The sequence below is a fragment of the Lactuca saligna genome, chromosome 2, assembly GCF_052625555.1.
Source record: "Lactuca saligna cultivar CGN05327 chromosome 2, ASM5262555v1, whole genome shotgun sequence".
Lineage (NCBI taxonomy): Eukaryota > Viridiplantae > Streptophyta > Magnoliopsida > Asterales > Asteraceae > Lactuca > Lactuca saligna.
In genome coordinates this window covers 122,628,509-122,700,597 of record NC_136418.1, presented here as the reverse complement: position 1 = coordinate 122,700,597, position 72,089 = coordinate 122,628,509, and the positions used below count along the sequence as shown (strand labels likewise).

The window sequence follows — 72,089 nt, the reverse complement described above, 5'->3', positions numbered from 1 at the left end:
AAATAACTATGCACCACCCGATTCCCGATCCGAGTCCAACTCTATCCATTCCATGCTTACAGAAAGGAACCCTCTTCAGAGCAACTCCCATGAGTTCTCTTCTTGCAATCGCATGCACATGCTAAACTAGCTCTAGCACCCTCGGGTTAGGAAACCCATCACTCTGACGACCCTCAAAACATCCCTCAGGATGAACCACTGATACACAAATCCTTTACCGAAATCAAGTTGGGAATCCAAAACTCCATATTTGCATCCCTTACGATCCTCTTGACTTTACAGCCTCGGAAATGCCTTCTACGACCCCAGCAGACATCCCCTCATGATGTCATCCCAAACCGTCGCCGCACACGTTGCTCAATGACCACCGTCGAACCACTCTAATCATAACTCTACACTGCCGCTTTCACTTCCTTGAATTTGCACTCTCCTTCGGAATTACATTCCTCCCTTTTTCCTTACCAAGGAAAACCACTCAACCGCCTTGTCACCACGACAAGTACTACGGTGCTCACCCAACGCTACACTACCTATTTATAGTGTAACCGCTATCCCATGCACCATACATACTCTGAATCCACCCGAGAAGACTCTCAAGTCCATGCACTACCTCCAATGATTGCAATCAATATCCGGGGCCAGACCTTGCAACGCTATCATATCGCGACATACTCAATCCATTACCTCGCACCGATTTAACGACACATGTGGAGTCTTCAGCATGACTGGACCGCCTTACCAGGCCTTCAGTCAAACTGGACCACTCTCATAACCTTCAGCAGACCTGGACCGCCCTCCAGGGCCTTCAGTCTAGCTGGACCGTTCACCGAGCCTTCAGCCTGACTGGTACGCCCATTGGCCTTCAGTCTATCCGGACCGCTCAACTAGCAATCAACATTCCGAGTTACCTCTCCGGTAAAACCTCCCATGCATAATGTTCTAGCCCCCTAGGGGTTCCGAACTCTCTCTCCATCATACATACTAGATCCCGACCTGATCCCAGGCCCTGCACACTCAAGCTCTTGGTCTGTATCCCGCCCCGCACGCCTGCCATTTACTCATACCAACCAATGCCCTTGGCTGACCGAGACACTACTGAATTCCATGCAGGTAAACAACCTTTCATACTCGTCGATCCTCCGGAGAACTCTCTAATTCTCCCCTACTTAAGGCACTGACTACCAACTCCCCGGTTGCTATCACCGACCTCCCAAGATAACCTTGCACAAAACCCACATTTACACTCAAACTGATTCCTACTAGCACTAGCAACCTTCGCAAAAACACATTTCTACACCGATCGTCCCGCTCGAAAGGAACCCAATCTTCAAATATCCATTCCTCAGACTGCAGATGCTACCCGACATTCAAATCAACGCCGCATACACCAATGATCCTCACAAAAGAAAACCAACAAAAACCCGAAATACTAACCTATACCCATGCCAAACCTCAAGGATCAACGGATACCAAAACGAAAATCACCCAACAAGACTAGCAGATAAACGATACTCCACAATAATCATAATAAACAAGACAACAAGAAAGATACATACCCGCAGCTGCATCCGGCACTGCTCGAACCTCCTCCGCTACAAGCTGAAAAGCACGACCCTAAGCCCTTGGGGGCTCCGCTCCACCCTGACCTCCACCTGTGATTCTCAACATGGCTGGTGCTGGAGCCTGCACCGGTCCTGTAGCAAGCTGTGGACAGTTGACCCTCAAGTGTCCAACCTGATGACAATGATAACATATCCTCAAATCCCGAACCAGCACTGACTGCCGACAATCCCTCTCATAGTGTCCCTCCTTTCCGCACTTGCGGCATGTACCACCGGACCGACAAACTCCGATGTGACCCCTCCCACACTTTCCAAAAACGTGGCTGACTTGATCTCCCATCCTGGAATCAACGGTCTTAGACCGTTTCATTGCCGGCTGCGACTGAACCGGAGCTTCCCTCAGCTCACGCAACTGCAACTCAATCTCTAACTCACGTCGCTTGGCGGCCTCCTGCAACTCCAGCAAGGTCTCGCACCTCTGTGCGGACACAAACTGTCTGATTTATCTCTTTAGCATACTCAGATATCGGGACATCCGAGCCTGCTCTAAAGCGAACTCAGGTCAAAACATCTCCCTCTCAGTAAACATCATGGTGATTTCCGTCACCGACTCCGACTCGTGCTTCAGCTCAAGGAAGTCCTGATCCAACCTCTCCCTCTCGACCTGCGGAACATAACGAGTGATGAACATCTCTCTAAACTGATCCCAAGAAACCGCAGCCCTCTGCGCATCCGAATATGACTCCGTGGTCACCCTCCACCAATCCTTTGCCCCGAGCCTTAACAGGTTCAGTGCGCACCTCACCCTCTGATCAGCAGGGCATGAACACGTGAAGAAACATCCCTCCACTTCTGATAACCATCTCATAGCAACGATCGGGTCCTGAACTCCATCAAAGGTGGGAGGCTTTGTATTATCGAAGTCCCGATACTGAAAACCTCTACTAGCTCCTCCCCCTGCCGCTGCTACAGCCGCTGCGGCAGCCGACTCCGTGAGTGCCGCATAGCGCTCATCAAAATACTCCACCATGGCGGTCTTGATCGACCCAAACAACTCTGGCAGCTCAGCCCGAAACAATGCAGCAACCTCATCATGTAGGATCTCACGAATCCTCGCATCCAACTCGCGCATACTCATCCGACCGACGACCTCGGGCGGTACGGACCCACCCGGAACTCCCTCTCCTGCTCCTGATCCTGACCCGGATCCACTCCCAGCATGCCCTGAAATCTCCATACTGAAAATAAACCACCAAAAATCTCAGACACTTCCCACTATCCCGGGAACCAACTCTCAACCCAACCCTAGAGGTCATGGTTTCCCTGATATGCGTATGGGTCCTGTGCTTTCAGTAGTACGGGCCGATACTACCTTCCACATCTACCCATATTTGTATGATGTACTTCCACAACACCCTAGCGAAATCATACATAACAACGCTCTATCCTCACAATTAGAGGAACACTAGAAATCTCTCACAAGAAAACCCTAGGCTAGCAGGCATCATAAATCAGGAAACACATCAAGAAAACCTGAAGATCCCTAGCCTAACTCTAGCATGCTGTTGTATCAAAGCTCAATAAAACAAATATCATGTATGGTATTTTGGGGTTACTTACTGGTTCCGGCTGATCGTACCTCCGCGTCCTCCTTTACTTATTTTGAAAACCATTTTAAATTCTCTTTTGAAAACCCTCCTCGATTTGAGACTGAAGTCACACAAGTGTTCCTCCAATTCACTCAAACCAAGGCTCTGATACCAACTTGTAACGACCGAAAAATCCAACAAATTTTAATTTTTCAAAAACAACCCGATTTCATTAAATTATTACAAAAAGGTTTTCAATACAAATCATTTAGTATTCCCAAAGTCACATTGCTACAAAATCATGAGGAGCGGTACGATCACGCCTTCGCCTTGCCACAGTCTCCCGAAGAACCTGAAAAACATTAAACCACAACTGTAAGCACGAAAGCTTAGTGAGATACCCCCAAAATACCAACCACATATACCATACACATAACATGCTATCTCATAACGAATCACAGAACAGCCATGCATATCAGGTCTACTGTGGGACTGGTCCGCCTTGCCGGGCCTTCAGTCCACCTGGTCCAGCCTCCGTGTCCAATCATGTCCCTCGAGTCTGCAGTGTGGTTGGTCCGCCCGCACTGGGCCTTCAACTCACCTGGTCCACTCTCTGAGTCTACAGTATGACTAGTCCGCCCGCATTGGGCCTTCAGTTGGCCTGGTCCACTCTCCGAGCCTCGGCACGTCTGGTCCACCCTCGTGGGGCCTACAGCCTATCCGGACCACTCACTGGGCATTCGGAGTAACCGGTCTGCCCTGGGTATCTTGTCCTACAGCACGAAGCAGGACCCGCCTCAACCCAACTCCAGTACAAACAACCATGTGCACATAAACAAGCAATCACATAACAATTCATATTCAAGCAACCGATCTAGCAGATCACATATCACAACATACTTTAACAGGATACCGACCCAACCGGTCACTAGCATAGCCTCACCCTACATACCAGGATACTGACCCTAACCAGGTCCCTAACGAATACCATCCTAACTACCAGGATGCAAACATATCAAAGCAATAACATAACAACAGATACCCGGATCTCAATCCGATAAAAGGGCCGGCCTTGGTGGCTTAGACCCTGTTGATATAGTAAGGATAACTCACCTTGAAAATGCCGGCTGAAAGGATAAGATCCCGTTGCTCCGAACTGCGACACGAACTCCTCCACTGAACACCAAAACACTCAACTCAATATATACCCTTAATTACCAAAATACCCCTGGAAGACAACTGGTCAACCTTGGACAAAGTCAAAGTCAACCCCTGACTGACTCTACTTGCCGAGTCAACCCGATGACTCACCGAGTCCCTATGCTCAGAACTTCCGTCACTCCATGACCTAACTCGCCGAGTCACCCCGAGACTCGCCGAGTCCAACAACTCTGAGTCCACTCACACCCAACTCACCGTGTCATCCCTTGACTCACCGATTCTCGACTTAACCAGAAAATATTGGGACTCTTTGAAAAGACTCGCCAAGTCCAAGAATAGACTCGCCGAGTCTAAGGCTATCTTCAACCTACTCGCCGAGTTGTTCATCCAACTCGTCAAGTTCCAGCTCATCTTCAAGCAACTCGTTGAGTCCATCCATGTGACTCGCCGAGTACCACCGGTCTGAATCCATACAGAAGCATTCCAGGCCATGTAATTGATCCAAAACATAGATCTAGCCTCCTACAATCCATCCATCACGTAAAGTGGCAAACTTTACGTGAATCCAAAGAGATCTAGGCCTTATTCACTTTAGAGCTAGAGTTTGGGACATGATGGCTTCACTAAGCACTCAAACACAGGGACTTTAATTCTCTCTAGGCCTTCCCCATTCCAGATCTGAGGTAGCAACCTCAGATCTAACCTCCAAACTCTAAAACATACAAGGATAAGCTCCCCATAAACCCCAAAATGATGAATCCATATGAGTAATAGCCCAAGAACGAGATATTACCTCAAAAGAATACCCCAACTGGAATGAAACTCGAATCCAAGCAAAGCCCTTTGATCCAAGCCTCTTCTCCTTCAAGATTTCTTCAACAAACACCTCCCCAAGCTCCAAATGCACTCCAATCTTCCACAATCACGCTTTTTAGGGTTTTTGGACTTCAAGGGGGATCAAAGAGGCTAGGGAGAGGATATAATGCTCTTTAAATATGGCTTATTCCCCGGATTTAGGGTTTTCTCCACTCAACACCTACACGCCGAGTCCATCTTTGGACTCGCCGAGTAGGCCACTTGACCCGCGACCAAAGTCGCGACCCTACTCGCCGAGTCCATCCATGGACTCGCCGAGTTGCCCTTCAAAATTTACAATTTTAGCCCTTCAACTCTACTCTTACTATTTCGGGATGTTACACAACAGTATATATCTACACTGGATGCTTATCACCTGCAATAGTTAACCACTGAGAGGGATAAACGGTGACGCTTAGTGAGTTCAATAACAGTTACAAAATAATGTTATTCCATATATATATATATATATATATATATATATATATATATATATATATATATATATATGTATATATATATATATATGTATATATATATATATATATATATATATATATATATATATATATATATATATATATATATATGACAGAAGCAAAGAAGAACAAAGAACAACAAAGACATGTGTATCATATGACAAGTTTTCCATATCAACCAATGATTACAATCAATGAGATACAAAAATTTCAACATGATATACAACAATAAGACTTCAGCCCAAGTGGCACAGAAAATACAATTTCAGATTATCATTTTGATAGAATATATAGGCTTTCAGCCCTACATAGCCCTATGCCAATACCAAAAGTGATACGAGTCATGCTCTACATGGCCAAAGGCACAAAGCCAATACCGGAAGTGATACGAGACATGCTTTACATGGACAAAAGCATAAATCCGATTTCAGAATAATAAGAGACATGCTCTACATGGTCAAAGGCTCAAAGCCAATACCAGAAGTGATACGAGACATGCTCTACACGATCAATGACATAAAACTAGAATAACACAGGAAAGCACATTGAACATATAACACATTACATACAATTGTCCCTATATTGAACTCACCGTGAAATAACCAAATGATAAAATGATAATTTGGGCAGCACTTCGTTTCTAAAAATGAGTTTCTTTGACGAAACCGGAAGTTTTTGTTGAGAACCAGGCTTTGTGCGGGCAGAGTTTCAACTGAAAAGATTATTTTCTCGGGGTCTTCGGGTGTTGGGGTGATTCTCTTGGCTTCGGGGGGGGGGGGGGGGGGTTGTTAGGATAGTTTGAGAGATGTTTTAGGGTGTACAAGTGTAAATGTTTGTAAAAAAAATCGGGCAGCCTCGCACTCTATTTATAGTGGCCGAACCCCCAGGTTACGCTGGGTGTAATCTTCGCATACACGGGGCGTACTGGCATATGATGTTCTATGCTAACCGCAACCTCATACGATGGGCGTAGGAGCTTAGTGTCATCAACATGTCAATTGTGCGAGATTGGTGTCCTCCATCTGAAGAAGATGCGCCGTGGCTGATCTCGGACCTTGTTCGAGTACGCGGGGTGTAACTCAAGTACGTTGGGCATACGACCTCCTCAAAGTTTGTGTCTGAAACTTCAAAAATTCATATTTTTCTCATACAATCTCTGTTTTTGACGTTCTTTGTATCCACACATAGGTGAAATTATACTCTACACCTTTTGTTTAGATTCCGTCGGCTAATTTTGACTTCATTTTTATATTACATTTTTAACAGGCCAGGACAGGAAAAGTCTATTAAAAATTCATAACTTCTTCGTCCGACGTCCGTTTTCGTCTATTTTTCTATCGTTGAACTACTATTGACGAGATCTTCGATTCTCGTTTAGGTTGTGTCAGCTAAAAATTGCTTGATCTATAATTTGAATTTCGAGTTGTACATTGTTATTCCGAATCTTAGAAAAATCAACTTCGTCATACGAAGCCAGATTTGGACGTTATTTTTTATGTAACTACTAGATTTAACGAATACTACAACTTTCATTTAGATCACTAAAGCTAAAAAAAAAAAGTAGTTTATCGTAAACTCACTTTTTACGTCATATGACGTCGTATCGGTTCTGTCGCGAAACTTTGATAAGTCATAACTTCTTCGTTATAACTCAGATTTCGATGAGGTTTTTTCCTAAACGTTTCTAACGAGATAATTTACAACTTTCAATAATATCAATTTTACTTCTTTCCAACTTAATTGTTATATTTTCATTAATTTTGATATTGAATTTTGATCGGAATCTCATCATACTTCAAATATTTCCTGAATGATTCTAAACCTAGTTTACTTCAAATCTCATAAAACTATCTTGTTAGAACTCAATGCTCAAAACCATATAACTGAATGTGTATGTTACACCTGTGCGGCACCGAATGTTACCATTTGGGTTGCATGGCACCATGCAATTGGATAGACTAAATGAGAGAAATAACACTTGGAGATTATTAATATATTATAAGTTCTAATATATTAATAATATTATTTGATTAGTTTGATCAAGAATTAATTTAGAATTAATTATGTGATCAAAAGATAACTAATTAAATATATGGGTTGATTATGTAAATCATCCATATCTTGTATAGTGGGCTAAAAGGCTCCATGGACTATCAAGTTGGGTTCCACCCATATGATGCTCCATGGATGCTCCATGGGAGTTACAAACCCATGGGTCATGGAAATGAAGAGTCATGACACATTAGGGTTTAACCCTAGATGTGTCAACACTATATAAGTAACATGTTCTCCACCTAAAATCAGCTACACTAAGAAACAAGAGGGCTTGGCCGATTTCGAAGAAGTGTGTGTTCTCTCATAAGTTCTTCCAAGAGCATTTGGTGTTGTGTGAAGCATTTGAGGCATCACACTTGGGGTGCTAGGCTCACAAGGTTTCAAGGAACACAAACAATAACTAGGTAAGTTATTCTATCTATACATTAAGTTAAAATTGTTCCCCATGTATGCTAGATAGGAATATAACCTTGGAATTCAACTTTGCATGACAATTAGACAAACATAGATCCAAGGTTATTAGGGTTGCATGTACACTTAGGAAGTGTTAGAATGCTCAAAACCCATCAATTACTGGTATGTGACTTATCTCTATCATTTATTGCTTTCTTGTTATGCTTATGTTGTTATCATTTTGTATGGGGACCTTTTTGGTCAATGAATTGTCGGTTCATGTTGTTTTTCATTCTGGGGCTACCCGATCCTTTGTATCTCTTGCGCTCAGTAATTAAGAAATTTTGTGATGTTGCGGGGACTTTAGATTCCCCTCTTGTGCTGGAGATTGCGTTGACCGTAATGTGAGTGCTGCAAGGGTGTGCTGAAGAGGTGTTTTGAGCATGTTCCGCGAGAGGTTTTCGATCGACTTGGTACCGATTCCTTTGAGAGGATTGAAAGTAATCATCGGGATGGATTGGTTGGGACCCAATGGAGTCGTGATTGATTGTGAGTGGCAGTTGGTGATGTTTCGAACCCCAAGTGGGGGAGAATTAGCCATTCATGGTGAGAGAGCCACACATTGGGTAGCACTCTGTTCAGCTGCAAGGGATAGTAGGCTTTTCCAACAGGGTTGTTCTGGGTTTTTTGCTTACGTTTCAGATTCACAGCTTGAGACCGCGATAGAGTTGAGCAGGGTACCGATCGTATGATATTTTCCCGATGTCTTTCTAGAGGAGTTGCTGGGAGTGCTTCCTGAGAGGCAGGTCGAGTTCCCCATTAATTTGATTCTTGGTTCGGCTCCTATCGCCTGACACTGCCTGAGATGCAGGAGTTATCTATATAGTTGTAGGAGCTGCTAGACAAGGGTTTTATTCGACTGAGTAGTTCCCTGTGGGGAGCATCGGTCTTGTTCGTGAAAAAGAAGGATGGGTTACATAGGTTGTGTATCGATTGTTGGGAATTGAACAAGCTGGCAGTGAAGAATCGTTACCTGCTTCTGAGGATCGACGACTTATTTGATGAGCTTCAGGGTGCATCTTGGTTCTCAAAGATTGATCTCCGGTCAGCGTACCACCAGATGAGAATCAGGGATGAGGATGTTCAGAAGACGGACTTCAAAGCTCGTTATGGTCATTACGGGTTCGTGATGATGCCTTTCGGGCTCACCAATGCACCAACAACGTTCATAGATCTCATGAACCGGGTTTGCAGACCGATGTTAGATCAGTCTATGATTATTTTCATTGATGATATTCTGGTCTACTCTAAGACCAAGGAGCAAAATGAGCAGCATTTGTGAGAGGTGTTGGAGACTTTAAGGAGGGAACGAATTTATGCCAAATTCTCCAAATACGAGTTTTGGTTGCGTGAGGTGCAGTTTTTTTGGGCACATCATCAATCAAGGAGGTATATTGGTAGACTTGACTAATATTTAGGTTATGATGCGTTGGGAGGTTCCGAGGAACGCATCCAAGATTCAGAGTTTCTTGGGTCTTGAGGGGCATTATCGGAGATTTGTTCAGGATGTTTCCAAGATTTCAGTACCTTTGACCCGCCTGACCAAGAAGAATGTGACCTTTCGATGGGGTTTAGATCAGCAGTTGGCATTCGAGACCTTGAGGAAGAAATTATGCGAGGCCCTAATTCTTGCGTTAACCGAGGGATTGTATAATTTTGTGGTTTATTGTGACGCTTCTATTTCGGGTCTGGGAGTTATCCTGATGCAGAGAGGGAATGTGATTGCTTACGCCTCGAGGCAGCTGAAGCCTCATGAGGTGAATTACCCCACACATGATCTGGAATTGGGGGCGATGGTGTTTTCCCTCAAGATTTGGAGTCACTATTTATATCGGGTCCAATGCACCATTTACACCGATCACAAAATCCTGAAGTATTTGATGGATCAACCGAATTTGAACATGAGACAACGGATGTGGTTAGATGTGGCGAAAAACTACGACTGCGATATATTGTATCACCTTGGGAAGGCCAATGTGGTGGCCGATGACTTGAGCCGCAAGGCTGTGTGCTCACCGCTCTAGGATATTTTCTTGAGGATTACCATTATTTCACCCCTTCTAGATTTGATCAAAGAGGCTCAGATAGAAGGATTGAATAAGGAAAATTGGAAAATCGAGTTGATTAGAGGGAAGATCCCATTATTTGTTCGAGATGGTCAGGGATTATTGACCCAGTGTGGTATGGTTTGGGTTCTGACATCTGGTGAGCTGAGGCAGAAGATTTTGGAGGAGGCACATAAGTCCAAGTTTTCTATTCATCCGGGGGCCACAAAGATATATTGAGACTTGGGGTTCAACTATTTGTGGCTTTTTATAAAGAGGGAGGCCGTATGGTTTGTTGAGCCGTGTTTGACTTGTAGGAAGGTCAAAGCCGAACATTAGAGACCTCACAACAAGGTACAACCATTACCCATACCCATGTGGAAATAGGAGGAGATTACTATGGATTTTATCACCAAGTTACCCAAGACGGCGCATGGTGTTGATTCTATATAGGTTATTGTGGAGAGACTAACCAATAGTACACATTTTACTCCGATCACCAAGAGCATATCTGCAGAGAAGTTAGCAGAGATCTATGTTCGGGAGGTGGTAGTCGGCACGGGGTGCCGGTATCCGTGGTCTCGGACCATGATGTTCGTTTCACTTCCAGATTTTGGAGGAAGTTCCATGAAGAGTTAGGAACTCTTCTTCACTTTAGTACAACGTACCACCCCCAGACCGATGGTTAAAGTGAATGGACGATCTAGACGTTCGAGGATATTCTTAGAGCTTGCGTGTTGGATTTGGGAAGAAGTTGGGATACTTACCTTTCACTAGTAGAGTTCTCCTACAACAATAGTTATAATGCTAGTATTGACCGACCCCCATCCAATATGTTGCATGGAAGAAGGTGTAGGACTTTGAATTGTTGGGGGGAAGTTGGTCACCGAGTATGGGAAGCACTGGGGTAGTGCTTAAGACCACCGAGTTGATTCAGCAACTATGCGACAGGCTGCAGGTTGTGTCGAGTCGTCAGAAGAGTTATGCTGACCGATGCCATTTAGATCTCGAGTTTCAGGTAAGGGATTTTGTTTTGCTGAAGGTGTCACCTTGGAAAGGTGTCATCCGATTTCGGAAGAGGGGAAAGTTGGGACTCTGATTCATTGGTATATTCAAGATCTCTTCCTTGATCAGAAAGGTTGCATATCGGTTGGATCTCCCTGATGAGCTCAGTTATATCCATAACACCTTCCATGTGTCTCAGTTGCAGAAGTGTGTACCTGATGAGGCTACAGTTATCTCGTTAGATGGAATTCAGGTGAACGAGAGCTTAAAATATGTTAAGAAGCCCATTGCAGTTTTGGACAGGAAAACTAAAGCTCTTCGTAACAAAGTGGTAAACCTAGTGAAGGTGCAATGGCAGCACTGGAGTGGCTCCAAGTTGGAGTGGGAGCCTGAGGAAGAAATGAGGGAGCATTATCTAGAATTATTCGAAGCAGAAGACTTCAGGGATGAAGTCTAATTCAAGTGGGAGGGGGGAGGGGACTTGTAACATTCAAAATGCAGTTATTTACCCTTTAACCCTTGGAATGAAATTATCTTTGCACATGAGGTCCCTTTGTACGTTGGGCGTACATATGCATACACTTAGCGTACTAGGATGGCATGGATGCGGACATACACCACGTACGCGGGGCGTTCTAGCGCATATGCAGGGAGTATGTGGCTTAAGACAAAACCATAATCTTTGGTCCATGAACCCTATTTAAGCACTCTTATGCCATTTGGATCAAACCCTAAATAGCCTTCATTTCATCTTTCTGCCCTAAACCATAGTTTTCAAGAGAGTGTGATTCTTGAGCTTAAAAGTGATTTTGATGGCTAATTTAGTGGGTTTGCAAGAAGGAGAAGGTGGTGATCAAGTCTTGGACGTGGTTGAGCTTCTAGATCCTACATCCAGTTCATCTTGGGGAACTTTTAGAGATAAAAAGTCCAGACCTTGTTAATTATTTCGCTAGTTTGAGTTAGCGTTTGGTATTGAGTCCATTTTTGGTCCATGAATCCTCTCTTATGAGTTAGAGCAACTCCATAGGTTAGAAATGTTAGATCTAATCTCCTTGAACATGTTAAAAGCATAAAAATCTTGATGGTTGTTATGGCACCATACATGAGTTGAAGGTCTTAAAGAGAGTCTTAATGGGTAAAATGACGTATTTGGTTCCCATGTGGCATGCAAGGGCATAAAGTTGCAAACTTTATGCCCTAGGATCTCTTAAACAACTCAGATCTGGAATTAGATGTTGAGACTTCACGTATTAAGCACTTAATGGCTTTATGTGCAAAAACTGCTTGTACCCTGGGCGTACTATCTTGTATGTTGCACGTACCACCGAAGGACCTTATACACTAAGCGTACTGAAGATGTATGTTAGGCGTACGCTTCCAGTGGACTTTGGGCGTCCGATGGGCTTTTGAGCTATTTGGGCCCTATTTAACCTTGTGCCTGAATCTATTTGAGTAGTGGGCCTTTGAACTTGTCACTGGACCATAGGTGGCATGGTTGGGTCTTTTGGGCCTTATGGCCCATTAATTTTTTGGAACTTGGATGTTAGGCCCATTAATGAAGGAAAGACTTTTAGGCCTTACTGGAGGAGTTTGGACATAGGGTTTTGGCATATGCCTTGAGTTGTTACTTAATTCTAATTAGGTTAGTTTTTGTATACTCAGTGTGAGATTTCCGGACCGGTAGCTGTAACATCCCGAAATATCAAGAGTAGAGTTGAAGGGCTAAAAGAGTAAATTGGGAAAGAGCAACTCGGCGAGTCCATGTGTGGACTCGGCGAGTAGAGTCGCGACTTGGTCGCGTGTTAAGTGGCCGACTCGGCGAGTCAGTGTATTGGACTCGGCGAGTAGGCGCTGAGTGGAGAAAACCCTAATTCCCGGGGTTGAGCCTTATATAAAGATCATTATGTTTCCCTCCCAGCCTCCTTATCACCCCTTGAGCCCCAGAAAACCCTAAATCACGAAGAAGCACCATTGTGGAATGGATTGGAGCTTGGAGGAGTAATTGTGAAGGAATTTTGGGAGATTGAAGGCTTGGAGCAAGGAGCTTTGTTTGGATTCGAGTCTCATTTCAGTTGGGGCATTCCTTTGAGGTAATATCTCGTTTTTTTTGAGCTGCTATTTCTTAGATGCATCATTTTGGGGGTGTTGGAGATCATATCTTTGGATGTATTGGAGTTTAGAGGTTAGATCTGAGGTTGCTACCTCAGATCTGGAAGGGAGAAGGTCTAGAGTGCATGAAAGTCCCTGTTTGTGAGTGGTTGATGGAGCCATCTTGTCCCAAATCCGAGCCCAATGTGCAAATGGCTTAGATCTCTTTGGATTCACGTAAAGTTTGCCACTTTACGTGATGGATGAGTGGCAGGAGACTGGATCTATGTTTTGGAGCAGTTGCATGGCCTGGAATGCTTCGGAATGTATTCAGACCGGCGGTACTCGGCGAGTCACATGGGTGGACTCGACGAGTTGGATGAAGATGGCCTGGAACTCGGCGAGTTGTATGAACAACTCGGCGAGTAGGTTGAAGATAGCCGTAGACTCGGCGAGTCTGTTCTTGGACTCGACGAGTCTTGTTGAAGAGTCCCAAATATTTCCTGGTTGAGTCGAGAATCGGTGAGTCAAGGGGTGACTCGGTGAGTTGTGCGTGAGTGGACTCAGAGTTGTGGGACTCAGCGAGTCTCGGGGTGACTCGGCGAGTTGAGTCGCGGATTGGGGAAGTTTTGATTATGGGAACTCGACGAGTCACAGGGTTGACTCGGCGAGTAGAGTCAGTCAGGGGTTGACTTAGAATAAGGACTTTGATTTCGACCAAGGGTTGGCCGTTGACTTTTAGCGTTTGGACAGTGATGTGGCCTTTGGGCCAAGAGAGAGGTAAAATAGTCTTTTACCCATAAGAGGGTGTTATGAGAGGATTTATTCTAGCCTCGAGAGTTATATTCATGAGAGTATTTGCCTTACGTGTTAGGCGGTGGCGAGTTCGGGATTTAAGTGTGGGGATATCTACTTTCTGCTTGCCAGGTGAGTCTTCTCACTATACTTTACCTTGAGTAGGTAACCAGAGTTATGTGATCAGAGTATTTGTATGCTATTTGTATGTGATGTGTTGTACTGCATTATTTCTATGTGATTTATGCTGTGCATGTTTATAGAGTTGGAACCGGAAGGTTCCCAGAGTTAGAACTTGAGGGTTCACAGAGTTTGGGTGCACGGACCCATAGAGTTATAGCCTTGAGTGGCTAATATGTGTTATGTGTGGTATATTGGGGAACTCACTAAGCTTCGTGCTTACAGTGTTTTGTGTAATGTTTTTCAGGTCTCCTTCAGTATCACGGGACGGCACCGGCTGATTGTACACACCAGAGGAAGAGTCATATTTTGGAGGATCCTGGTTTTCTATGCAGGTGGAAATGGAATCATGTTTTGTAAATTGACTATGAATGAGATTTTAAACAAGTGTTTCTAAGAATAAAATGATTATTTTAAATGAAAATTTTGTCTTCAAATTTACGGTGTTACAAGTTGGTATCAGAGCCTTGGTTTGAGGGATTCGGATGCGCCTTCGGGTAAATCTGGACTCAAACTGAGGAAGTAAGAAAAGTTTTTAAGGAAATAATTTTCTAAAAGTGAATAAGAGTTCAAAGAGAAAGCAAGAAGGAGCAGTGTGTATAATCAGCCAGAGCCCGAACGGTGATTTCCCAAAATACCATTATTTTTGTGTTAGGAGATATGTATGATGCACTTTATGAGATATTATTGCATGCTAGAGACAGGCTAGGTATTTCATATGTTAGGACTAGAGTGGCCTGATTTGTGATGCCTTAGCCTAGGACTCGTTGTTATATGTGTTATGCTTTTGAGTATGTGAGGAGTGAGAGTATCCAGTTAGAACCCATGAGGGGTAGAGTTACAGAGTTCGGTGGTACCTTCGAGAATGAGCTGAGAAGGTGGAGTTATCACAGAGAGGGAGTCCTATGTATTCTTCGATGCTCGAATGCTGCTTGCTTTGTGCTTTGTGGAACTCTCGATGATGGGAGTCAGCTACCAAGTGAATATGATGATATTCAGGAGGTAGATGGCTGGCATCATTAGGAGCTCTTCAGCAGCTGATAGCAAAGAAGTGGGAGGACGACGGAAGAGCCTAGGGAATAACCCTATCCAGATGAGTGCGCTTGTAGAATAGAGAATTTCGCTGGGGAGCGAGCACACGCGATGGGATTGGTGAAAGAGCAGGTCGAGCAGCTATTTAGAAGCTCTGGGATGGTCCGTGTGGAAAGTATGGGTAGATGTGGCAGGTAGTATGGGCCCGTACTACTGAAAGCAGAGGACCCATACTTGATACAGGGAGTATTCTGAAGGTTCTAAGGAGCAGATTGTGGAGTGATGTTATGGTTTGAGTACCATACATCAGGGCAGATTGAGGAGTGATGTTATGGTTCGGGTACCATACATCAGAGCAGATTGAGGAGTGATGTTATGGTTTGAGTACCATACATCGGAGCGGATCGATGAGTGATGTTATGGTTCGGGTACCATACATCAGAGCAGATTGAGGAGTGATGTTATGGTTTGAGTACCATACATCGGAGCGGATCGAGGAGTGATGTTATGGTTCGGGTACCATACATCAGGGCAGATCGAGGAGTGATGTTATGGTTCGGGTACCATACATCAGGGCAGATTGAGGAGTGATGTTATGGTTCGGGTACCATACATCAGAGCAGATTGAGGAGCGATGTTATGGTTTGCGTACCATACATCGGAGCGGATCGAGGAGTGATGTTATGGTTCGGGTACCATACATCAGAGCAGACTGAGGAGTGATGTTATGGTCTGGGTACCATACATCGGAGCGGATTGGGGAGTGATGTCATGGTTAGGGTACCATACACCGGGGCATATTGAGAAGAGATGTCGTGGAAGGAGTACCATGGTTCGTAGTGAATGATGTTTGTGGTTCTTCGGTTATTCGGTCACGAGTAAGTTCGAAGAGGCATCCCTTGAGAGGGAGATCGAGAGTCCCTCAGAGTATTCTAGTAAGGAGTCAGTGGAAGGGAGGATTTCGATCTGAGTTGAGCGATCAGTCGATAAAGGAGATGTCACCTCCTATGATCGGGGAGGTACTGATTATGTAAGTGTGAGAATATGAGAAGCATGATGTTTTGGTTTTGGGTTTAGGGGTAAACCCTGCAGGTCGTCATTGATGATGATTTCCCACCAGAGTATCAGGTAGCATGTATGTCGCGAGGCAGTGATTTATCAGGTAGCATGTGTGTCGCGAGGCAGTGATTTATCGACTTGATGGCACAACATTCACTCTCTAGCACTTTCTACATTTATCAATTTTGATACTTTGATATTTGATACGATATGATGTGATGGATTTTTAGGAATAAATTATGATTGTATTTCTATTTTCAAAAATGAAAACTTTTATCATGTTTTTAGGATGTTAGATTAGAGTAGCTTGGTCAGACAGGCTATTGAATAGAGTCTCGTGGTATAGTCATTTGAAAGGATGTCGGTTTCAGTGACCCATCGGGAATCCGATGCTTCAGATAATTGGTGGATCAGTTCGAAGCTCAAAAGATATTGGATAGAACGAAAATGAGAATATGGGCCAGCAAAATAATTTAGGGTTGTAAGAATTTTGTTCGGATTAGATTGCGAAGTGGAGCTATATTGGATGTGTTTTCAAATGGTTTTGTATGTCGGGAAGTCAGATAAGGTATTGGATTACTAGTTTTGAGCTGAGTAGTGATGGTTGTCCTTTATTGGTTAAGGTCACCGAGAGGAAGGATTCATCCGTCATCAGTATGTGAGTTCTTCTAAGGATGGGTTTGATTATTGGAAGGCCATCGTATGTTAGGGTTGACTTTTATCAGGGTTCTGGTAGGTGATCGGAATGTATATGTTTTCGAGTATCTATAAATATGTTTAGGATAGATAGTTTTATTCGGTTTGGGTTGTGAACTTGAGTCTTTGTGGGAACAATTTTGATTGATTCAATCTGTCTGGGAGTTTGACATTGTTCAGGGTTTGCAATTTCAGGTGTAGCAGTTAGATACTCGTTGGCTTGGGGGAAAAGTTGAGGTTCATTCTTCGTTAGCGCTTTCAATATCCGCTATTTTGGGTTCGACATCAGTAAAGGTGGGCGATCATCAATGCGAGATGATTTCCCCAGTCATTTTTGGGATTCAGGGAGTTCCTTCATGATCGTTTATTTTGGTAAAGGAGATAGAAAGGAATGATTTTGAGGACCAAATCTAATTTAAGTGGGGCAGAGTTGTAACACCCTATTCGGGATCATTTGTTGATTAAGGGTTGTGGAACGGAAGTCGATTGTGTAAAGGCTTTGGGCCTTAAGGATTCAATGTTTAAACCTTTTGGAAGGAGGTAATGATGGTTATGAGATCTAAACCTTTGAGTTGTGTTTTGGAGTCAAAGTGTAAAACGTGAAAAGTCATAGGCCGAGTTCTTGCATGAAATATGGATTTTTGTTCGTGAAGTTTTTAGTCCAAGATATTTAGATAATATTTTAGAGCTCTTCAATACATATTTGTGGTTATAAAGATCGTCGAAGACGGAGTTGGAATGAAGAAGTTACGACTGTTTGAAGTTAGGGCAGTTTTGGGGTTGAGCCATGTACGCTGGACGTACTCATAGTGTATGTTGGGTGCACAAGGGCATCCATAGTATGTTGGGCATACGAGGTCAGTGCCCAAACCCTATTTTCTTGGTTTGAGCCCTATTTAAGTTCCTTAACTTCCCCAAACCCATTCCATTCTCATCCCCCACCTCTCCAATACCCTCTCTTGTAACCCTAACCCTAGATTGCGCCTTGTGAGCAAAAAGAAGGTGTTTTTAAGTGCTTTGGAGTGTTCTTGGTGCACCTTGGAGAAGAAGGAACTCATTGAAGAAGTGTTGGTTGCATTGGATCTTGTAGATCCATACTTTTTTCACCTTTATCTTTCTTGTAGAGGTATAAAGTTTGAATCTTGATGACGCAATTGTTAGATCTAGCTAGTTTTGGGTGTTATGAGCTTTTGGACATTTCAAGTGCATAAAGTTTAGACCTTGAAAGTTTGTGACCTTGTTATGGATAAAGTTGGAAACTTTATCCATCTAAACATCATTTGGTTTCAGATCTGAAGGTTGGAGGCTTGTACTTAATGAATTAAGTTGAAAAAGATGCACTTTTGGGTCCCTTTGAGACTTAAAGACTAAATTTTTTTTGTTGGGACCATTTTAATGGATAAAGTTGGAAACTTTATCCATTATGGAACCATTATGTACCATATAAATATGATCTCGGCCCTTCTATCCCTTCCATAAAATGGTTATGATGTCTCACTATGTTAAGAACTTAGGGTTTTCGACATTAAGCACTTTATAGCCATGAAACATCATAAAGTTGGAAACTTTATCACTTAGGACATCATTTTGGGCGTTGATTTGAGTTTTGGACGTAAAGGCTTAATGGAATAAGCTCTTAATGGAGTTATGGGACTGGGTTGTGTATGCTAAGCGTACGTGGTGGTACGTTGCATGTACACGGTCAGCGCCTTTCTTTTGGTCAATACTAGAGTACGCTAGGCGTACTCTCTTGGTACGTAGGGCGTACTCCGCTACGAAGTAATATTAACTTTTGGACCATGATTGTTGACTTTGACCAACATTGACCTAAGGGCATTTTGGGTGATTTGATTTATAGTTTGAGATTTGGGTTCCTGTTAATTGTATAGGTGACCGGTAGAGATATCTTTTAGAGCAGTGATCGGTGCAACTATTCTTTTAGGTTGTAAGGTGAATCTTCTCATTATATCCATGGTTCGAAGGCACCAATGTTGACCCATTACGTTTTTATGTATAATGCTATTTGTCTCTATGATACTTGCATGAAAGACCAGGATCTGGCCCCTGGCATTTGCATGAAAGACCAGGATCTGGCCCCAGGCAATTGTATGAAACACCATAGGGGTAGCCCATGGCACTTGTATGGAAGACCGGGATTTATCCCTTGACATTGCAAGGAAATGAAGGGTTTTGAGCATTCTAACACTCCTAAGGTGTACATGCAACCCTAGAAACCTTGGATCTATGTTTTACTAAGATATATGAAAATTTGATTTCCAAGGTTCTTAACCTAACTAGCATGGCATGGGGAACTTTGAAACATAAAAGCTAGTAGAAGAACATACCTTTCTTGTTGCTTGGATTCCTTGAGAACCTTGTGAGCCTAGCACCTCAAATGTGATGCCTCAAATGTTTCACACAACACCATAACTCTTGGAATAACTTTGAGAGAAGTCCATTATCACTCAAAATCGGCTAGCTCTCTTGTTCTACACACATAGTCCGATTTTGGTAGCCCATGGGGTCCTTTTATAGTTGTGTCACTAGTAGGGTTACAACATGTAAACCCTAATTGACATGGCTTTCCATATTCCATGATCCATGGGTTATAACCTCCATGGACTATCCATGGAGCACCTTATGGGTTTTAGCCCAATTCAATAAACCATGGATCATTAGCCCACTATAAAAGAATGGACGATTTGCACAATCAACCCCATATATTTAATTAGTCTCTTTTTGATCACCAAATTAATACTAAATAAATTCTTGATCAAAACTAATTAAATAATATTATTAATATATTAGAACTTATAATATATTAATAAACCATAAGTGTCTTTCTCTCATTTATTTTATCCAAGTGTTACAATGCCATGCAACCCAAAATGGATCATGCTAACCGGGTCAAGTACATTCCAGAAATAGTTATGAACTTAGACACCTAATTCAACAGTCTCCCACTTGGATAAGTCTAATAACTATAACTGAAAGAATGACTAATCGTAGCTCTTTCAAGGTCTCGTGGAACTGAGATGATGATGATACGCCATTTAAGATAAGTATTCATATAGTCCTCTGTTCTAGATATCAGTCGGGCATATACATGGAACAATGTCTTACTTATTGTCCAACAGCCTATTTCCCGATTTCTGACTTGTTTGACATAGAACTTAGTCGAACACATCAATTTAGTTCTGACTGGGCCTAGTACATAGGTCAACACAAAATCATCGAGGGGCCTAGATATCGCTTCTAATCCAAGAAGGTACAAATAAACTTCGAATCATATGCTTGTTCTACTACTTGTTGAATCATACACAAAGGCACGTTTTATAACATCGAGTTACCAATGCGTTTTTCTACAATCAATGTCTACCTAGCTCATAGTCAATAACTTATATCTCCAGGTTTGAAGACATATATGATATTACCGTCTCACGATCACTCGAGATAAATTCCATGAAGTGATACAAGTGAGCATGGGTTGAATCCAATACTCAGAACTTATGAGCACTCATGAGTGCTATAGAAACTCTTGCTATGTCCAACACCTTAGACATCTACCAGCCAACTTCATGACCATCTTGATTCATATCTACTTCCAACGTATGTCTGACTATGGAGAATTTGAATAATATGATATACCATAACATAATTATTCTGGAAGTCAAAACATGCAAAATGAAATGATAGTAAACGATTGACAGAAGATAGCAACACTTTACTTATAAATAAACAACAACTTCTATTTATCATCAAATGTCAATTACACTTTACACATTTCAAAGCTATCTAAAATTAATATCATCTTTTAGCCTTATGCGCGTCACATGCTGAAGATGCTTAACCCTACCCAGTCCCTTCATGAGGGGATCTGCTGGGTTCTCATCCGATGATACCCTCTTTGCCACGAGTAGTCCTTATTCTATTCGATGTCTGATGAAATGATATTTTTTGTCGATGTGTCTGGATCTTCTGTGATCCTTTGGTTCCTTGGCTAAGGCAACTACACTTTCACTATCACATAAAATATCCATAGGCTCCTTTATAGTTGGTATAACTCCAAGGTCTCCAATGAAGTTCTTTAGCCATATAGCCTCCTTTGCTTCCTTTCTTGCCACTATATACTCTGATTCGCAAGTTAAATCAGCCACTATTTCCTACTTGGAACTTTTCCAAGGAATTGCTCCTCCGTTGAAGGTAAAGACCCAGCCTGACTGAGAGCGGAAATTATCCATATCAGTCTGAAAGCTAGCATCACTATACCCTACTACTCTCAAGTCATCACTCACACTGAGGGTAAGGACCCAGTCCTTAGTCCTCAGTAGGTACTTGAGAATGTTCTTTACTGCAGTCCAGTGAGCCTTGCCAGGGTTCCCCTGATATCTGCTGACCATGCTCAATGCAAAGGCCACATCAGGACGAGTACAAGTCATAACATACATGATCGAGCTTACTTCAGAAGCATACGATACTCGACTCATCTCTGCTATCTCAGCCTCTGTACTCAGGCTCTGAGTCTTACTCAATCTGGCGTTACTCAGGATCGGTAATTCTCCTTTCTTGGAATTCTGCATGTTGAACCTATTCAGCACCTTATCCAAGTAGGTACTCTAACTAAGTCTAATTAGTCACTTACTCGTGTCTCTCAAAATCCTTATCCCTAGGATATAAGCAACTTCTCCAAGGTCCTTCATAGCGAAACACTTCCCAAGCCAGGACTTCACTTCCTGCAGAGTTGGGATGTCATTTTTTATGAGTAGTATGTCATCCACATACAATACCAAAAAGCTAATATACTCCTACTATCCTTGACATTTACACAAGATTCATCTTCGCTCCTCGAAAAGCCAGACTCTTTGACTTTCTCATCGTAACAAAGATTCCATCTGCGAGGTGCTTGTTTCAAACCATAGATGAATTTCTCAAGCATACACACCCTATTAGGGTACTCTATACTGACAAAACCCTTTGGATGACTCATGTAAACATCCTCTGCCAACCTCCCATTAAGGAAAGCTGTTTTGACATCCATTTGTTATACTTCATAATCATGAAATGCAGCAATGGCTAACATAACCCTAATAGACTTAATCTTTGCTACTAGTGAAAAGTCACATCATAATCAACTCCCAGAGTTTGAGAAACTCCCTTTGCAACCAGTCGCGCCTTATAAGTGTGTAGATTACAATCCATGTCGATCTTCTTCTTGACGATCCACTTGTAACCAACTGTCTTGCAACCTGGTACATTGTCAACCAAGTCCCAAACTTGATTGTCATACATGGACTGTATCTCGGTGTCCATAACCTCTTTCCATTTAGCAACCTCAAGGCCTATCATGGCTTCCGAGTAGTTGTTAGGTTCATCCAGACTTACCAGTGTGCTATCATTGATAAGTATATCACCTTCCGCAGTAGTATGGAAACCATAGTAATGCTCAGGTGCATTCCTAACTCTTGTGGAATGCCTCAGAGGTACAGACTCGTCTGTCGGATCAACATGAGTTTATTCCTTAGGTTGGTTGCTAGGGTTTGAGGTTCCTTCACCACTTGTCTCTTGAATTTCTTCAAGGTCAATTTGCCTCCCACTTTTTCATTGGCTTATGAACTCTCTGTCTGTCTCTCTCTCTCTCTCTCTCTCTCTCAAGACTCCTCTCCTTGCTACAAAGACCACATTATCACTAGGTCTGTAGAAGAGATAACCAAAGGATTTCTGTGGGTAGCCGATGAAAATACACCTCTCACTTTAAGGTTCAAGCTTATCGTGAATCTTGTGCCTCACGAAAGCCTCGCAAGCCTAAATCTTGATGTGGTCCAGATTTGGAACTTTTCCAGTCCACATCTTGTGAGGTGTTTTGGTAATCTTTTTGGTATGGATTAGATTAAGAATATGGGTGGCAGTCTCTAAGGCATACCCCCAAAATGAGATTGGTAGCAAAGCTCGACTCATCATGGAACAAACCATATCCAACAAGGTTCGATTACGCCTCTCAGCCACACCATTAAGTTGTGGTGTCCTAGGAGGTGTCAGTTGTGAGACAATCCCACATTCCTTAAGATAGTTAAGGAACTCTGTACTAAGATACTCACCACCTCGATCGGATCGAAGCATCTTAATGTTGCTGCACAACTGATTCTCCACTTCCTGTTTAAACTCCTTGAACTTTTTAAAGGTTTCTGACTTATGCTTGATTAAGTACAAATATTCATATCTACTATAATCATCAGTAAAAGTCACGTATACGCGGTTAGCATCCCTTATGGTGGTTTTGAAGGGTCCACACACATCAGTATGTATGAGATCCAACAAACCCTCACCCCTAGCAAAAGAACTAGTGAATGGTGACTTTGTCATTTTCCCAAGTAAACAAGATTCATAACTATCATCCGACTTTAGGTCAAAAGAATCCAAGACTCCATCCTTTTAGAGTTGGCCTATGCGTTTCTTACTTACATGTCCAAGACGACAATGCCATAATGATGCTTTACAAATCAATACACAACACATTATTTCCTAGGTTATCAAGAATCGACACAGTTTCATACACACCATCACAAGGTAATGCTTTAAAAAAAGAACATTATTAAAGAAAGAATTAATACCACCACATTCATTATCAAACAAAAAGGTAAACCCTTGTTTGTACAAACCATGAAAGGAAATACTATTTCTCACCATTTCAGACGAGTGATAACATTTATTTAAATATAATGTTGACCCACTACTTAGCAACAAAGAATAAACTCCAATCTTGGTGACAGATGAATCTTTGTTATTCCCCATGATCAAGTTTATCTTCCTATGCTCCACATTCTCACTTTTTCTTAGTCCCTACAAATCTGAACATATGTGAATACCAAAACCTGTATCAAGGACTCAAGAATTAGAATGGGGTGAGTTATTAGACAATATAGTGTAAATACCTGCATGGTTGGGTTTCACTTTCCCATCCTTAACATCTTGCAGGTACTTTGGGCAGTTTCACTTCTAGTGCGACTTTTCATGGCAATAGAAGCATTCAGCCTCTTTAGGGTTGGCAAAAGGAGTGATAGAACCTCTTTTGGTTCCACTTGAAGAGGAGCCATCAAGGGACTTTCCCTTTGTACCCTTCTAAGGGCTCTTCCTCTTCTTCCCTTTACCTTTCCCGATTGCCAAGACAGGGGCCGCGGTAGCAGTAGGAGTGGTAACAACCGATTTACCTTTAAGACCACTTTTGATGGTCTTCAAAAGTCCTTGAATTTTTCTGAGTGTAACTTCCTCCTTGTTCATGTGATATGTCATTCGGAATTGATCATAACAAGAAGGTAAGGAGTGCAAAATGATGTCAATTGCTAAATCCTCAGGAAAGTTCACATTCAATTTAAGCAAACGGTCCACATACCTTTGCATTTTCTGCATGTGGCTCATGATGGGTTCACCATCCTTCATTTAGGTTTTATCATGGAGGAGATGATTTTGATACTGCTCTTGATGAGCACTCTGATGGTAGCGGTCCATCAAGTCATGGTGCATCTCAAAAGGGTAATGGTCCTTATAGGACTTTTGGAGCTCGGCTGTCATCGTGGCCAACATGATACATGCTAATTTGGTGGCATCTCTCCCATGAGTCTGAAATTCAACAATCTCCTCAGGACTAGCAGACGACTCATCAAGTTCCTGAAGCTCCTTGTCGAGGACATATTCCTTGTCCTCGTAACGAGTGACCATCCTGATGTTCTGGATCCAATCCATAAAGTTAAAAAAAAAAAGATGACTCTCCCACAAAGATTCATGAGAGAGAAGGAGCCGGTAGGGTTTGAGCCAGAAGCAATATTGTTGGAAGACATCTGAAAAGAAAGAAGAACAAGTTTAGATTAGATATAAAGATAGTCTTCAATAAGACACCCAAATGTAATATTAAGGCTAGGACCCAACACAATATTTTATAAGTTAGAAGAAGAATGTCATAATCTAAGCTATAAAATATTTGAAGGTAGCTGAATGATGATTCACCAATTTCTACCATGAAAGACGAAATAAATTATTAGGTTTTAATTGGTTTTGAAACTCCTAAATTCTTTTGATATTCATTGAACTTTTCAATGGAATGTTTCAATCTCGAATGTGCCCTTCAAGTTTTGTGACTGGGATGCCGAGGATCATAGAACAAGGTGTGAATTAACCATGCAAATTACTTGGTACTCCAAATGTTTATCACCTAACCGATGTGCCGGTTAACCACACACGCTCCACCGATCTATGATAAACCTTAAGCCACCCTTTTCCTACCTTGTTAAGTCCAGGTTAGTGTGCCGGTTAACCACACATGCTCCACTAACGACTTAAGCAAAGTGCAAAGTGTAATTTCATGGATTAGCACCATATTCACATTTTCCTAAAGTAACTAAGATTGAGAATTTATAAAAACATTTAGTTACTTTATAACCATCATACTTTTAATGAGGATTAAAGTCATTGTCCTACCCGTTCGGCTAACGACCCTCAACCAGTCAAGGAAGCGGTGGGTGAGAGTGGACACCCATTAAGTTGCCATTTTATAGGCAACAACCTTATACCCCCTTATACACCGACTTCGTGAATGAGGCATACTAACGGTAAAATGACTTGTTCTTATATATATATATATATATATATATATATATATATATATATATATATATATATATATATATATATATATATATATATATATTATTAACTTATAATATTATAAAGTATAAGGGTTGAATTTTAACTTTTAAAATTCCAGGGGTTGGAACTAAAGTGTTTAAAGTGACTTTACATGTTCCAAAACTCGAGGGCAAGTTTTGTAACTTCCAAAACTTTTCAACTTCATAACTTGTGAGTTAATGGTTTATTAAAATGAAAGACTCTTCATTTTATGTAACCTATGTGTTCGTTAATGGACTTTAAAAGGAAGACTTTTGGTAATCCATAACTTGAGGACAAATTATTGATTCCATTAAACCACATCAAGATCAAGAATTAAACTAAGAAACTATTTGCAAATAATTCCTATGATCTTCTAAACTCATAAGTGTATGAACATTCATATCAACAATTTCAAGAATCATAAATATTACATACAAAACTTGAAATTTTGATAATAGCCATTGTAAATGGATTAGCATAACCATTACACCATCTAAAACAAGTTTTATAAGGCCAAAACAGTTTAGGGTAATGTTTCTAGTACATTTCCAATAACAAAACTCGAAAAACTGCATTCTGGGCCTTCTACTCGTCGAGTGCAGGAACCTACTCGACTAGTACATGGACTCGGCGAGTTCACTCAGTAGAATGTAGGAAAAATGAGTTTTTTCAGCAATTTGCTTCAAGTATCAAGAAAACAAGTCTAGGATCTGATACCACTGAAGGGTTTTGAGCATTCTAACACTCCTAAGGTGTACATGCAACCCTAGAAACCTTGGATCTATGTTCTACTAAGATACATGCAAATTTGATTTCCGAGGTTCTTAACCTAACTAGCATGCCATGGGGAACTTTGAAACATAAAACCTAGTAGAAGAAGATACCTTTCTTGTTGCTTGGATTCCTTGAGAACCTTGTGAGCCTAGCACCTCAAATGTGATGCCTCAAATGTCTCACACTGTTGGAATAGTGTCTAAGGCTGTAACTATATTCGGTTGTGCATGGTCCTTTTGGGTTGCCTTCACCATAGCAACTTGAAGGATGATTTGTTAAGAGAGAGTAAATATTATAAGAAATAATATTTAGCTATTTGATTAATATAAGTCATAAATTAATCGGTATTAATTTGGTGACTTAAAGAGATTAATTAAATAAGAGGATATAAACTGTCAATTGTTTGATAGTTAAGCTTTAGACTGTAAATCCATTAAGGTTGACCTTGGACGGATTCTAGGAGCTTTAGGATAGCTCAAAATCGTCCATAGGGTTATCTATGGAATGGATTTGGATAGCCTTAAGAGAAGATTATCCAATTAGGGTTTAGGGTGAAACCCTTAAGGAGTCTACAAGTATAAATAGGCCCTTGGGATGTGGAATTCGTGTACAATCTACACACAACCTTAAGCAAGGATACTCTGGCCGAATTCCTTCCCTCTCCTCTCTCCTAAATCATCTTGCTTGCTATTGGTGTTTGTAAGCCATTAGAGGAGTGACAATTGTGACTCTAGAAGCTCCAAGACAAGAAGATCAACAAGGAACTCAAAGGTATGATTCTAGATCTGTTTTAATGTTGTTGTTTAACCTAATTAGCCATTAGAAGTCTTGGATTCAAAAGCATGTTTATTAGAAAGCCTAGATCCAAGCAATAGGGTTTTGCATGCGCACATAGGAAAGTTCTTATGGCTAAAACCCAACAGTGGTATCAGAGCCTAGATTGGTTTTCTACAAATTGTTGCTTGAATAACTGAAACAAACCTGCAAAATTCGAATTTTTGGGTTTTGAGTCACTGACTCGTCGAGTTCCAAGGTGGACTCGTCGAGTAGACCTGACTCGGCGAGTCCCTTTGTGCACTCGGCGAGTCCAAGCGTCAGGAAGGGCCAAATTCGGGATTTCTTTGTGTTTATCTTATCCAAACTTTCCATAAACTAATTAGATCAATATGAATCCGTTTTCTTGATAAATATAAGTGTTATCTTGATCTAGTTAAAGGTAATTATCAACTAATTAAATATTTAGTTTCCTTATATGATAATTAATTAATTATTTTGATTATTTTTGGTAATTATCTTCAAAGAAATCAAAGATAAATCAAATAAAGATAATTAAGATATTAATTGTTAATTGAAATTATTTGTTATTTGATCCTCCATGTTTTAAATGTTTAAAACCTACCCTATAGTTTTGAAATTTATATTTGTGATTAAAAGTTCTAATTTAGACAACTTAAATTTCAATCCCTAGATTTTAAAAGTTTAAAATACAACCCTATACTAATATGATATTAATAGTATAATATATATATGTATAACTAAATGCTAGTCTTACCGTTCGTAGGCCTCATTCACGAAGCCGATCTATAAGGTGGGTATAAGGTTGCTGCCTATAAAATGGCGCTTAATGGGTGTACACTCACACCCACCGCTCGCTTGATTGGTGGAGGGTCGTTAGCCGAACGGGTAGGATAGGGCAACCTCATCCTCTCATTAAAAGTATAATAAGAAATACGAAGTAACTAAACTTTTTTTTTAAATTTCCCAATCTTAGTTACTTTAGGAAAAGTGAATTGATGCAATCCCATGAAATTACACTTTGCACCTTGCTAAGATGTTAGTGGAGCGTGTGTGGTTTACCGGCACACTAATTGGTTCTAAGCGAAGGTGGCAAAGGGTGATTCATTGTTTATCATAGTTCGATGGAGCGTGTGTGGTTTACCGGCACATCGAATAGGTGATCGTAACAATGAAGGCACCATGTAAATTTGCATGGTAATTCACACCCGCTTTGTGATCCTCGGCATCCCAGTCACAAACAAGAGGGGCATATCGAGATTTAAACATGCCATTGAATAGTTCAATGAATCTCATCCGAACCTAGGAATTCTCAAAACACTTAGGACCAAAAGTTTAAGTTTTGTGATGGAGAATTAGTGAATCGTCATTCACTTACCTTCAATTTATTTGCATGTTGGATTACGGCATCCCTTTTCTAGTATGTAAATGTTATTGTTGGATCCTAGCCCTAATTTTTCTTATTGGGTGATAATTAGGGATTCTTGTTCTAATCTATCTTTGTCCTTTCTATAGATGTCAAACGCAAACAACGCTGCTGCTAGTTCTTTCACGTTGATGAGCCTTTGCCAAAAGGTCACCTTCGATGGAACGAACTTTGGCGAATGGATAAGATACATTCGCACCATTGCTCGCTATGAGGATAAAGAGTATGTCCTCGATGAGAAGCTCGAGAAAATCAACCCCGAAATTGCTACTCCCGCCGAAATCACCGCCTTTGAAACTCATGAGCGAGATGCGACGAAAGTACATTGCATCATGATCGCCACCATGAACTCCGAATTCCAAAAGTCCTACGAGGACATGTATCCATACGAGATGCATTAAGACTTGTTGGAGAGGTACCACCAAAACGCGAGACAAGAGCGTTACGAGATCTTCACTAACATGATTTCCGCTAAGATGGGTCATGGAGAATCTCTTACCGTGCACTTGCAAAAGATGCAAAGGTATGTCGACCGCCTTCGCAAGTTAAATGTTGACTTCGGCGAAGACTTGGCGATCGACATGGTGCTTCACTCTTTGCCTCCAATGTATAATCAATTTAGGATGACCTACCACATGAACAAAGAGGAGGTCACTCTAAGTAAACTCCAAGGTCTCTTGAGGGTTGCTGAGAGCAATTTCAAGGACAAGTCTGTTGCACCAACTCCCAATCCGTCTGCTGCTCCTGTCTTGGCTATTGGTCAAGGGAAGGGAAAGAAGAGGAAAGCTTCTTCAAATAACTATCGAAAGGTGAAAGCCCGAGATGGTTCCTCTTCTAGTGGGACCAAAGTTGATCCCTCTAAGCCCTGCTCTAACCCGAAGGAGGCAGAGTGCCACCATTGCCACAAGATAGGACATTGGAAGCGAAGCTGCCTGGACTACCAGCAAGCCATCAAGGAAGGAAAGATCAAGCCATCTTTCGCAGGTATATATGCAATCAAATCTAACGATTCTAATCATGCTATTTCTTGGGTTCTTGACACCGGTTGTGGTTATCACATTTGTTCTAATGTGCAGGGACTAAGAAGAAGTAGGGATGTGGAGCAAGGAAGGATCAATCTAATCATGGGGAACAGAAGATCGTCGCCTGTGACCAAGATTGGAGTGTATTCTTTAGTGCTTAAGAATAGTTTAGTTTTAGATTTGAACAATTGTTGCTATTCGCCAGAAATGGCTAGAAACATCATTTCATTTCATGGTTTATATAGACAAGGTTTTAGATTTTCTTTTAATAATGAGAATGGTTCTATTTTGGCTTATCTAAATGGTGTCTTTTACTTTGAAGCTATACCATGTAATGGAATATATGAAACTGTTATGATTGTTGATAACTTAGGAAATGATGTTTTGAATATTGATTCTTCCACTAGTATGGATAAAGCATCCTTGTGGCATTGTCGTCTTGGACATGTCAACAAGAAACGCATAGCCCAACTCCAAAAGGATGGAGTGTTGGAGTCATTCGACCTTAGGGAAGATGACACATGCGAGTCTTGTTTGCTTGGAAAGATGACTAAGTCACCCTTCACGAGCACTTGTGAAAGGGGTGAGGGACTATTAGACCTAATACATACCGATGTATGTGGACCTTTTAGATCAACCACGAAGGATGGGAACCACTTCTATGTGACCTTTACCGATGATTATAGTAGATATGGGTATATCTATTTAATCAAGCAAAAGTCAGAAACCTTTGAAAAGTTCAAGGAGTTCAAGAATGAAGTGGAGAATCAATTGGGCAGGAAAATCAAGATGCTTCGATCCGATCGAGGAGGAGAGTACCTAAGTCTTGAATTCCACGAGTATCTCAAGGAGTGTGGAATAGTTTCGCAATTGACGCCTCCTAGGACACCGCAACTGAATGGTGTGGCAGAAAGGCGTAATCGAACCTTATTGGATATGGTTCACTCTATGATGAGTCGTGCTTCACTACCTATCTTCTTTTGGGGGTATGCCTTAGAGACTGCCGCCCATATCCTTAACCGAGTCCCTACTAAGAAGGTTGCCAAAACACCTCACGAGATGTGGACGGGGAAAGCTCCTTCGTTGGCACATATAAAGGTTTGGGGTTGCGAGGCTTTCGTAAGACGAGATACTCATGACAAGCTTGAACCTCGAAGTGAGCGATGTATTTTCATCGGCTACCCGCAAACTTCCTTTGGATATCTCTTCTATAGACCGAAAGATAATGTTATCTTTGTTGTGAGGAGAGGAGTTTTCCGAGAGCGAGAACTCATAAGCCAAGGAGACAGTGGGAGGCAAATCGAACTTGAAGAGATTCAAGAATCGATAAATGAAGGAACCTCTACCGCTGGCGTTCAACCCGAGGAGGAAACTCCGGTTGAACCGATTGACGAATCCTTACCTCTTAGACGTTCCGATAGAGTTAGAGTTCATCCCCAGTTTTATGGTTTTCATATTACTACCGAAGGGGACACGTATATTAGTGATGGTACACTAGTAAATCTTGATGAACCTAATAGCTATAAGGAAGCCATGGCAGGCCCGGAGTCTGCGAAATGGAAAGAGGCGATGGATAGCGAGATCCAATCCATGTACGATAACCAAGTTTGGAATTTGGTTGATTATGTGCCCGAACGTAAGACCGTAGGGTGCAAGTGGATCTTCAAGAAGAAGACCGACGTGGATGGGAACGTACACACATACAAAGCGCGATTAGTTGCGAAGGGCTTTACTCAAACTCCCGGAGTTGACTATGATGAGACCTTCTCACCAGTTGCGAAGATTAAATCTATTAGAGTGATGCTAGCGATTGCCGCATTTCATGATTATGAGATTTGGCAAATGGATGTCAAGACCGCTTTCCTTAACGGAAAGTTGGCTGAGGATGTTTACATGGCTCAGCCAGAGGGGTTTGTGGATCCGAAGCATCCGAATAGAGTGTGTAAGCTTGAGAAGTCCATTTATGGACTTAAGCAAGCGTCTCGCAGATGGAATCTTTGCTTCGATGAGAAAGTCAAAGAGTTTGGATTTGTACGAAGCGAAGACGAATCTTGTGTATATGTCAAAGCCAGTGGGAGTGTAGTAAGCTTCCTCGTTCTATATGTTGATGACATATTACTCATAGGAAACGACATCCCGACTCTGCAGGAGGTTAAGTCCTGGCTCGGGAAGTGCTTCGCTATGAAGGACCTCGGAGAGGCTTCTTACATTTTGGGAATAAGGATAGTAAGAGAAAGAAGTAAGAGACTAATTGGACTTAGTCAGAATACTTACTTAGAGAAGGTACTAAAACGTTTTAGTATGGAAAACTCAAAGAAGGGAGAACTACCGATACAAGGAAATGCCAAGTTGAGTAAGACTCAAAGTCCGAGTACCGAAGCTGAGATAGCAGAAATGAGTCGAGTACCATACGCTTCCGCAGTTGGCTCAATCATGTACGCTATGACTTGTACTCGCCCTGATGTAGCCTTCGCTTTGAGCATGGTTAGCAGATATCAAGGGAACCCTGGCAAGGCACATTGGATTGCGGTGAAGAACATCCTTAAGTACCTTCGGAGGACGAAAGAATGGTTCTTAGTCCTTGGAGGGAGTGATGACTTGAAGGTGCGAGGGTATAGTGACGCCAGCTTTCAAACCAACAGGGACAACTACCGTTCGCAGTCGGGCTGGGTCTTTACCCTAAATGGAGGAGCAGTGACATGGAAAAGTTCCAAGCAGGAAACCGTAGCTGATTCAACGTGCGAATCAGAGTACATCGCAGCGAGCGAAGCGTCGAAGGAGGCAATATGGCTAAAGAACTTCATTGGTGATCTTGGAGTTGTACCGGCCATAAAGGAGCCCATGGAGATTTTCTGTGATAACGAAGGTGCGGTTGCCTTGACCAAGGAACCGAGGGATCATGGTAGATCTCGACATATCGACAGAAAATATCACTTTATTAGACATCGTGTAGAAGAAGGACAACTCGTAGTGAAGAGGATATCATCAGAAGACAACCCAGCAGATCCGCTTACGAAGGGACTGAGTAGAGTTAAGCACTTGCAGCATGCTAGGAGCATTGGGCTGAAGGATGATATTAGCATAGATTAGATAGTATTAGAAACGTATAATAGATAAATGTAATTGACATTTGATGAATAAATAAAGAAGTTTTATTTATAAGTAAAGTTACTATCACATGTTAATTGTTTAACTATTGTTTCACTTTGCATGTTTTGACTTCCAGAATAATTGAGTTTATTAGGAATAATCGAATTATTCAAATGGTCCACAATCGTTCATATGTTGGGAGTAGATATGAATGAAGATTGTCATGAATTGGTGTGTAGAATGTCTAAATGGTGTTAGACATAGCAAGGGTTGCTGCAACGTTCATGAGTGCTTATGAACTGGTTCTGAGCATTGGAATAAACCTGCGCTTGCTGGAATCACCTTATGGAATACGATATAAAAGGTGATCGCGAGATGATAATATCATATGGTCTTAAAACCTAGATATATGGTTTATTATTTGTTAATTGGTTGTGCATTGATAATGCGAAAACGCATCAGTAACTTGATGTTATAAAACGCATTGTTGTGTATAGTTGGTTAATGAATAAGTAAATGCATATAAGTCGAAGTTTATCTATAAATTTTATCCTAAGAGGATAGAAGAGATATCTTGGCCACTCGATGATTTGATTTGACTTATGTGCCGGGCCCGGTCAGAACTGAATTGATGTGTTCGATTAAGTTCTATGTCAAATAAATCGAAGATCGAGAAATCTAAATGCTAGACTAACCATTCCATAGGATTGTCAGCATGATATCTAACAGAGGACTGTACGATCCCTTATCTGAAGGACAAGATTGATTAGATCAGAGTTGACAGCGTCTTTGAGAGCTACGATTGCAAACCGTATTATACTTGTATAGTTACTAGACTTATCCAAGTGGGAGACTGTTGGAATAGTGTCTAAGGCTGTAACTATATTCGGTTGTGCATGGTCCTTTTGGGTTGCCTTCACCATAGCAACTTGAAGGATGATTTGTTAAGAGAGAGTAAATATTATAAGAAATAATATTTAGCTATTTGATTAATATAAGTCATAAATTAATCGGTATTAATTTGGTGACTTAAAGAGATTAATTAAATAAGAGGATATAAACTGTCAATTGTTAGATAGTTAAGCTTTAGACTGTAAATCCATTAGGGTTGACCTTGGACGGATTCTAGGAGCTTTAGGATAGCTCAAAATCGTCCATAGGGTTATCTATGGAATGGATTTGGATAGCCTTAAGAGAAGATTATCCAATTAGGGTTTAGGGTGAAACCCTTAAGGAGTCTACAAGTATAAATAGGCCCTTGGGATGTGGAATTCGTGTACAATCTACACACAACCTTAAGCAAGGATACTCTGGCCGAATTCCTCCCCTCTCCTCTCTCCTAAATCATCTTGCTTGCTATTGGTGTTTGTAAGCCATTAGAGGAGTGACAATTGTGACTCTAGAAGCTCCAAGACAAGAAGATCAACAAGGAACTCAAAGGTATGATTCTAGATCTGTTTTAATGTTGTTGTTTAACCTAATTAGCCATTAGAAGTCTTGGATTCAAAAGCATGTTTATTAGAAAGCCTAGATCCAAGCAATAGGGTTTTGCATGCGCACATAGGAAAGTTCTTATGGCTAAAACACAACACACACAACACCACAACTCTAGGAATAACTTTGAAAGTAGTACACTATCACTCAAAATCGGTTAGCCCTCTTGTTCTACACACATAGTTCGATTTTGGTAGCCCATGGGGTCCTTTTATGTTGTGTCACAAGTAGGGTTACAACATGTAAACCCTAATTGACACGGCTTTCCATATTCCATGATCCATGGGTTTATAACCTCCATGTACTATCCATGGAGCACCTTATGAGTTTTAGCCTAATTCAATAAACCATGGATCATTAGCCCACTATAAAAGAATGGATGATTTGCACAATCAACCCCATAAATTTAATTAGTCTCCTTTGATCACCAAATTAATTCTTGATCAAAACTAATTAAATAATATTATTAATATATTATAACTTATAATATATTAATAAACCATAAGTGTCCTTTCTCTCATTTAGTCTATCCAAGTGTTGCAATGCCATGCAACCCAAAATAGACCATGCTAACTGGGTCAAGTACATTCCAAAAATAGTAATGAACTTAAACACCTAATCCAACAAGAAAGTCCATGTGGGTAGCCCATGACACTTGTATGTAAGACCGGGATTTAGTCCTTGGCATTGCAAGGAAATACCATGGGGATAGCCTATGGAACTTGTATGTTATGGTATGTGGTGTTTTAGGGAACTCACTAAGCTTTGTGCTTATGGTTTTTAGTTTATGTTTTAGGTACATCCGGTAGTAAGGACAAGGGCCCGACATGATGGCACAACATCCCCCAGAGTGTTCCACATTGGCAATTAATGATATTACTTTGATGTTTAAATAAAAATATTCACTTTGGTTGGTTTTGGAACAACTCGTTTGTATGACTTATGTTTTTTAAAAATGAAAATTTTATGTTGGATTTTCGGGACGTTACAAGCTCGTATCAAAGCTTTGGTTTGAGGGATTCGGACACACTCTTGGTTATGTCTGAACTCAAACTGAGGAATTGGTAATCTTTTGAAAGAAAATGAGTTTCTAAAAAGATTCCTATAAAGAAAATAATTTTCTGAAAAGATTTTTATAAAGAAAAAGGGGTTGTGATGCACGCAATCAACCGAGCTCAAGTAAGTGATTCCCAGAATGCCAATATTGATATGATATATGATATGAATGCTCACATGCTAGGATAAGGCTACGGATGCCTTCATGAATTGCATGATAAATCGACCTGATATGTAATGCCTTGTAGCCTAGGAAGTATTGGATGCTACGATTAGGAATATGTATTGGTAACAGTAATTGCTAACTGTATGTTTTAAAAATTGTATACGGTTAGGATCATATAGACCTAGAATGACTGATTTGGCCTTATTTCATGTTCCATGTCTGGTTGTGGTCCTAGGGTAGAATCTTTTATTCAATAGTCTATTTGATCCTGGTTTGTGTATAATTTTCATGCATGGGAAACTAGAAGTGAGAGTAGAAGTCCCTAGCATGGTAGTAGCAAGTGAGTTTGGGATGCCCTTCGGTTGTTTTATGGCTTGGAGTGTTAGTGTACTAATGTTGCTTGCTTTGTGTTTTGTGGAACTCTTAGTGAGGTGAGTTAACTATTAAGTGAATATGTTAAGCCACATGTTACAAAGGTTAAATAATCTCAGAGTGATGGATTTGACTTTATTACGCAACTCTTGTCTGAGTCCAATAGTTGTAAGGTTGATTGTTTTACTCAAAGGATTATCTAAGCGTTGCTGCATGTGATTATATTCATGAAGTGGTTAGTTGACATTATTGGGGGTTTTTCAGCAGCTGATGGCAGGGTCTTATTGATCAATGGTGTGCCATGAGAGTGAGGTCGGGAGCCTAGGAAGTGATTTTGGCAGGATGGGTTGTGCTATTTAGCAGGTACATGGAGTACCAATTTAAGAAGGTGAGTTGGAGAATTCAGGATAACCATCATACCTACAACCATAACCACGGGTAGCAAAATTATGCCTCACCACAAGATGTAGGTTTTAGCCATCAAACTTACAACCATGACCACGGGCAACAATTGTCATAATCATATTCAAGAATTTTGAAACTTAAACATCAACATGACGACCTCAAGCAACGATATGATGAGCTTTGATTTTGAACATTTGAACATCGATGACCAATATTCTTTTTGATGAACACAACATGATATTTGAATTAAAATTATGAACTTCTCAATACTCCTTAAAGCAATATAGAATCTAAGATCAGTGAAAAGCTACATCACAACCTGCCAACAAATAAATCTATCACCCAAGATAAACAACACATGACCACTATAAATTAGTTTACTTAAAAAGATATGAAAGAACAATAAACACTAGAGACCCCAATGATGGCATTATAACACTAGTTAACCGTAATTTTCCTTACTAAACCATATATTTGAATGAATATTTAGCCTTGAAAATGCCAGAAAAAGCAAAGAATAAAGAAAATACATACACACATACATAAATCACTCCTTAAACCTATAATCATAGATTTGGATCATACATAAAGTTCTGAAATAAACTTTATTTTTATTTTGACAGTAATATTGTTGGTATTTTACCTTTTGAATGTATCTATCATTTTGTCTAAAAAATTAATTTAAGGAAAAACCAATGAACATTGGAATGTACAACTACATAAGTACTTATTACATATACAAACAAATAAAAACAACCACAAAATATTTATAAATTCAAATTTCCAAGCTGTTGTTTCTTTAAGACATTAGGTCGAACACCTTGTGAGCATTATTCTACTAAGTTTCAATTTGATGACTTTATCAAAATTCTTCATCTAGAAATCTTTTCAAAACTAAAAAACGTAAAAGAATTGATCTTAGTTATTCAATACCACATACATTAAAACTTAAATCGACAAGAAGATGAAACTAGGTTTTCAAAAATCACAAATTGGTAACTATATTTTGGATTTATCATAACAAATCACATATAATTACATATTATACTCCTTATCACTTTTAAAATAATGTAACAATTACAAATCAAAGAAAAATTGAAACATAAACATCAACAAATAGCTCAGACCAAACCAAAACGAAGCTAAAAACAATAGAAATTAGAAACAAAAGTTTACATACTTCCATAATTTGAAATTAAACCAAAATGAAGCTTAAACACAAGTAATTGGAAACCATTACGAGATCAGCTGAAGGTTTACATGAAGGATTCGTAGTTTACCATGAGAATTCTTCAAGAACTTATACGAAAAGGAGGAAAGATCGGCTTAAATGTTCGTCCAATGAATTAGAAAATAAAGTTAGCCAGTATGCCCTTGAAACATTTGCCTTTAAGTGGAAAACCAAAGAGAGTTTGGGTTATTTACAAAAATGTTACCGTGTCCACCATTAAAAAATTTCAAAAATCAGAAAAAAAAAAAAAATGCAACAACTCATTTTAGTAGATGAAAGGCTAAAATTTGTCCTCCAGTTATCACCAAAAATGGAGTCCTTATTCGATCATATATATATATATATATATATATATATATATATATATATATATATATATATATATATATATATATATATATATATATATATATACACAAGCAAACATTAATAGTAAATGCATACATTTTGGAAACCCTAAAAATCTAAAATATCAATATAATTAATATACAGAAAAAATATACTTGACATTTTCTTTTTTGACTTTACAAAGTAAAAAACGTAATTTTTTATACCAATTCGTTGAAAAGAAAGTTTTAATTTTAAAAAAAAAATTAATACTATATATATATATATATATATATATATATATATATATATATATATATATATATATATATATATATATATATATATATATATATACACACACGCAAACATTAATAGTAAATGCATACATTTTGGAAACCCTAAAAACCTAAAATATCAATATAAATTAATATACAGAAAAAATATACTTGACATTTTCTTTTTTGACTTTACAAAGTAAAAAACGTAATTTTTTATACAAATTCGTTGAAAAGAAAGTTTTAATTTAAAAAAAAAAAAATTACTCTTTTTTTTTCCAACGATTTTGAATAAAATTTTCGATTTTTAGATTTGTAGGTTTATATATTTTCCATGTACTAATATCACTAAAGTCCATATTTTTGGAACTGAATTGGGAAAAGCCCTAAATTGAATTTTTTGTTTATTGTGACCACGATATTTTCGTGGAATTATCATTTGAGAGCTAATACACGGTGATTAGCAGGTAACCTGTTCTAACCGGTCACTACTAACCTATTCTCTAGCCATCACCTTTCACGAACCATCACTGCTAAAGAGTTTCATGCATTCGAGAAGGGTTTCACAGTCCCCAATTTCTCAATTTGATGCTCCGAAATCGTTGGTGAGGTAGGGTGGAGTAGAAAGGTACGTGTATAGAAACAAGAAATTGATGATTCTGAGGGTGGTTATATTCATCTATGGAGTATGGAGTTCTAAGTTTGAACTAACAAGTTGTTGTTTTTTTTTTTTTTTTTTATTTTATGAAATAGATGGCTTCTACTTCTGGAACTAAGAAGCGTAAAGGGCCTAAGCTCCTTGAGAAGACATACCTTTCAGACTTAGACTCCGATGGTGATGCATTTGACTTTAGCTTCTTGGATTTTTTGAAGAAACTTTCAAAGCCCCCTCAAATCTATGTGGTGATCATTTTCTTAACTTATTGTGTAACAAAAACATATTAAGGAGGAGTATTGATGGAATGGTAGATGATGGCGACATTTCTGGTGTCCAACAAAATGAGCATGCCCACTTAGATGAGTAAGATGAAGATATTGGTGTCAAGTATAGGGTACATGATCCCAATGTTCATTGGAAAGAGATGAGGCCTCGTTTAGGAGATTGTTATGAATCACCTTCTTAACTCTGGTTTTCCTTAACAAACTATGTAGTCCATGGAGGATACCAAATTTATTTTGAAAAAAGTGATAGAGTGAGGGTTATAGCTAAGTGTGGTATTACAAGCAGTGACAATAAAAAAATGCAGTGTCCATTTAGGAATGCAGCTGAATGGAAGTACAATGAAAGGACATTCCAGATTAAATTTTGTAATGAAATTCATCTGTTTGCTAGGAATTATCATTTTGGTTCCCTAGTGACTAGCAATTGGTTAGCCAAACACTACCTGAAAGATGCAATCATGAAGCCCAAGATGACATTGCTAGAGATGCAATCAGATGTGCTATAAAGGTTTTCAGTTAGTGTATCTGTTGGGCAATGCCAAAGAGCAAGGGCTACTACAATGGGGATGATAGAATGGAAGTTAGAATACCACTATGCCAGTGTTTAGGACTATGCAACTGCAATTAGGTTGAGTAATCCGGGTACAATTTGCTTGATGGGAGTAGAAAGTAATTTAGGGTGTAACTATTTCAAAAGGTTTTATGTTGGCTTCAAGGCTTTCAGAGATGGATGGAACAGAGGATGTAAAAGTCTAATAGGACTAAATGGTAGTTTCTTGAAGGGACATGTAAAGGGGGATATTTTAACTACTATTGGGAGGGATGCAGACAACCATGTCTACCCAATAGCATGAGCAATTGTGAATGTTGAGACTAAGGACAAATGGACCTAGTTCATTGAGAATTTGGTTGTTGATTTGGATCTTGGTGCTGACAATGGACGGGTTGTTATCTCAGACCAACACAAGGTACCAATAACATATATTAGTATACAATATATATTTATATGTAACACACATTAATTTTTACATGTACTGTGTTTGTTTGTTAATTATAGGGACTTCTACAGGCTGTGGCAAATCTACTCCCCAATGTTGAGCATAGATAATATGCTAGACACACCTTTGCAAACTTTAGGAAGAAATTCACAAGATTAGAGCTAAAGAATTTGTTCTGGGAAGCTGCAATGAGTATAGTGGAAGGGGACTTTCTTGCTACAATGGATAAGATAACGAAGATAATAGAAACATGCTACACCTATCTTGTGACAACCCGAAGTTGTTCCATCGCCACAACCCGTTCCGTCCATAAAACTCGTCTTAAGCGAATTATTCCGTTTTCGTTTTTGGATCAGGTCAATTAAATGAAGACTTTTATTTTGACCTTTTAAGTATCCAAACATGTTAGAAACACATGAAAACGTCTCAAACTAGTAATTACAAAAATTTTAGTTTCGACCATATCGGGTGACGACAACTTAATCGGGTGCGACCAAAAGCCTCAGTTAACATCAGTATCGGGTAGAATTCCACCGTGTCTCAACTTCAAACCATATTTAAAGTGGTTCAAGCCTCATTTGAAAACTTTTTCACTCTCTCTCTCTAACCTCTCTCCTCAATCCAAGATCTAGGTCTAAAAATCACTTATTTCAAGCTTCAAATCACCAAGGTAACTATCCTAGCTTCTAGTATAACATCCTTAGCCTTCATTTTCGTGTTCAAATCATGTTTTAGGACCATAAACATGTGTTTACAGCCCTGGACCACTCTTGGTCCGTGAACACATATAAAAGGGATTTTTGAGCCTTAAAACCCTTCCAAACCACCATTGGAGCTTAGATATGGCTTAAGGACTTATTGGACTGGACTTAGAACACCTTAAACTTGAAATTTGGGGACTAAACATGAGTTAACTTCCCAATAACATGCTTGGGCCATAAACACCCTTTCATGGGTAGTAAACTCCTTTTTGGGTGTTAAAATGCCACTTACACACCTCATAAGCCTTGGAATAAAGTCTAGAAGCAACCACAAACAAGTTAGGGACCTTAAACTTGATAAAAACAACTCCATAAGGATTTCACGACCGTAAACCCCTCAAGAATGGGTTCCTGGTCCGTAAACTCCTATAAAGGGGTTAATTGGTGCCCTAAATTCACCCCTTGGCTTGTAAAAATGAGCAGAATCACTTATGATTAACCTATGACCTTCAAAACACATAAGAAATGAGTAGGTGAGAGTTTACAGCCGTAAAATCATAGTTTATTGTCGTAAACTCATCAAATGGTCCATATGTTTGATTTAGTCCCTTTCTAATGCCCTAGAACCAAACCTAGCATCACCCCTTAAATGATATAAGACCATTTAAAACCTAAGAACACCATCCATGAGTTTACGGACGTAAACTCGTGGGGATGTGGTTTTTAGGGCCGAAAACTCTTCTAAGAGTTTACTCTTGAAGAGTAAACTCCATACACAAGCCATACATGCCCATAAATGTCACCCGGGTCACTCCAAACACTTGAATTGAATGGTTTTCACGACTAGAAGTGTATATCCTCTATTAATTAGAGATTTAAATATAATTAGATACAATTGTGTATCATTTAATATTACATAGGAACCTCGCACGTTTTCAAGCCTCGATCCGACGTTTAGCATCCTAGTCAACACATTTCTAGTTCGGTGAGTTCATCCCCCTTAATGAACCTTTTAAATGTTTTTACATGTTTTAGGGGGGGGGGGGGATACAAGTATAATACCACAAGTTTTTATTAGAAAATCATATGTGATTTACAATATTTCATCGAAAAGAGATTTCTCTACACTTTTAAGTACTTATCAATAAAACTGTTTTAACTAATTATCAAATGCGCTTTTAAGGTTAAATTGTTGTTAAACTATTTTCAAAACTATGTTTCAACTACTTTCCTTTTTAAAAATATATCTACACTAATATATTTATATAAGTAAGACTTGAAGGACTTAGGACCGATAACTTGCCTTATTTCCTGTTCTTGTTTGATGTGGTCTTAGGGTATTGGTTTTCCGTCCGACTGTCGTTGAATTCTTAATTATATATCATATATATATATATATATATATATATATATATATATATATATATATATATATATATATATTTGTGTTAGATATGAATGTTTTCATCTTATTCATTACTTTTGTTGATCAGAAGCAGGAATTCACATACTCTAGTTAGCTATAGTAGGTATAGTTAAGGCTACTGCTCATTACTTCTACTACTACTATACGTACTATAACTGTTAATATTACAAGTTAATGCAAAAATAAGAGAACATTCTATTTACTATACTAAAAGTCTACCATACCAAAGCATAAGAGAATTCACTAATACCAAGTATAATACACTATCTCTCTATAAGGCACTCTACTGCACTTACACCATGTGACCAAGGCTTCCCGGAAGGAAAGCAACACTACATGTATAGATCTATATGGAACTGATGCTATTACATACCGACTGTTAACTATAGTTCGAGCCGACTAGGCCCAGGGGTGGCACTACATTACTTCACCACGCATAACTAGGAAGGTCATCAGGCACTCTACTACTTTACAGTTGGTCACATGAGAAGTTACACTTATACCGAAATAAATACACTAAGACTAAAAGTCTAAGCTAATATCCCGAAGTAATTAAAGATCTATTTCTAATTAAAGTTACAACACTACTACTGTTAACAGGCATAACCTTTCTTCAGCCATATTACTCACATGAGATTTATTACTACACTTTTACAATTGAAGGTTTCAAAGATAGTACTTTTACACACTCAAAGGTTTGACTTACAAATGTACTTTTCTGGAAAATATAGGATTTTCTAGGGATTTCTACTACTCATAAATACAAATTTTAACTCTTATACTATAAGTTTGCAAACAGTTTTATACAACGACACTAAATTCTTATGAACTCACCAGCTTTATGCTGATACTCGTTTTCAAAATAACTTGTATCCTCAGGTCAACGATAGACAGGTACTGGGGCAGCTTTTAGAGAAGATGGAGCATATACAAGAGTCATCTTTTATTTTTGTTATACTTTTGGTGTCTATTAACTGTGCAGAACACAATTGTAATTATTATCACTATATAAATGAAATGGTTGTTGTTTCTTGTTTTTACTATTATGCAATTGTAATGATAAAGTACACAACGTCCTCCACCCCAGAATGTATTCCGCCGTTCTCGGTTTTGGGGTGTGATATATCTTATGGCAAGGAAACCTGAAACCTGGTGTAGAGCCTTCTTTTATCGTGGGTATGCTTGTGAAGTAGTAAAGAATGGGGTTACAGAGTGTTTCAATGGTATGATCCAAGAAATAAGGAAAAAGTGTCTACTTACAATACTTGAGGAAATAAGGATTCTCCTTATGAAAAGGCTTTTTCATCAAGGTCAAGAGGTAGCCAAATGTAGGGATAATTGTGGGCCTAACATACAATTGAAGATTGATGAATTTGGGAAAGATATGAGTTAATATAAGTTTTTATGGGCATGTATCCAACTATATTATGTATTTATTGTTTATGTGTATACTTTCTTTGTTTTGTGTGTAGGTTGTGGACAATAGTGCCAAGTGGTGGTGATATTTTTGAGACTAGGTATGGCTACAATGGATATAAGGTTGATGTAGCTACTTACACTTGCACCTGAAACTTGTGAATGTTGTCTGGCATACCATGTGTGCATAGTAAAGCTCCAATCAACTATATCTACAAAGATCCAAGTCAATTCCTTTCTTCTTGGTTCCATAAGGACAAATATATTGCAACCTACAGTCAGAACATACAACCTGTAGGTGGAGGCAACTTGTGGCCAAGGGCTGACTTTATTAAACCATTACCAGCCCCAGTTAGAAGGATGTTTGGAAGACCCAAACTAAATAAAGTGAAGCATGCATCTGAATCACAAGATGCCAAACACCCCTCCCAAAGGTTAAAGGTTCCTAGGACTGTGAGATGTGGAAAGTGCCAACAGCTTGGGCATAATAAGATTTCATGCAAAAATGATAAGGTACCTAAGCCACGTGTCCCAAAAAGGAAGATTGAAAGACCTAGGAAAGATGGGGGAGGCCAACCTATCTTTGATCAATTTCCTCCAGTTGGGCCTGCTATACCAAGAAGGGATGTTGTTCCTCCTATAATTTTAGAAATTAGTGATGAAGATGGTGGTCCTGCTGTTAGTCCTATGAAAAGGACTAAGATGATGACATGGAGAGGAGGGAAAACTAAAGTTTCTGGATCAAGAAACAAAACACCATAGAAAACACCTAATGGTAAGCAACATAAGAGTCAAGAAAAAGAGGATATGCCCCTAACCCGTGATGAGGATTTTATTGATCTTTTTACCCAAACACGTAATGGTAAGTAACCTATGAGTCAATCAAAGGAGGATGTTTAGGAACAAGAGAATAACAATGAGGTGAAGGTGAATGAAAGGGTTACTTTAAAGAAGTTGTTGTTGTCTGGATATACACATGCAGATTCAGTGGCTAGTATGGAAGAGGTATGTGTTGTTACATTATTTTTGGCTTTCATATTGTATCTTTACTAACTAGCCTTCGATATTCTAGGTTTATGGAGAAGTTAAGGAAACACATGTTGATGCAAGAGATGTTCAGAAAAGAGATGTTCAGGAAAAAGAGATTAAAGAAAGATATGTTCTAGAAGAAGAAGTTGAAGTTAGAGAGGTTGAAGAAGAAGAAGTTAAAGGCAAATATGTTGAGGAAGAAGAAGTTGAAGGCAGATATGTTAAGGAAGAAGAAGTTGAAGGCATAGAGGTTAGGGAAGAAGAAGTTGAAGAGAGAGAGGTTAGAGCAAGAATGATACCCTTGGGTCCTGGTTCTTATAATTTCCATCGGGAGAAAAAGAGGACTCCCTCTGAAAGAATTAGGAAACTGAAGCTCAGGAAAATGGTTGAAGATGCTGATGGTGGTAGTTCTTCCAAATCCCCTTGGGTTTTAGATTAAGATGTTATGTTTAAGGGTTGAATAGGTAGAATGGGTATTAGTAAATAGGTTACCCTTTTTGTAAACATCTACTTTTGGTACACTTATCTTTTGGTAACAAGCTTCCAATTCATTTCCATAATGTTTGCTAGAATTGGAAGTTTGGTTCTAATTAGGTTACATGGTATGGTAGTGGTTTGTGGGAAGCTTTGTAAAGTACATTCCCCTTTTTGGGCTATTAACTAAAATTGATATTTGGAAAGCTTTGTAAACGACATGGTATGATTGTTAAGTTATCAATATATATATGCCTTGATCATTATAATTGTTGTTACCTTCCATGTTTTAGTTAGTTTGGTAAGTAGGTTGCTATTAAATTTTCAAGATTTTGTTATATATATATATATATATATATGTGTGTGTGTGTGTGTATGTATGTGTTAAAGGACTTAATACATTGTTATCATTAACACAAAATAAGTTGTTATCCTTGTCATCTGTTACAGAACCAAAATATTACCATACATAACACATGCATCAACTTATTGCCTAACTTGACCAAAATACCCTTACACATAAACTACTACTACCATTCCACCTGAACCTAACTAATGCCCACAACTTCACAGTGCTTTAACCACAACATTGTGAACCATAAAGCCTGTCACAATCACCACTACCAAAAGCATGACCATCATAAGTAGCTCTACCTTCAACAGGTTTAAAATATCCACTTGAACTGCTTTGTTGTTCTTGGCCTTCTCCGAAAGCTTCAAAATCTCCATTCCAAATGTTTTATTGTTCTTAGCCTCCTCCAAATCTATATGAAACTTCCACATAGTTTCCTTGTAGTAAGTGTTTGGTAGTGGTGGATCAAGCCATAAAAAAATCGCATTTTTTTGGAGTCCTACACAACAACCACTTATTCATACTGGTTCAACAAGACCACAAAAAGTAGGAAACTTAATCATCCCCGATAGTTTGGACACCCCCTGAATTTCCTCCATGAATTATCGACAGTTTTGGAGATCGAGAATGTCGTAGATTCATCACACCTGCATCTCAAATCTTCAGATCGACGATTCCTTAAAGCCCATTCTCTGTACCCTTGTGTGTGCGTGTTGGAGGAGCTTACCATCTTTTTGGTTTGATGTTGGAGAGAAGAATGCAACAAAACCTAGCTAACAACTACCTACAACGTTCGACTAAGCTTTGTAACCTGCTAAAACCGACACTTTGCCCTTTTGCCATAATTCCACGAAAATATCGTATCCACAGTAAACAAAAAAATTAAAGAGAAATTAAATATCCTCCTATATTTTGTTCCTACTTTTATTTCTATCTATTTAAGGTGATGACAAGTGTATAAATTTAAAATCTCAATCAAATTTAAATTAAATTTAATGACACTTGTCACAATCTTAAATGAGTAGGATGATTGTAGGAACAAAAAATATGAAACTATTTAATTTCTAAAAATTAAATTCATGGCTTTTCCTAATTTAATGTAAAAATATGAGACTTTAGTGATATTAGTCCATTTTCCATTGATGGTTCCCCATATATTTATGTCATTTGTTTGAATAAAATATAAGTTGAAAAAATTAATAAAACATAACAAATAAAATGGTATTTTGCCATAATCCGATATATAAAAAACATATATTCGTTGCTTATTTTGTTTTTCGTATAGACTTTCAAAATCGAGGTAGTAACTCTGTGCAAATGAATAGCATTACCATATAGTTGGAACAAAATGAAATAAAAAGAGAGTAGGTTTAGGTTAGGTTGAAGACATATACAATGAAAATTGGAATGAGGATATAAAGATTGGTCGAATTGGAATGAGGATATAAAGATAGGTCGAAAATGCTCGAACGATAAATCTTAATATTTCTTGATGTATGATTGACCGTTGCATGCCATTGATGTACCGTTACCATTTTTTTATTAAATTTAAACAACATAAAATAATCATACTAGACAAAACAGGTAGCATAAACGGCACTTTGGGACTTTCCACCCTTAAAATATAATATATACTCGATGGAGTAATAAGATTGTTCTGTGTTTATTATATTCGTGAATAAATTACATCAATAGTTAACAGTTTGGTCATGTATTACGCACAAAAATTTTCAAGGGACAAATCGGTCAAATTGTAAATAACCTTTCACAGTTTTTTTCTATATTTCTTGTTCTCCTTTTTTCATGTTAAGCTTAGTAAAAAAAAGAACTATAGTTTTCTTTTTTCGTTTAATAGCTGTTCTTAAATCTTAACGAATAGAGCTTTTGAATAATTTAATACTATTTTATTTCTCTTTCTCATTAATTACGAAATATAATCCATATGGAGTATTTATTTTATTTTTGTTTTGTTCAATATTTGACACCGATTAACATGTTCAAAATATACTATTGTCACATCCATTTATGAACCCAAAGGGACCACGTGAAACCGATGTTCTTGTAAGTCAACATTGCAGTGCCGGCAAATGCCCATCACGACACTACCAAACAAAAACCAATAAATGTAACATGGAAAATTGGAAACGGATTGCATAAAGATTGAAAGATCCAAGAACCCGATTACAATCAAAAATTGCTTCATTACAAAGTATGAATGATCAACAAAGTCATCCACAATCCTACTGGAGATGGAGCAAAGAAGATTTCTTCCCGGAGGAATCTTTCCGGGACTGGAGCACCTACAGATACGCCTTGTCCCACACCTATTCCAGGTTCAAAGATCGTCTCCTCAGCCGCTCTGAAGATTCCGACGAGATTGAGAAGCTAAAAAAGCAGAGTGAGAACGAAATGAAGCGCTGCCTCAACTGGTGGGATTTGATGTGGTTCGGTTTTGGTGCAGTCATCGGTGCCGGAATCTTTGTTCTCACCGGACAGGAAGCCCATGACAACGCTGGATCAGCTATTGTCTTATCTTACTTAGCTTCTGGACTCTCGGCTATGCTTTCTGTCTTCTGCTATACAGAGTTCGCTATAGAGATTCCGGTGGCCGGTGGTTCGTTTGCATACCTCAGAGTAGAACTAGGAGACTTCGCGGCGTTCATCACCGCCGGAAACATCCTTCTTGAATGCATTCTGGGTGGTGCAGCGGTTGCTCGATCATGGACGTCGTACTTCACCAGTCTTCTCAACCGTGAATCAAACTCTTTACGAATACATACAAATCTCGCAGAAGGATACAACCTCTTGGATCCAATAGCAGTTTGCGTGCTAACAATCGCTGCCATCATTGCAGTGAGTAGCACAAGAAACACTTCGAGACTTAACTGGATTGCATCGGCAATCAACACCATCGTCATCCTCTTCGTCATCATCGCAGGGTTTATGCATGCGGACACTTCAAACATGAAACCTTTTGCACCTCATGGCGCCGAAGGTGTCTTTAGAGCTGCAGCTATTGTATACTTCGCTTACGGAGGATTTGATACAATCGCAACCATGGCGGAAGAAACAAAGAACCCATCAAGGGACATACCTCTGGGATTACTCGGTTCTATGTCGATCATCACTATAATTTATTGCCTTATGGCGCTTTCGTTATCCATGATGCAGAAATATACGGATATTGATCCTAACGCTGCCTACTCGGTTGCATTTGAAAAAGTTGGCATGAAGTGGGCTAAGTATTTGGTGGCTCTAGGTGCGCTCAAGGGTATGACCACGGTTCTATTGGTTGGTGCACTTGGTCAAGCTCGTTATATAACTCATATTGCACGAGCCCACATGATCCCACCATGGTTCGCTCTAGTCCACCCTAAAACAAAAACTCCAATAAACGCTACCTTATTAATCACCATTTGTAGTGCTTGTATTGCTTTCTTTTCAAGTTTAGATGTATTGGCAAGTTTACTATCCATAAGCACACTCTTTGTTTTCATGATGATGGCGGTTGCAATTATCGTGAGGAGGTACTATGTAAAAGGGGTGACACCACGTTCGAGTTTATTGAAATTAGTAGGGTTTTTGGTGATCATAATTGGATCTTCCATAGGGACTTCGGCTTGTTGGGGGTTGGACCCTAGTGGTTGGGTGGGTTACACCGTTACTGTCCCTTTATGGTTCTTGGGGACGCTAGGGATCTCGTTGATGTTGACACAGCAACGGATCCCAAAAGTTTGGGGAGTGCCTTTGGTTCCTTGGATCCCTGCACTTTCGATTGCAACAAATTTGTTTTTGATGGGATCACTGGAGTATATGGCGTTTATAAGGTTTGGAATTTGTACGGTGATTATGTTGATATATTATGTGTTATTTGGTCTTCATGCCACTTATGACATGGCACATCATCAATATGAAAAGGAGCCAAATGTTATGGATGAAGACAGTGTTGGAAAACCCTAGCCATGGATCCGACACAACATACCAATAGTCGTACCAATTTATGTTACGTAAGAATGATGCTTTAAGTCTTTTAGTGTCTTTATATAGTTGTATATACTTGAAATAACGGGATGGAATCAAATGTAACTGTGGTGATTGATGGTTAGTCAAAGGTCAATTATATTAAGATATAGTAAAAACTTTCTATGAAAAGACATTAGATATCTTTTAAGAAATAATCAACAAAAAGTGATTTGCATGTTTTTTATTTATTAGCCTTTAGTTTCAAGATCATTGTTTTGTTATGTTAATATTGATTTAAGTTGATATAAATTCGTTGAAATGTTGCCTATAAGATGACATTTGAGTTTAATCTATTAGTGTATTTCAGGTCTCTTTATATATGTTGAATTCTACATTTTCTTTATAATTGATCTTTAGGAGAGACGATATTTGATTGCATATATATTTAAGAAGATATCAAAGTGGATATCGTGTTTGCATCCTTGTTACTTAACACATTTTTGTCTATTGACTCCCTATTTCTTAACGCACCTTTCTTTATCCTCATCAGTTCCATTTCTAAAATGAATGTTAGTGTGGCTTACATTAGTGCTGCAACAAAATCTTTAATCTCTTATTTATCTATATATGTCGCACTTAGATAGTGTTTGTTTTTTGTTTGCAGATCTGCATAACCTCTTATGTCAGCGCCGCGCAGACCACGCGCAGACGTTAGCCTTCGCAGACGTGGACCAGAGTCTTCTAACATCTTCAAACATCTTCCAGCCTAAAAAACATATATATCTTTATTTTTTTAAGTTTTTTTTAATTTATATTTTTTCCAACTTTATTAATGATAAACAATTTTAAAAAACTTAAAAAAAAGTTCGACGATACAAACATAATATTTTTGACAAATTTATGAATAAAGATTTATTATAATAATAGTCGTTGAAGTTGTTTATATAAATATGAAAAAAAAAAATCATAATATATTTTTATATTTTTTTTTTCAAATTTTGTACAACATTATTTAATACAGTATCGTCAATTTCTCAAAAAAATGTTTATGAAACGTTTTTAGTTGATTTAATTGAAAAAATCGAAGTTTATTTCCATCAATTTATGTATCAAATTCTTTGATCACTAATTATAATATTTAGTTATAACTTTGCAACCAAAGTTGTTGGTTTTTATCAAATATGTACGTTAATTCATACCATTTTTATTTTTATTTTTTATACAATAATACATAAAAGTGATCTAGATTCGTTAATTATTTATAACAAAGTTATAAAAATATTTAAAAAATCACTTTGAAGTTTAAAAAAATCAGTTTATTTAGATTTCAATTTATTTTAGTAGTCTGCAGATGTTAAAAAAACAAACAATCTTTTTTTTTCAGACTGCAGACGTTTGGTTCACCTCTTCTACTGCAGAGGTCTAAAGATATGATCCGCAAACTGCAGACATTTTATCTCAGAAAAAACAAACAGCACCTTAGTAAATGTGATGATTCAATTATATTAAGATAAAGAAAACTTTGTATAAAAATATAAATACAATATATTTTAAGCAATAAACAACAAAAAGTGATGCATGCATTTTTATTTATTAGCCTTTTGGTTCATGGTCATTATTTTGTTTTGTTAATATTGATTTAGTTTAACATAAAGTCATTAAAATATTTGCATGTAGATTTTCGAAGTAGAAAACATTTGAGTTTAATCTATTGGTCGGACTAATACAATCATACATGTTTCTATATATGTTGGAGTTGATATTCTTTTCACCAATCATTTTTGGGAAAGACAATCTTTTATATATATATATATATATATATATATATATATATATATATATATATATATATATATATATATATATATATATATATATATATATATATATATATATATATATATATATATATATATATATATATATATATTCAGGTACGGAGCTTCAACATATTATTTGGGGGCTGACACTACAAGGATACGGACTTTACAGACGACACTTATCCCGACGACAATTGTCGTCGCTAAAAGTATCCCTATCCCGACGACAAGTTGTCGACATACCTTTTGCGAACTTTGACCAATTTACTTTGACCAGGACCTCTGTTTCGACGACAGGTCATCAGCAAAAGTATGGCGGGAATGACGAAAATATTGACGGTATTCTGAAATTCTATACCGACGACATGTCGTCGGTATAAGTATCAAAAAATATATTTTCCATTTATTTTTGATCCATATGCCAGAAAAACAAAACTACGTAGTTTTGTGTATGCTATACCGACGACTTGTCGTCGGCATGACATGTGGCGATCCGCATCACAGGGCTATCCCGAAGACATGTCGTCGCCATAGATTTTTAATTTTTAATTTTTTTGTTTCAGCAAAAAATTAAAACGGCATCGTTTATTTGACCCTATACCAACGACATGTCGTCGGCATAGGGGTTTACTCTAAAGAATGGTGCAGCCTTCATTCATTTGCATAGCGACGCAACAACCTTCTTTCTCTCCGACGAAAATCTGATTCCAACGACACTAGCCGGCGATTAGCCCCAGGTAAACAATTTCTACTCCTATTTCGTTGAATATTTATGTCTGCTAATGATTTTTACCCCGAATTTTGGTTTTTTTTTTTGGTGTTTAGAGGTTTTCACCGGTGGTGAAGCACCCACCTGAATATTTATTTCGTTGAATATTTATGTCTTTCGCTGCCTGAAGCTTCCCCACCGCGAGTTGTTCACCAGCGCCCATCGTTCTAGGTTATCTCCTTCATCGGCGCCCATGCCGACACTCCTGTGCCGACAACCCTTTGCCGACGACTTGTCGTCGCCATACCCTATATCGACGACTTGTCGTCTGGATAGGGTCCGAATTTGTTGTCGTCATAGGGTCCGATTGTTGTAGTGTGAAAATATAATATGTATAAAAATCGGTGAGCAAAATTTTTTATTTTTGGGTCTAATATGTATAAAATTAATGTATAGATGCTATTTGTAACAAAAAAAAATCAAGATGGATTAATTGCTCTGATACCAAATTGAACATGACATGATGATGGATTAATTGCTCTGATACCAAATTGAACATGATGACGGATTAATTAAGATTAAGAAAAGATTATACCTGAATGATGCGTTGGATTAGTTTGATGCTGGATTGTGTTGAATGATTAAATGGTTATATGGATATGTTTAGATAAGACTCTGCTATTCAGAAATAGAACAACTATTTCAACAGAGAAGACAATTGAGATCAACTCATGTCTTAAACACTCAAACTTAGCTTGTTTATTTCATTTGGGCAAAGGCCCTATTCATAGGCTCGAAGGAGCCGGTTACATAATTGGTTTGCAATCGTTTGATTGCAAAACGACACATATATTTACATTTTAGCCCCCTATACTATTAAGGGTTACACACCTTATGTTACATCACAAATAATACAACCGACACTTTTATAAAATAACACTCTTAACTATTCTACCGACACTTTTATATAAATATAATAATCCCTTCCCCATTGAAAGAACAGGTGTCTTCAATAATGGTTATTCCTCGCGCCTCCGAAAAGACATATTTTTGAATAATGCTTTATTTCATCGTTAATCTTCCATGAATGGTGTTTCTTCTGTGTTTTCTGAACAGTGACTGCAATTGTGTCTTGGTGCATGCATAATATGTTTACAAAGTTGTTTTTTGATATCAGCAGGTAATTCAGCTAATTGATGAGAAAACTTTTCGAAAGGTTGTTCGAAAGTTTCGATTGCTTTCATTGCTTCCGGAGTGATTTCACTATCTGTTAACGAATAGATAATGAAGGTTTTACTGGCGTAGTTCACTCTAATTCTTGACTTCTGATCTTTACCGTTGCCTATGCGTGACGATGCTAAATAGACACCGGCGAGTGCGAAGATTAAGTGATCCTGTGTTGGTGATTCTCGTGGTAGATCATCTTTTGTTGGTTTTGAGCCATTGCTTATTCCCATATTTGCGAAAGTAATACTTGGGACAATTAGTTGAGAGTCTTCATCAAAAATTGGGTAGCTAGAGTGCATTTTAATGAATAATCCTCTTTCCTGTTTTGCAAATCGTACTTTATAATTTCTGATGATGGTTTGCACAGCAGAAGGGAACTCACTGATGCAGTGTAAATTGGTGCCTTCTAAATAGATGGTGTCGATGAATCCATGAATAAAGTAATCCCATAAAGTCATAGGATCTGATAGGTCGGCTAAGAAGATTGCTTTAGGACCTGGGCGTCTGGCTACTGGGTAAAAGCCCATCAAAGAATGGACCTCGGTGTATGAAATAAGGCTGTCCCAAGCAAATTTTTTGGCAGATGGTTTTTTCATGGCTTCTTTTTCTTTTGTTGATAGAATGGATTCAAGGGAAATTTTTGCATTTAACTGGTTAAGGGATCTTGGGATGGATACGGGTTTTTGTGGTGTGAAACTAGATATAGGTTTTTGTGGTGTTAGGAGAACTGTTTTTGAACATTCGACGTTATCTTTTTATTACTGCTTTGTATGCTTCGTTGTATGCGGTTTCTGCTTTATTTTTCGTTCTGTAGCTTTTGTGAATGATATTTTTTCCAAGAATATATGAACTGGCGATTCCCCAGTCGTCATATACTCCTTTGTTTTCTTTGTTGAAAATTACATACCATTTTTTTTATCTGTTTGTAGTGGTGGATATTCCTCATGGTTTGGTGTTATGGTTTGTTGGCTTTCATCGGATGATATTTCTTGAACTTCTTCTTTTGGTTGCTTTGTTGTTGAACTGCTGGCTGCTTCTTCTTTGGATGCTGAACAGGATGATAGAATTTGTATTGTTTGTAGTAGTTGCTCTTTTTCTCATTTGATTACTTCAAGCTGTCTGATTAATGATGTCTCTTGCTCCTCTTTTTGTTTGAGCTGGTGTTTGACTTACTTCATGATAGCTTCCATTCCAATGAATGAATATTTGCGCCTTTTGGGTACCTGAATGATTGCTGAATGATGTTTGCTTTTAATATTTTAAATGATGATATGAGAATTTTCATATCAATGTATGCTTTGGTGATATTTTCATATCACTGTATACTTTATCATTGTTTACTTCGGATGGTATTTTCATACCAATGTATGCTTTAGCAATGTATACTTTAGATAGGTTAGATATAAGGTTTCCCTCATGTTCTAAACCCAATAATGCTTCCTTCATATGACTATTTACCTGAATCGGAATCAGTATCAGTTGTATATGCATAAATATCTATATCTGAATCTATCCCTGAATCTTCTATAGGTTCATAGCCAAGATCATATGAAATTTTTAGTAAGTTTGTTTCTTTTTCCTTTTTAGTCTTTTTGGGACATTCGTAGGCTTTGTGTCCGTCTTCTTGACATATCCAACATTTACAATCTTTTTTGTTAGATGGACAGTAATTTGTGTTAGATTGATATTTTTTCCTATATTGTTTTCTGTCTTGAAAATATTTTCTTTCTCCTTGTTTATAATATTGTTTATATTTAGGTTTATAGGTTTGTTTTTTCCAAATTTTCTTTTTATATTTTTGTTTTTTTATTATCTTTACAACCATATTGATTAACTTTATTAGATAGGGTATCGCAACATAAATCAATTCTTGCATCTTGTGTTGTTTTTTGTTCTAAACATTTTTTCTGCATCCATGCTTTTAATATACTTATCCTTGCTCCTAAGGTATCTGCAATCTTATTTTGTTGTAATGCTTCTTGGAAATCTTTTATTACACTTTGACTTACTAATGATGGTAATTTTTGGTAAAACATGTCTAATGCTATCTTTTTTCTAGTAAAATCCAGATTATAATAATGTTCAGAATATTCGCATATAAATGGGTCTAAATAACACATGTTACAAATTCGTAAATTTGTTAGATGTCATAATGATTCTAATTGAAAAGCTTCTTGATATGTTTTATCTTCTATTTGTTTTCCTATGAATTCTTGAATAAGTCAATTTAATACATTTTTAAATGTTTCCATGGCGTCAGTTGTAGCTATCATCATCGTCTCTGTTTCATCGAGAGATGAAAGGAAACGATATGCATTGCCCCGTGTTTTATGTATAATATAATTAAGAAAATTTTTTGGATGTAGATTTCTTAATTCTTCAGTTAGTTGAATTTGAATTCCCATTTTATTACTCCATTCTTGAATTTTTGCTTCGGGATTTTGCTCACAATCAATAAAAAGAATATCTGAATTTGTTGGAAAAGTAAATAATTTAGGTATATGTTGTGGAGGTATTTTTTCCCATTTATTTTGTTTATTTTTGATCATTCCTTGTCTATATAAAGAATTTTCTTCTAACGAAGGTGGTCCATATATGTATTGACTTTGATAATCATCTTCAACATATGATTGTTTTCGTTTTAATCCAAAATTGTGTTGTGAATCTCTATATAAGGGTTTTCATCATCCGAAGAAAAATCATATATTACTTTTGCGTCATCATTTTCCGAATTATTTTCTATTATATTGTTTTCTTGAATTTCAGACGGAATTTCTAATGCTGCAAATAATTTAGTTAGTGTTTCTATTTTTTCTTGTAAAGTTTCCATATATATTAAAAAAAAATTTAGTTTTTTCTTAGTGAATTAGTTATCATTAACGCTTTTTCTATTTAAAACTTATCTAACAAATTTTGTTATTTTATCTTCAAGGTTTTTTATTTGTTCTTGTTTCCAATTTATACTATTATTTATTATATGTATTGCTTCAATATTAGATATACAATTTATTATTGATATGTTCGAGTCTATTTTTAAATTTAGAAGAAATTTTTTAGACTGTTTTAATGTTTTACGAAAAAAATTTAATTCTTGTTTATTTGTGTTTAGACTTGAAAAACTCATAATTATAGTTTTTAGAAACAAAATTATTTTTTCTTTCAAAGTTACAATTTATAAATTTTAATAAAATATTAATGGTGTGGTTTTTTAATACTATTATATTTTAATAAGATGTTGATGGTGGGGTTTTTTAACAAAATGTGTTTCTAGTTGGTACATATTCATAATTGTAAAAACCTTCTACCGACATTTGTAGGTGGATGGTATTTGATTTAATAATGAATTTATAATAATAACGATGAATTTTTGTAACGATGAATATTCATAAGAATATGTATGATGATGCATGATGAACATGTATTCATATGAACGAAAGATTTAACATTCATAATCATAATAAGAACGATACTTAGCTCTGATACCAAATTGAACATGACATGATGATGAATTAATTGCTCTGATACCAAATTGAACATGATGACGGAATTAATAAAGATTAAGAAAAGATTATACCTGAATGATGCGTTGGATTAGTTTGATGCTGGATTGTGTTGAATGATTAAATGGTTATATGGATATGTTTAGATAAGACTCTGCTATTCAGAAATAGAACAACTATTTCAACAGAGAAGACAATTGAGATCAACTCATGTCTTAAACACTCAAACTTCGCTTGTTTATTTCATTTGGGCAAAGGCCCTATTTATAGGCTCGAAGGAGCCGGTTACATAATTGGTTTGCAATCGTTTGATTGCAAAACGACACACATATTTACATTTTAGCCCCCTATACTATTAAGGGTTACACACTTTATATATATATATATATATATATATATATATATATATATATATATATATATATATATATATAAAAGCATGTAACATGTTTTTGCTGATGTGTACAATTAGTTTATGCAGTGTTTTGACCCAATAACACCCCTATAAAACCAACAATCTTCCTATTTTATCGCCTAATACTTATAACTCCTTCAAACCGGGCTTTGACGGAGCCCTTTAATCCTTGATTGAGTCAATGTGGAATCCGTAAATCACAAGATCTCGCCTAAAGTATTGTGATTTTGGTTTTCCTTCCTTATAAATGGAGTTAATACCACAAATGTACAAACCATTCATCTACTATATATATATATATATATATATATATATATATATATATATATATATATATATATATATATATATATATATATATGTTCAGGTTTATTTAAGACCATTCTAATTTTGTGAGACCGTGAGATCAAATCTAAAAATAATTTTAAAATGAAAAATAAATGGAAAAATCCAAAAAAAAAAATTTTAAATATTATTTTCGAAACTTGAATTAACTAAAAAAAATATAAAAAATATAAAAAAAAATAAAATAAATTCCGTTTTTTTTTTTGAAAAATACGTGGAATATTCTAAATAGAATATTACACTGACATATTCTAAAAAATAATTTTAAAATGCAAAATAAATGGAAAAAATCTAAAAATTCTTTTCTTAAATATTATTTTCGGAACTTGAATTAACTAAAAAAAAAAAATAAAATAAAAAAATGCGTCTCACGGTCTCACAAAATATAAATGGTCTCAAATGAACCTAACCCTATATATATATATATATATATATATATATATATATATATATATATATATATATATATATATATATATATATATATATATATATATATATATATATATATATATATATATATATATATATAACCCACCGCATCACCGTCTCTCTTCCTCCTCCTCCGTCTCTAAAAACCTCCACCACAAAGCCATCTTCGTACTTCATCACAACCACCTCACAACCTCCCTTATAATAACCATAACCCCACTCATGCTCATTATATCCATCACCAACGATCACCCCTGCTTATTGTCGCCACCAGCAACCACCACTCCCGATTATCAAGATGTTAACAACCATTTGGTAACCCTTACAGCTCCCCTTTTGTTAATATCGGTTAGGCCTTTACTCATATGTGTATGTGTCTGGTATTGAGGAGAAAAAAGAATACTTAGTAGTGGCCCACCATCTGTTCGCTGAAATTCCTCTAAAATATACACATATTTACTTTATAATAACATTTTAAGTTTGAACATGGTGATGGAGTATAAATATAGTGTTTAATTTGCAGAATCACTTATGAATGAGACCTTGGTAATTCACATGAAGGTTTGTATCAGTTTTTAGAGTTAACATAATGATTTTTCTTTTAATTTTTATGTTTTTATGCAGGTTATTTGTTCGTGATTGCTAATATCTGATGTAGTGTCCATCTATGATCCGCTTTTAATATAAATGGGTAGTGATGATTTGCATTTAGTAACTCTTTGATTGTGTGTTTTTCTGTAGGAACAATATTGGAAGCAATATAAGACATATATGGTTGTCAATAATGATTGTGCAATATAATAGATATTCATCTAAGTTCCATTAATGATAAAACCAGAAAGAAAATAAATTAGGGGTATATTTGGTGTATTTGTTTATTTGCCTAAGCTCAACCCTACAATAGTTTTATGGCTTTCATCCATTGGTCATCAGTTGCTAAATTGATCTTGCTTGGATTCCAAGTGTTCAAGTTTTCAATTGTCTTTTTCTTGAATTTATGTTGGGTTGGTATTGTATTTTGGTATCATTTAGATCCTTTTGACATATTTATAGAATCATATAGTTTTTTATATCATAGTTTTTAGTCTATGGTTATTTTTACATGATATTTGGTCATCAGGTGGTTAGTGTCAAAGCATCCTACTTTGATATTTTATAACATTATATGCTTATTATAGTATGATTTTTGTTCCATGATTAATTTTACATTATTTTTAGTCCATGTGGTTTATATTATCATACTTTCACTATAAAAAAAAATCTTTTGAAATTCTCTTTTTTCCATGTGGTATGTGGTTTATTATTCACTTTTGGTCCATATTTGTTGACATAAATTTTCATTATGAGATTCATATTCAACAACCTAAACTTAAAAAGAAGTTTATCTAATTTACAATATTTTTGCATGATTTCATTTATAAAATCTCTCTTTGTCACGTGGGTTAGAGAATCATGAAGATCGACTTTCAATAAAGGAAAATAGAAATCTCATTTTCTAAAGCTTAAATCATAAGGATTATCATATGGGAAGTAAGTTAAATTAACACAACACTTAACATCCTAAGTTAAACAGAGGAACGGACTCTTAGGTTTTTTTCACCACCTATAATTGTGTAGAATATTCGAAGCTATAAATCTGCCATAGCACAACCATTTTCTTCATGTTGCATAGTAAATGCTCTCTCTCTCTCTCTCTCTCTCTCTCTCTCTCTCTCTCTCTCTCTCTCTCTCTCTCTCTCTCTCTCTCTCTCATATTTCCCATAGTTTCTTAAAATTCTTTGTGATTTTCATTCCTTCACACCGGGCTAACAATCTTTCTTGTGAAAATGGTTTATTTGAATGTGAAAATTTGTATGATTGAGTTCTCATTCCCTGCTAACACTCTTTCTTATAAAAATGTAGCTTGAAAGTCTTCTTCTAGATTCGGAAGGAAAGTCAAAGGTTACTTAGTCGAGTATAATGGGTGAAAATGTTTAATTTTGACTGATATAATGTGTCGAGTCTTTAACGATCGATCACGAGAAGCTCACAATTAGTTTTCTTTTTATTACTTTTTATTGTAGTTACATCACATTAACTATTTATTTTTATATTTTTCTTGAAATTCATGAAAAACCAACTATCCTTTTTGATTTTTTGTATCGATTTTAAAACTCAATTATAATTATATACTATAAAACTTAGTTACTGGATGGATGAATGTTGACATATTTTATGGGGAAATTTAATTTTCATTGAATACGAAAGCACCGATTTTTGAATAATAATTTCTTGAGTGTTAATTATTGAACCGTCTATATTACGAAAGTATCAATTCCAAAGCATCATTAAACATGTATATATCAAAATTTGTTTGTGGTAATCAATGTTTATGTTTTTTTAATAATTTTCAGATTTATAATTTTATGTTTTTATTTTATTTGCTAAACGATTATTGATCGGGTTCCTGGACCCATTAGATTTAATCATTTGTTGATTAAAAGTTAGTTATCGATTGTTCATGTTTTGGTTAGATAAAACACAAGTTTTTGGTTCAATTTTGTTATTTAGCAAGAATTAAAATAATTAGTGCAATTTTTTTTTATTATTTATAATTGGATCTTATACAAAATATAAACATATGGTTTATATCTAATAGGTTTCACAATAGACACTAAATCAAGTATATATAATTACATACAATCATGTCTTTGTAATATGACAAGTTTTGGAAATGAAACAATTGAATTAAATTTTGATCAATTTGACGTGCATTCGTTTAACGATTTATAATTGGATCTAATACAAAATATAAACTTATGGTTTACATCAAAATGGTTCCAAAAATAGACAATAAGCCAAGTATGTACTTACAATACAATTCGTGTTTTTGTTATATAACAAATATCCAATAGTTGAATTGAAATTGATCATTGGAAGGAAACTATGCTCCACTAGTTAAAATGAAATCCCCACCAAAAAACAACAAAATTGTGTTTTAAAAATATAATCGATTATAGAATTCTAATTTCAGTTTTTTTTAATTAATCAACTAGAAAGTGACCCCGCTACGCGGGGGTTTGATTTTTTTGGATTAAGGGCATAATTTTTTTTTATCGTGTTTATGCTGGATGGATCGACTGTTTTTATGTTTATAGTGGATGTATGAGATGTGTCACAGAATGTGTACGAAAGGATTTTTTTTCATTACATAGTCATTACATCATTTTAGATTACATAAGCAGATACAAAAGATATCTTCATTACAACGTTATTACATGGTTTTACTTCGTAGAAGCTGATGCAAAAGAGGTTGATGTTGCAGAAGAGAGTGGTGCTGGTATGTCACGGTGTCTGATGGTTGTGCGGGATTTTGTTACACACATCGATTGCTTCCGAAATGTTTTCCTGCATCATCCCGAACATATCGAGCATTAGCACGGTTATGTTGTCAAGGTCGGCAATGACGTGGGTAGCGACTGTGAGCTCCTTGTATGGCAGTTCTTCTGGAACGTCGTGTAATAGTGTTTGCATGTCTGTGTTGACTGTTGTGTATGTTTGTTGGAGGTTGGCTAAGGAGGTCTTCATCATCCGGAGATAGCCAATGAGTTTTTGCATGATGGTTTCCATGGTGGTTGTATGCTTTATGGTTTAATGGCGACTGATCTTGGATTCATTTTATAGGGTCAACAGGTGGTAGTTGAGTTGCAGTAAATATGGGGTATTTAATTATCACCTGGGAAGTAATGAAAATGGGATGGTTGCGGCAGCTCTAATGAAAGTTGAGTTGTTTTTTTGGTAGCTTTAGGGTATAGGGTTAGATATTCCATTTAATGTTGGTTGTAAATGTGTGTATAAGTTGTAATGTGAACGGTTAGTCTTCTATTTTTTATATAAATCAAGCGTTGATTTTTCTGATTTTCTCCATTTTTTTATATTATTTTGTTTATATTTTGAATGTTGATTGTTTAGACAACGGGTGTAGGTAAGGTATAACGTATATAATGATAAAGTGGTTATTTGGATTGTTTTGTCAGAGAATTCTTTTATATATTTATTATTTGACGTGTGTGGTTGTTACTAACTTTTATTACTTTGGACATGTAAGGGTGTATGTTTGAAGCTGTTTGTAATGTGTGTGCGTTATCGTTGCGAAATTGAATGGGTTAAATAACCGGTGTTAAAAAAGTATCGGAATCTGAAAGTGTGAACTAAGAGAATTAGAACAACCGAAAATTCGGATATATGAGACGGAAACAGTATTGCAATAACATCATTCATATCGAAGAGAAGAGGGTGTTATGATGTTATTGTTGTAACACTAAACATAGAGACATTAGTAGAGCTGGAAGAGGGTGATTATGTTGATTATGCATCCTGGTTGTTATTTGTTGGACTGCTTTGGAATATTTTCAGGTGTGGAACCTGTGTTGTGTTCACGAAGTGTCAGTAGGGTGTTTTAACATATGTATGTAAGTTTTTTTGTATGTGAATGCGTATGTACCTGAAGGGTCATAGGATAAGGACCGTGCGATGTTTTGAACAGCTGTAGATGGCTCCGGTGATGTGTCGTTTTGTTGCTTTCTTGCTATTCGGTGTTGTCGGGATAGACATGTCGACCGTGGTTGTTAATGTCTCGTGGTCTATTATTATGAAACGTATGTTTTCTGGAGATGATCCTCTGAGCATTTGGATGGACATTTTTTTGGTTCTTCTTTGTGATTTGTAATGGCTTGAGGTAGAATACGTCCATCTGTGAGCGGGGTATTGGATAGGAAGTAGTCAAGAGTTGATTTTAGGAGTTTCCGACATGAGGTCTCTGACATGGTTGCGGTGATGGTGTCGGTCGCATCGCTAACGATTATGGACAGTTTGTACCTATTAACGTCACATATTCATTAATATTGTGTATGTAGGGTAATTAAGTATATTATGTAATTGAATGATGATTACGTGTAGTTTGGTTTGTCGATATGTCCATGAGCGCTGCAGAACCAATTTTCGCCTCTTCTAAAGATCAGATCTTTGCAATTTGGGCAGGTGGTTTGGTACCAACTGTTTTGGTAGACAAACTCTTTAATAGATGCACGCACAAGGAAGGTTTTGTCCTGTAGTTTGATGGAAACGGGTGAGGTGATTAGTGTATGTGGATAGAGTAGCAGTAGTTTGATTTACCAGGAGTTCTGATCTGTTTTTTGACTTCATCTCGTATAGAGTAGTGAGTGTTCCTGGTAGTGGTGGTAGCGGTCGTGAGGGTCCTGTAAAGCTGATGTGATAGATTTATTAGTATAGAGTATTGAATGTGATGTATGTAATTTGTGTGTATAATATCTATGGGTTACAGGATTATAAGAGATATTGTTTCTGGTATATCGGGGTTGACATAGATGTGTGTGGCATGTGATGAGCCGTGACGTAGTGCTCATGTACATAAATCATTTCAATATTAAATATATGACCAGGGACAATCTGATAGTTGTTGACAGTATGTGTATGATGGTATGTATGGTATAATACCGTTTGAGATGGACGGTTTTAGGTTGGTGACTGTAACCACAGTTGTTGCGGGTGGTGGATGTAGGGAGGTACGGTCGAACTTTTGTGGATTTCCTATACAGTCCTTCCATAGATTGATTGCGATTTCACTGCCACTGATACATTGAAATTGTTGTTTCGTATTAGTTCCATATAAGAGTAATGGTTATTGAATTTTGTTAGTTGTGATAAATACCTTTCGTCTGTTAGTATAAGCAGGATGAATGATTCTCCACCTATTTTCGTGTAGTCTCTGATTTTCGATAGTACACCGATATAGTATGAAAAGAAGTAAAAAGTAAACGTATGAGAGAAAGATATTGTATAACGTGGAGGGTTGAGAGAAGTACCTGGGTAGTAGGGGGTGTTTCTCCGAGTTCAATAAGATTTGTTTTCGTGAGGAAACAGAACCAAGTTTTGGGTATACTTACTGTGTCTGAAATGTGTTCAATCACAGACATCAGTCCAACGTCAATGTAGAAGTCGTTTTCAAGGAATTTTTGATATTTGTCTAGCTTCGGGCAGCTGTAATCTGATATTGTGTAACATTCCAGGACGTTTAGTACAGATTCGATATAACTCTGGTTGGTTCGTTGGCCAAGAATCTGTATGGCATCGCCCTATAAAAACAAAACATGAATCAAATATAAGATTTTTGTTATTTGGGAAAAAATGTAATGATATTATTTTGGGTTAAGAGTAGGAGAATGAAGTTGTAGTTTGTAAGAATTAAAGAGTGCTCATCTGGTATTGAAATGTAGAGTCGTTAGTGTATGAAAATTAAATAAAATTTTCCATAGATTTATTTGGAAACAACTTACAAATTTGTTGACACCTAGGTACCAAGTTTCATAGCGTCGGACATCATGTTTCCACTTCCGTAGTATCCTAACTTGTAAGGGACCCCCGATCCCGTCTGTCTTAAGGTTGGAGATGTTGGTCATCGATGATGTCAAGTGTCTACTTGCAACAAATGTACGGGAATTAGTGCTATGTTCGTATGTGAATAAGGTGCAATGTGTAAAAAAGATGATTGAAATGTGTGACATTTGATTGATGGGAAATAATAATAATAATAATAAATGACGTTTGAAAGATGGGAAAAAATAATAACAATGATAATAAGTTAGAGAAAGAAAATTTCGATCATGGTGGAGGAACGGTATGCAAATATGGGAAAGATGGTTGGCAGTGATACGATAGACCTCGGTTGTAGCAACTTTCTGCAATAGATCTTTAAAAACGACGTTTTTTGTGTGATTCTCTTGTATTGGGCTGTTAGTTTGTATGAGTATTTTTATCAAATCTGGCGACGTTGCTCGGGAAAGGGCGACATAAAGTTGACCGTGTGAAAAGACGGGTTGTGGTAAGTACACTCCAATTCTATGCAAAGATTGTCCTTGGCTCTTATTGATGGTCATTGCATAGCATACTTTCAATGGGAACTGTTTTCGTGAGAAAGTGAACGGTGTGTCTGGTGATTTATGTATAAACTTTATACGTGGTATGTATACACGTTTTCCCATGCAAGTTCCAGTCATGATACTTGCTTCAATTACGTTTGGTAGCAACTGGGAAACTATCATACGTGTGCCATTACATAAGCCTTGTTTTTGGTTGATGTTTCGTAACAACATTATTGGACAATGTATTTTAAGTTTCAGTTCATGCGGGGGTATTCTTGGAAAGGTTAGGTGGTTTAGGTATTCAATCGGATATAGGCCTTCGAAATCTGACGTATATTTTCCATTTGGTTGGATTGTATCTAAACTGTTATACGTTCTTCCGTCTGATGTAACCATCCTTAGGATCTGTTCATTTATGTCATCAGCTGTATAATTCGTAGGTGACACAATTGCTTTCACCGAAAGGTCAACCGCGGTTGGGGTTGTAAGTGTGGTGTCTCCATAAAAAAAGTGTATTAGGGTTTTCAAAGACTCAGGTCCTGGTTTTATCAGGAGAGAATCTGGAATTTCGATAAAGCTTGAGTCTTGTGGGTCGTCCTTGTCTGGTACACCAATGACTCCGTCTCCGATGCGCAGCAACCATGTTGCAAAAGCTGATGCAGACATCGAACCATTAGTGGTTATTTCGGATGAGTCAACTCTCATGTTCCTACGTAGTAAATAGATTTTGAAGAACCGCCATAGGTATGAACTCGGTAAATTTAGCTAATAGTCTCTGATCGTGTAGATTTTGGTAGGACGGGAAATGCTTGCCGGAAGTCACCACCAAGAAGAACAGATATGCCGCCAAACAGCTGGTCATCACAATTTAATACATCTCTAAGTGAACGGTCCAGAAATTTGAAACATCTTCTGTCACTCATAGGTGCTTCATCCAACACAATGAGTGATAACTCATTTCTTCAAGCAGAATTCGATTTTGTAAAACACCATCGAATTTATTTGAAGGAACTAGGAGACTGAAAACAGCCATTGATTTAGATGGGACGGAAGAACGGAGGGTGTGATCTAGATTGTTTAATAGTTGTTGCTGGATGAAGTCCGTAAAAGAGGCAACATCCTTATCTGGCATTTCCCTTTTCATTGTGTGTAAGTAGTCATCCTTCATTTTTTCACACGCGAATTCCCACAGGGTTTGCGGGTTGCTAACTTCGCAGAAAAGCAAAAGTTGGCAGAAAAGAGAGCGAAGTTGTGGCGAAGTTGCCCAGATGGATGCTTTAGTGAATGCGGTGAGCCATTCGGCGTCGTCGCCTATTAGGTTTAGTGCGTTGCAAGCAGCTCTGAAGGTTGGGTAAATGCTACCGGAGACAGTCCGTAAGTCTTAGAAAGACGTGCAACCCTTTTGGTGACAAAGCAACATATGTAGATAAAATAATTCGCCTGACGTAGGATGGACAAAGACAAGCCGCCCTATCATCTTTGATGACTCATCAACCCGAGGGCTCCACGACTTGAAAGACTTTTCCCATTTATAAGCTTTTGGGTATTCTAGATAGGTAAGGTGACAGCCTGTTGGATCTCTTGTATTGCTGCGAAACCACCCTATAAGAGTTGTGATGGTGTTATATGGGTTCGAGAGCACTTCAGGTATTGTCGAGTCTTCCTTAAACAGTAGTTGTTGCATGTTTTTTTCGTGTATAGAGAGAACCTGAACAGGCGGATGCCGATGGTGTATGTGAAAGTTTAGAATGCGCCATGCTGCTTCGTGTGGACATATGTAACGACCATCTAGGAAATTCTTCACCTCGTCCACATATCGAACTTTAGGATTCTGCGGTGCGTCCTGATTACCAGAGATTGTGACAGAGGTGGATTCATCGGGTAGTTCTGCTTTTTGGATTGTGTATCTAACATGGTCTGCTCCTTTCGAGATGTATTTGAATAGGTATTTTATCATCATGTTCCATCCACAATATTCAACGTTGATGTGTGCGCGGAACCGTGATGAAAGTCTTCTATTGTAAGGCATAATGTATCCGTTGTCTATGAGTTGTCCATGTTGATTTATATGGTGCGCAGATACGTTACGTTTGTAACGAACGTATCGTTCTGTGTCAAACACTGTGGCATCAAGAAAGGGCTTAGGAAACGCTTGCTGCATTTACCATCTTTCATACATGTAGCTTTTAGGTTGAGGAGTCCACACGGGACGTATATCATACAGCTAGTTATTGTCTCATACAGTTCCGAATCTGTGACAGGATCTGGCAGATCCGCTGTGATATATGTATCAACATCAGCTGTGGTTCTTATTCTGTCAGCTGTCTTTACCCAAAGTAGAGTATGGCAATGGGGAAGGCCTTTCTTTTGGAATTCAATGGTGTACAAATCTGCATTGTCAAAAGGTAACGTATGAAGAATATACATAGATGATGAAAAAAAAAAAGAAAAATAAATTGTATGTTAAACAGATGTTGTAGTTGTGTACGGGTAAAATAAGCAGCAACAAAATTTAGATGTGGAAGAAATGTATTTTGAGCAGAAAGTGAAGGTTATGAGAAAAATGTGACAAAAAAAATGTATGCTTAGAGTTTTCAGTTGGTGAGTTGACAAAAAGTATTATACTAAAAAAAAATAGACATACACACAGAAAAAAAGAAGATAAGTGAGTTAAATAAAACAAAATAAAGATGTAACATCAGGATAGAAAAAATTTTAATGAATAATTGATTTAAGGAAAAGATAGATGTGGTTTTCATATTTAAAAATCTTTCATCAGTAGCACAGTTTAATACTCAGAAGATTTATAGTTTTAATAAATTAGTTTGTCCATATTTTCAATAGAAGAAAAATGAGGAGTAAATGGTTTAAAGGAAAGGCACAGTTGGGAAGAATCCAAATGAGATAAAAAAAAGTAAAAATAAAAATCTATTGAGGGGTAAAGTAGGAAAGTTTTGACAGTCTAATTTAAAAAAGGTTTGGGTATGTGAACAGGATAATGGTAAATCTTATTCTAAACATAGAAATTATTGTTATTGATAATGTATTTACAACGTACATACATAAATGGTGATGAATTTTCGTCAGTAGATATTTTCAATAGAGTGTTTTCATATTTAAAATTTTTTCATGAGTAGAATAGAAAGGAGGAATAAATGGTTTAAAGAAAAGGCAAAGCAGGCAATAATCCAAATGAGATAAACAACTAAAAGGAAAAATCTGTTGAGGGGTAAAATGGGAGTGTTTTGAAAGCCCAATTTAAAAAACGTTAGGATATGTGAACAGGATAATAGTAACTCTTATTCTAAACATAATAAATATTATTATTGATTATGTATTTACAATGTATATGAAGAAATGGTGATAAATTTTTATCAGTTAAGGCTATAGGTATAAAAATTGTCCATTTAGTATAAATGTAGTCTATTATTGTTAATGTAATCTTTTTGAAATTCATACTTTTAATTCTGGCCTATGTGCTGAAAGAAGGTGTAGATTAAATGTAAAAAATTTTCATCTTACACGGAGACTTCAAAAGAGAATCCAGGGGTTATTGTAAAGCTAATATTAAAAATGGAACAGCAGACACAAGGGCAGATAAGGAAATACATATGAAAACGTTAGGATATGTGAACAGGAAAAATCTGTTGAGGGGTAAAATGGGAAATTTTTGAAAGCTCAATTTAAAAAACATTAGGATATGTGAACAGGATAATAGTAACTCTTCTTCTAAACATAATAAATATTATTATTGATTATTTATTTACAATGTATATGGATAAATGGTGATAAATTTTTATCAGTTAAGGTTGTAGGTATAAAAATTGTCCATTTAGTATAAATGTAGTTTATTATTGTTAATGTAATCTTTTTGAAATTCATACTTTTAATTCTGGCCTATGTGCTGAAAGAAGGTGTAGATTAAATGTAAAAAAAATTCATCTTACATGGAGATTTCAAAAGAGAATCCAGGGGTTATTGTAAAGCTAATATTAAAAATGGGACAGCAGACACAAGGCCAGATAAGGAAATACATATGAAGCATTAATGAAAATTGCAGAAAAGAGATGATTAACCAAAATGGAAATGTGGCAATGTTTAAAAGGACCCAAAAACGAAGAGGGGTAATATGGGAAACTTTTAAAAGCTGAAGTAAATTATTATGGTAAACATAAGAACGGGTAGAAAAAACAGCATAAAACGGTTGTTATACAAAAGGGGATATAAAATAGAAATGAAAAGAAGACATACATGCAGTCACATATGAGATACAGTTAAAATTCTTAGCAGAGAGGCATATTTAGTAGAAAAGTATATAGGTATAAAAATTGTACATTTAGTATAAATGTAGTCTACTACTGTTAATGGAATCTTTTTGAAATCCATACTTTTAATTCTGGTCTCTGTGCTGTAAGAAGTTGTCCATTAAATGTAATAAGTTTTCACCTTATATAGAGACTTCAAAAGAGAATCTAGGGGTCGTCGTAAAGCTAATATTAAAAATGGGACAGCAGACACAGGAGCAGATAAAGAAATACATAAGAAGCATTAATGAAAAATGCAGAAAATAGATGATTAACCAAAATGGGAAAGCAGGGAATGGACTATACATCTGTGGTATCTGAAGGCTTTAGAACTTTCTATAAAAAAGAAGGTGTTAAATCTTATGAACAAAAACCTGAAATCTGGCAGTGTTTAAAATAACCCAAAAACCAAGAGGGGTGATATAGGAAACTTTTAAAAGCTGAAGTAAATTGTTATGGTAAACATAAGAACGGTTAACAAAAACCGCAGAAAAGGGTTGTTAAACAAAGAAGGCATATACAATACAAAAGAAAAAGAAAACGTACACGCATCGACAGCTCCAAAAGGTTTATCCGCCTTAAGAAAGTCTATGAATTCATGGACCTTTATGTGGAAGATTCTAGCAATGATATCCGCCCGACTATGAACATCTCTTTGGCGATGTGTTTCCATATAGCGGGTAATTTCAGGCCGTTTTACATTACAGGTAAATGTAATGAAGTACTGTGGATTCCCATAGACTCTGCAAATCGAAAGTGCGTCCTGATAATGACTATACATAAACCGAGGCCCACCAGTAAATGATGCAGGTAAGAAAACATGCTTCCCAACAGTACGCGTGTCTCTGTCTCCTTTTGATAGAGCGTCATACAGGCCACTAACATAATCGCTCCGAAGATTAGACTGATGTTTGGTTATGTACTCAAGACGGCTCTCTTCAATACACGTGTACGCATCTACTAAATATTGTTGGAATAGTCTAGACGCATTAAGTGTGGGGGACCAGATATGCCGTCGAGCATGAATATAATAAGTGTAATACATGTTAACATTAAGGTTTTTTGCAGTAGCTCCTCTCCGATTACCCATCTTCAAACGGGGAGACCATCCTTCCTCACCATATGGAAACAATAGCGGGTATTGCAAGGGCATATAACTTGGATGAAGCTTACTAATCCGTTTAGGTTGACCCCAGTGGGAAAACACAACAATGTCATACGTGGTGTAGGTTGCATCATCACCAGTTACTATACAACCTAAAGATCCAGGAGAGGGCAACCCGTATGTACGATCAGGCACATTGTTAAATAGACGGACTACATAGAAGTCTAGATTACATTCATCCGCCATAATCTTAGCAATTTTAAATGTTCGTACGTATTCATTATTAGCCCCCAAGAACCCTACAAGAAAATGGACAATATTACCATCTAAATCCCTCTTCCTTGGACCATCAATCACCTTCAATCTATTTTGAACTTCGTGCTATGTGTCAAATAGATAGAGCTGAAGAAACCTCAGACCCTTTACAGGATCCGGAGATAGTGATCCAATCGTATGAGAAATCTGCCCAGATATCTTAAAAACATAAGGACCACGATCTTCATTAACAGTGTGATCTACATTCGCCCCAAAAGAAGTCATGGAAAACATGCTGTTATATGCCCTAATATCCTTTATTAAACTTACATTTTGATAAAGGGCTACGAAATTGGGGTCAAATGCAGGAGGATATGGAAGAACAACACCTCCATCCCAACAACAATGACTATACCTCGGATGAGTAGGTGTCGAAAACTTAGCAACCCTTTCAACATACCAGAAATAGGCACCACAGAATTCACAAACACAACTGCAGTCACCAGAATCAACATATTGAGGAAGGCCAAAAAAGAAATCGAGATGTTGAGACCTGCAAGACCGAGGAGCAAAGGAGGAAGAAGAAGATGCAGCTGGCCACTTTGCCCGAACATCCATTACAAAAGACGTACGTAAAAAACGGAGGACAATGTAAAGAAAATAGAAAAAGAAGGGAAAGAGATTACCTGGGAAAGAAAAGAACGACATAGGAAAAGGGAAGTCGGTGAAGGCTCATCGAAGAAGAAAGGGAAAGAAGCAAAAAAGAACCACGTGGAAAGTAGAAGCCAGGAAGAAGACACGTATAATATAAAATAAGGCGTCAGCAAGGAGAGCTGAAAAAAAAAACAAATAGATAAGGCAAAATGCATAAGAAACGAATTAAAAAGGTGCAAAAACCCCAAAAGCAAGAACACCATATTAGAAGGGTGCATTTTGACAAAAGGGTGCAGAAAATACTGTAGCTAAGAGCAGATAAATTTAATATATAGTATAATTTTAACTTTTCACTTTCAGTTTTTTTTTACCTAACCAATTATAACATCACATTTTGGAGAGCTTATCAAGAAGCTACAATTTTAGTTTGGAATGTTGGCGGTCGGTAGATTCCCATCCCTCCACAAACCCTAAAAAACCGTAGATCTAAAATTTGACACAACAGATCGCATATGAAAACACGAATCCAACATACAAAAAACAATGAATACATTAAAAAATACAATGTTTGTCGTAAAGAAACTGTATCACTAAATTAGAGCTAATTATTGTTGGCCGAAAAGAAACTAATTGATTTCGTCTCTACTAACATGACTCTTATGTATAATTCTTCAGATGTAAAAACTATTTGCGTAAAAATATAATTGCCTCTAGAAACTAATTTTTAAAAGAAATTATTCACACCCGCGCTGACGGGTAAATGGCTAGTATGTATGTATGTGTGTGTGTGTGTCTATATATATATATATATATATATATATATATATATATATATATATATATATATATATATATAATGATCAAATATGAAACACAAATATTGTGTGAATGTTCGACTAAATTCTGACCATCGTATTAAAAGAATTAACTGTCATAATCTTAAGCTACATGTTG

The 72,089-nt window shown here is 37.4% G+C and overlaps 4 protein-coding genes and 1 long non-coding RNA gene across 5 annotated transcripts; 3 read left to right on the top strand and 2 right to left on the bottom strand.

Annotated features, from left to right (window-relative positions):
- Nucleotides 1-11,091: 11,091 nt before the first annotated feature.
- Nucleotides 11,092-11,661, top strand: LOC145030045 (uncharacterized). The gene is made up of 2 exons (XM_078978481.1): nt 11,092-11,217; nt 11,317-11,661. The coding sequence occupies exons 1-2, from the start codon at nt 11,092-11,094 to the stop codon at nt 11,659-11,661; spliced, it is 471 nt and encodes a 156-aa protein (XP_078834607.1).
- Nucleotides 11,662-47,601: 35,940 nt separating this feature from the next.
- LOC145031469 (cationic amino acid transporter 5-like) lies at nt 47,602-50,338 on the top strand. Its single transcript, XM_078980025.1, has 2 exons — nt 47,602-49,493; nt 50,114-50,338. Exon 1 carries the CDS (start codon nt 47,698-47,700, stop codon nt 49,444-49,446), a length of 1,749 nt encoding a protein of 582 aa, XP_078836151.1. The 5' UTR covers nt 47,602-47,697; the 3' UTR covers nt 49,447-49,493; nt 50,114-50,338.
- Nucleotides 50,339-51,393: 1,055 nt separating this feature from the next.
- Nucleotides 51,394-52,473, top strand: LOC145029047 (uncharacterized). Its single transcript, XR_013676333.1, has 3 exons — nt 51,394-51,608; nt 51,833-52,006; nt 52,095-52,473. It is a non-coding gene; the product is annotated as an uncharacterized LOC145029047 (long non-coding RNA).
- Nucleotides 52,474-63,518: 11,045 nt separating this feature from the next.
- On the bottom strand, nt 63,519-65,522 carry LOC145030044 (uncharacterized). Its single transcript, XM_078978479.1, has 4 exons — nt 64,617-65,522; nt 63,762-64,031; nt 63,608-63,664; nt 63,519-63,527 (listed from the first exon to the last, which is right to left on the bottom strand). Exons 1-4 carry the CDS (start codon nt 65,520-65,522, stop codon nt 63,519-63,521), a joined length of 1,242 nt encoding a protein of 413 aa, XP_078834605.1.
- Nucleotides 65,523-65,578: 56 nt separating this feature from the next.
- Nucleotides 65,579-71,099, bottom strand: LOC145030043 (uncharacterized). Its single transcript, XM_078978478.1, has 4 exons — nt 70,646-71,099; nt 69,668-70,525; nt 67,060-67,207; nt 65,579-65,777 (listed from the first exon to the last, which is right to left on the bottom strand). Exons 1-4 carry the CDS (start codon nt 71,097-71,099, stop codon nt 65,579-65,581), a joined length of 1,659 nt encoding a protein of 552 aa, XP_078834604.1.
- Between the last annotated feature and the right edge of the window lie 990 nt (nt 71,100-72,089).

Bases quoted from the DNA above. Each gene is read 5' to 3' on its own strand.
- LOC145030045 (XM_078978481.1), top strand. From the start codon at position 11,092: ATGGGAAGCACTGGGGTAGTGCTTAAGACCACCGAGTTGATTCAGCAA. The intron at 11,218-11,316 runs GTAAGGGATTTT...GGTATATTCAAG, and splicing joins ATTTAGATCTCGAGTTTCAG to ATCTCTTCCTTGATCAGAAA.
- LOC145031469 (XM_078980025.1), top strand. From the start codon at position 47,698: ATGAATGATCAACAAAGTCATCCACAATCCTACTGGAGATGGAGCAAA.
- LOC145030044 (XM_078978479.1), bottom strand. From the start codon at position 65,522: ATGAGAGTTGACTCATCCGAAATAACCACTAATGGTTCGATGTCTGCA. The intron at 64,032-64,616 runs GTCTATCGTATC...TTGTTTTTATAG, and splicing joins AGAAAGTTGCTACAACCGAG to GGCGATGCCATACAGATTCT. The intron at 63,665-63,761 runs GTACTTCTCTCA...ATCGAAAATCAG, and splicing joins AAACACCCCCTACTACCCAG to AGACTACACGAAAATAGGTG.
- LOC145030043 (XM_078978478.1), bottom strand. From the start codon at position 71,099: ATGGATGTTCGGGCAAAGTGGCCAGCTGCATCTTCTTCTTCCTCCTTT. The intron at 70,526-70,645 runs GTCTGAGGTTTC...ATTTTCTTGTAG, and splicing joins ATCTCCGGATCCTGTAAAGG to GGTTCTTGGGGGCTAATAAT. The intron at 65,778-67,059 runs GTATGAGACAAT...TTCTGCTTGAAG, and splicing joins CCTGTCACAGATTCGGAACT to AAATGAGTTATCACTCATTG.